Raw genomic sequence first — 72,089 nt, forward strand, 5'->3', positions numbered from 1 at the left:
TAAGTATACAATGACGATGGAATATTTTTGGTGCATGCATGCAGGGGTTACTACAGATGCAGCAGCTCCAAGGGGTGCCTAGCCCGGAAGCAGGTGGAGCGCAGCCGCAGCGACCCCAACATGCTGGTTATCACCTACACGGCGGAGCACAACCACCCATGGCCAATGCAGCGCAACGTTCTTGCTGGATACGCTCGTGCTCACACGCACGCCGCTGCCAAGAAGCAGCAGAAGATCAGCAGCAGTAGCTCCGCTGATAATGCCGCGAGCTCGTCCTCCATCAACAGTTTCCACGTCGAGCAGATCAATCCGATCTGCGGCGACCAGCTGCCCGTCAGTTGCAAGATGCCGGATAGCACGGCCACTGCCGGAGATGGTGGTGGCCTGTTGTTTGAAGGCATCCAGCCTGACGAGGTCTTTGCAGAGCTGGAGGAGTTGGAGACTCATAATAATCCCGTGATGACAAGTGCAAACGTCTACGGATCCAGGGGGGTAAGTAGTAACTACGAGTGGCACAAATTCTAATCACGATGCTTCTAGCTAATCAATCGATCAGGGCGGCTGTGATACATATATGCATGCTCGACTAAGAAGATCATACATATCTTAAAACGCATGTTTTTTTCCTTTATTTGTACAACAGGATAACTAATATATTTGTTTCCGCCAATATATGATGATAAAACTAAGAGTGTACATATCCGTATATTTACGAGGTAATTAATCATGAGAAATATCTGCATGTGTCATGTGCCTACTCCTATCGCTAACAAAGTTTCCATATTATTAATTGATAGTATTACAAATGCATAGTAACTACTTTCTCCATTCCTAAATATAAGCTTTTTTTTTTAGATTTCAATACAGATTACATATGAAGCAAAATGAGTGAATCTACACTCTAAAATGTGTTTGTATAAATCCGTATGTAGTCTGTATCGAATACTCTAAAAGGTCTTATATTTAGAAACAAAAGGAGTACTATTTAAGTATTAGATCTAGTAATACACATTTGATGTTGTGGATGCTACTCCCTCCGTCCCAACTAAACCAAGTCACTTATTTTAGGACTGAGGGAGCAGTAATTATTTCTTTATGGAGGATCTAGCTTACAACAAGATGAAAAAAGGCTTAGTTTCTGGACCTGTGTGCATATATTCATGATCCGAAGTGAAATGGTTGAGTGGCCTAAATTTTGGGAGGATGTACGTTGGCCTGACTGCCTTTTTAATATGTGCGTGGATCAATTCCGTTCAGTTCTTCTAGTTATTTTACTCTAATAATATAATCAATCTCATCATATTATTTTAAATGTAGAAAATACTGATCTTCATAATTTTCAAGTTTTACTGAATGCATAAAATTGTTCATGTAGTTAAAATTCTTGTACTGTTATGGTTTATTTCTATAATTGTATAGTGTGCATGTACTTTAATAATAATAACACTTAACTTTAGAGTGTGCACTAATATAGTCATAATCTCTTTTTTCCTATTTGATACATCTTAGCACAATGTTGCAGAAAATTCCGTAGGAATATAATTAATTAATTAACTCTATCAAGTGACGATCTCACTTATTATATGCCTGTATGAGTCAAATATTGTCTTATTCCTTCGAAAACATCATATGGTGAAGTACTATGTAAGCTAGCCATCATTGGAGCAAGATATCGCCGTTGCTAGCAAAATATAATTTTGCACTCAAACGAGACTAAAATAAGGTAAACAACATTGGTTAACCACTTAAACTCAGTCTATTATCAAATGCTGGCAAATCTACCTATATTAGTATTAAATAGAATTTCCTTATATATTTATTGGTCAACTATTAAACCACAATGATGCTTGTTGAGCTTAATGTTCAAAATCTCACCCATAAATAAATAGTCTAAGGGTCAGTTTTGAAGAGAGAAATAGTAATGACATCTTTGTACCGAGTGTCGGCGGGGGCATATAGGGTGCACTAGCACATCAAGGTGTGCTATTGTACTAAGCCCTTTGTTACAAATTTACTATGGATTGAATATTTTCAAGGAAATACAAAAACACACATACATTATGTATACTAGAGATGATACACGTGCGTTGCAGCGGCAATTGGATGCAGTAATTTCTATGAGATTTGGTGGTAGCAACTCTAGTATTCTAATTACAATCTGAGAATTAAAACTCAAGCACATGTAGTTTAATATATTTGATTATTTTATAGTTGTAGAAAATTTATTTAATATAAGTAACATGCATGATGCATGTTAAGATGTATCTTTTCCCATGCATAGTGGCGTAATGAGTTTGCATAGTTGCATGTTCAGAGAATTAAATTTAGTGGGGCATGCATGCATGGTGGCATGATGATTTTGCATAGTTGCATGTCAAGATAATTGAGTTAGTGGGGATCGACTATTTAGGTATATATATGATACCATGCTAGAAAAAATATATGCAAATTCAATTCATAATTTAAAAATACAAAAATAATTTTTGATGTGAATAGTACCATTAGATACTATTCAGTTCAGTTATAAATATGATGCTATACACGCCATGTATGGTCTGATTGCGTATGAAATTGTGAATCGAAATAAGACTTGGAATCTTGTAGGATGGTAAGTGCACATATGCATCATTTATATGTTCTGATTTTTTAATCGGAAGTTTTAGCTATGAATCTTAACCTAGTGAACCGCCAATATATCTCAAATGTTCTGGTGCTCGAAGTGTTGGCCAGCTTTCAAGATGCATGATATGTGCTTTGAGTTCCCATGCATTTTGTAGAGGCAATGACAAAAGTTGGAGATAAATAATCCTTGAGCTGAAAACTGGTCTTGTATTATTCCGTGATCTCGAAGGAGCCATTTCTTTTTTGGTTTTTATTCTGGGTTTATGCATGGAAATTCGACAACACACATACAATATGTATGTAACTTGTTGCCAATACATAACTCAAGAAACAAAGAAAACAAAATTCTGTTTTGAATAGTATCATTATGATAATATTCAATATAGTTTTGAATGTGATACTATTTACAGTCTGTTTTGTCTTGTTGTGTATCAATTCGTGAATCTAATTAGGACTCGAAATATTGTAGGATGGCACATATGCATCATTTGTATGTCCCATTTAAAAAATTCAGAACTTCTAGATATTGATTTTTACCTAGTGAACCGTCAGTACATCTCAAATGGTTTAGTGCGCCGAGTGTAGACCAGCTTTAGAGATGCATTTTCACGGGGCAATAAAAAGTTAGGGATGAATAATCCTTCAGCTACAAACTAGGCTTGTAGTGTACAACAATTTGGGGAGCCATTGCTTGCTCTTTTCTTTTTGGGGTTGTTGCGTGCAAATGCATCCTGCGTGAGAGGACGACAGAGTCAAATCCATCATAGACATGTGTACAGTTATCAAATGTTGACATTTCTGAGCAAGCATCTCACAAAACGATGGCATTTTTTAGCGGTTGTAATTTTTAATGGCAAAATTAAGTAGTGGGACACAACTAGTGGCATAAATTATAAAAACCCTATTATTAAAGAGTAAATAGCATAAAACTACTAGTTTACAGGCTATGGTTCCAAAAAACTACCACTTTTTAATTTTTCTCAGAAACCTGCCAGTCGCGCGGTCCGCTGTTTGAAAAAACCCAAAATCTTCGTTGTTAAGAAATTAAACAGGTTTATGATAGGTCGGCCCGCACCTAAACAATCCGTGAGTTGACCGTTTTGTTTGACCGTTAACTGACATGTGGGTCCCACATGGCAGTGTCTATAAACTTTTCAAAAATGCCATCAGGTCCCTGCAAAACTTTTCAAAACGCAATCGGGTCCCTGCAAACTTTTAAAAAAAGCAATTGGGTCCCTCCCCGTGGCCGTGCGCCAGCAGCCGGCGTGAGGCGGCGGTGGTGCTCGCCGGTCAGTAGGTGGCCGGTGACATCCTGGTCCTGGCGCACCCGACGACGTCCTGCTGCTGCTGGCTCCACTCCCGGCTTGTCATCGACCTCCCGTGCGAGGTGGTGTTGGTGGCGGCGCACGGGGTGAAGTCGCACGGCAGCTTGGTCCGGCCGGCAGGCCCCCCACCGCCGGTGTTGGCGCGGCGGAAGCGGGCGCCCTCGATGAGCACGCGCTGGGCGGAGCTGAGGAGCGCGCCGTTGAGGTGGTCAAGGACGCTGGCGGTGGTGGGGTACAGGAAGGGCGACCCCGGCGCGTTGCAGTAGGCGTTGAGCAGCGCCGCCGTGGCCTCCCGGAGCAGCGTCCGGTAGGGGTCGCCGCGGCCGTCGTCCCTCGTCCATGTCCACAGGGAGGCGGCTCGAGGCGCTCGTCCATGGAGCAGGGAGAGAAGGAGAGAGGAGGGCTGGAGGTGTGGGTGCCCCCCGGGATGCCGCGGCAGATCCCGCCGGACTCGGGCGCGACCACAATAAATTAACGGTCAAACAAAACGGTCAACTAACGGATTGTTTAGGTGCGGGCCCGACCTGTCATAAACCTGTTTAATTTTTTAACAATGAAGATTTTGGGTTTTTTGAAACAGCGCACCGCGCGACTGGTAGGTTTCTGAGAAAAATTAAAAAGTGGTAGTTTTTTGGAACCATAGCCTGTAAACTAGTAGTTTTATGCTATTTACTCATTATTAAATATCATGTGCCTTGCATATTTATTTTCAAATGTTTGAACATAATGATATTTTTTGACCTTCTCGCTCAAAATCTCATCCATACATCAATAGTATATATAAGCTTTTCAGTTCTCAAGAGAGAAATAGCAATGACATCTTTTTGTCGAGCGTCTGCGAGGACATATAGCACCTCGAGGTGTACTAGTGTACTAAGCCCTATGTTTCAAATTTGATATGGATTGCAAAATCTCAAGGAAATTCGGTAACACTCATACAATATTTATATACCACCTTACAAAATTTTAAGGTCCAAATTCAATACATAACTCAAGAAGCAAAAAACAAATCTGATGTGAATAGTACCATTATGATACTATTCAATTCAGTTTTGAGTTACTATTCAGTTCAGTATTGAACGTGACACTATTCACGACCTGTTTTTTCTTGCTGCCTATCAATTTGTGAATCTAGTTAAGACTGGGAATCTTGTAGGATGGTACATATCCATCATCTATATGTCACATTTTAAAAAAACCAAAACTTCAAAATCTTGTTTTTCCTTTACCTAGTGAACCCCAGTACATCTCAAATGGTCTAGTACGCCGAGTGTCCGCCGGACTCAGATTACTTTTTTTTTTTTGACAAAGGCTGGATTTTATTTGCTGAAAATGGAGCATCAAAAGGATACAAAACACAATGAGCACATGCCCGGCGTCTGCGTAGCTAAGATGCACCGGACTCAGCTTCCTGATGCATGTTACTCTCTCCGGTCCTTTTTATTCTGCATATAAGTTTTGTTCGAAGTCAAGGTATCTCTACTTTGACCAAACTTATGAAAAAAGATATTAACATTCACAATGTCAAATCAACATTGTTAGATTCATTAGGAAATATATTTTCATAGTATATCTATCAAATATTGTAGATGTTGATACTTTTTAATATAAATTTGGTTAAACTTTGCAAAGTTTGACTTGACAAAAATCTAATATGCGGAGTAAAAAGGACCGGAGGGAGTATGTGCTTTGAGTAAAAAAAAACAGAACTTTTAAATATTTTATTTTACCTAGTGAACCGCCCGTACATCTCAAATGCTTTGAGTGCCGGCCGGCTTTTTGAGATGTGCTCTGAGTTCCTATGCATCCTTTATAGCAACTCCAGCCGCGCCCCCACAGGTCCCCCAATGCGATTTTGTAGCGCCAACGCCCGAAAATCGGCCCAGTCGCGTCCCCAGGATCTCGTTTAGCGCCGGTTTGGGCCGAAATAAGAGCCGGCGAACCCGAGCCGAACCCAAGTCCCCGGGGGTCCCCTGGGGGCGTTGGCCGAAGCGAAAAGGGGCGTGGTCCGCTCTGTCGGCGAGATAAGGCCCTTTTCCCGCCGTTTCCCCCCGCTTTTCCCACCTCCATTTCCCCTTCCTCCCGCCATTCTCCTCCCCCTCCCCTCCATCCGGCCGCCATGCCGCCGAAGAAGTATGTGGCCCCCCGCGCCGCTACGGATGCCAACGCCACCACCACCACCCAGCCGAAGCAGAGGAAGCAGAGGGCGCCGCCGTCCAAGCCCCCGGGCATGTCTAACGCCGACTGGAAGGCGAAAGTTCAACGCCGGGAGGCTGTCACCACCGACCGGCCGAACAGGGCCAACGCCAAGAAGGCCCGGGACAGGGTGGCGCTGGCGGCGGCGGCGGCTGCGGCTGTGGCGGAGCAGGCAGATCGCACGGCCGAACAAGCCGACGCGTCTCGCGCGGGGATAATGTATCCACCCGGCGGCCACGGCCCGTACGTGTCCTGGAGCCAGCAGAGCGTCGGGTCTCCGGCCGGCTTCTCGTCGTCGCCACACACCTGGGGCTGCATGCCCTCACCGGGCTACGCCGACGGCGACGCGCACGGCGGGTTCAACCCCAACATCACCTTTCCACATGGTCACCGGGCCCAGCGCACGCCCTCGCCCGCTTTCGCCGGCGTCCTGTACCCCCCCCCCCCCCCGCACACCTACTTGTCGCCGGCCTACGCATCCTCCCCGGCGCCACCTCTGCGCCGTGGCGCGCTGCTCTTCTCACAAGCCTCCTCGTCACATCTCGGTGACACCGACACGATGGAGGCCGACATGTTCGACATCATCACGACCGGCTCGGCCGCCATCGCCGCCTCCCCCGGGTTCACTGCCCAAGATGATACAATGGACCTCAACGGCGACATGGACGGCGAGCTCGACTATGGCGAGGAGGAGCCAGAGGAGGATGATGAGGAGCCGGCGCCTGCTCCGGCGAGGAAATGGAAAAAGAAGAAGCGGGCGGCCAGGACCGGCGAGCCGCGCGTCAAGTGGGCGTCCAAAGAGGACGAGTGCCTCGCCAAAGCGTGGAAAATCATCTGCCGCAACCCAATCACTGGCACGAACCAGAACGTCGACACCTATTTGGAGCGCATAAAGTCCGAGTTCGACGAGCGCAAGCTCGTCGACCCCTACTTCAAGGGCGTCCACATGCAGCGCGCCTCGAAGGCCATGGCGAATCATTGGGTGCTCATCCAAACGGCGTGCAACAAATGACATGGGATCGTGAGACCGCGGCTCGTCCGGAGAGTGGCGCCAACATCGAGGGTCAGGTATGACACGCCGTTCTCTCGCTCATTATTTTGGCGTGGTGCGCCGCCGACTGTTGTTCCTTGGCACAGATGATGCGGATGTTCACCATGTATCGCCAGGACAGCATCACCGACCAAGATTTCAAGCACCTCCACGTGTTCTCATGGATCGAGAAGTGCGAGAAGTGGGCGGAAGTCCAGCGCACCCTCTCCAAGGCCAAGGAGACATACAAGCCGGACGCGCCGATGTCGGGTGCGTACGATGGGCCCGGACGGGAACAAGCGAGCCAAGTCGGCGAAGGACGCCGCGCCTGCAAGAGTCCATCGAACACTGCATCACCGACACCCAGACCGCCGCCCAGAGGGAAGAGAAAACAGAGGCGTGATGGTCGGCGGTGATGACGAACAGCGCCGTCAAGCTCGACCTGCTCCGGACCAACGTCGCCGCGAAGAAGAGGAACACCGACCTGTCTTTCCTGATTGGGGGGGGGCATGGTCCGGACCGACGACGAGCAGGTGAAGGGGTGGTACCTGGTGGAGTGTGGCCTCATACTGAACCAGATGCCGTCGACGACGGCGCCAACTCCCACGCCGACCCCAACGCCGCCGCCAAGCCCGAGCGACGATGCCTCCACGACGCCCTGTTGAGAAGCCGCGCCAACGCCGACCAGCCCGCGCACGCCGACTCCTCCGACGCCGGAAGCCGCCGCCACCGTTTGATGCATTGCCCTGCGCGTCTTTTCTTTTGCACGCCGAACTTTTTATTGATCGCCGAACTGTGGAAAGGTGATCACCGATCGCGGGGACTTTGTGGCGCTGATCGCCGGACTTGTGGCGTTTTTTGGGTAGCGGGAATGGACAAGTTTGAATTTACGACGCCTTGGGGGCGGCACCTGGGGGCGTGGCTGGGACCTAGATCGCCCCTGGAGCCTAAAAATCGCTGGGCGAGTGTCCGAAATAACGCAGGCCTATACGCTGGGGGGGGGGGGGGGGGGCGAACAAGTGGAGTTGCTCTTAGAGCCAATGAAAAGTTAGAGATAAATAACCCTTGAGTTGAGAGTTGAAAACTTGACTTGTAGTACTACTACCGAGCAATGTCGAGGAGCCATTCTTGCTCTTTTCTTTTGGGTTGTTGGGCGCAAATGCATCCCGCATGATGAGGATTGAGGAGACGACAGAGTCAATCCATCATAGACATGTGTACATGCATGTACAGTGACGTTCTGGTGCCTAGCGGCCGGCATGCAGATCTGTGGTAGACCCCAGGTTGCAAGATCAATCTAAAGTGGACAGAAACGAGTAAAGTGCACGTCAACGGTTGGCGATGTGACAATACAAGTCCTTTTTTTACAGTTTACATTGTTCATTTTCCTAGCGTGCGCACTAACTTTAACTCCCTCTTTGATTCAATTTGAAATAAATTTTGTAGCTAGTTTTCAATATGTATGAAAGTTTTCTACAGAGGTGCTGTTTGATGAACATAATTTTCGGACCAGTATCATATGATAAGATACATGAACATGGTGAAGATCATATCTATAAATTACAAAAAAAGTTATGGAAAAAAAACCAAATGTGTACAATATATAAACACATAGTAAAGCAAATGCCAAAAATGATTTGCGTGTTCTACCAAAACTGTCATGCAGGTGTGCTCTACATGCATGGATTCTTTGAACATTTTTTCAAAACTAAAAATATGTTTTTTAAGTTACTAATATTATGATTATATGTACTAGTACTCCCTCCGTCCCATGGAAACGCTCTTATATTATGGGACGGAGGGAGTACATGATATTATGAATTATTCGCTATTCTGTGATGTTTCATGTTTGATTGCATGATAATAACCTTTTGCACTCAACTCCAAAGTAGTATTGGCATGAGTCTAATCTGCATTTAACTACAACATTGCACGTAATGAACTCTAAGGATAACTCAAGCACTTTCCTGGTGCAACTAACCATTTTCTACATGTATTCACATCTCTTTCTCCCCCCCCCCCCCCCCCCCCCCCCTCTCTCTCTTCCTTTCTCTCTCACTCCCCTCTCTCTCTCCTGCCGTCTCTGAATCAGATCGGTACTGTGTACACATATGTGTTGCTTTGCTTTTGGCATGCATGCAACCATGTCTTTGGGTCAGAGGAAGTGGCAGTGAACTGGCAAGGCCATGCATGTGAGGAAGAACTGCACTGTGTAGCGGCCATGCATGCACACGTACGGTATACTGGTACAGGTGCAGGAATCGCGCATGCATGCAATTGACCAAACAAGACAAAGCTGTAGAACAGCCATGCCTGACTCGACCTAGCTTTACCACGTCTGTCCTCTCTGTAATTCGTGTCGTGTGTGCTCATTTGAGCATCGTTTCAGTTTCTCGCCTTGTCACGATTGACCTCGACCCCACGAGAGAGCCAACTCGATTCCCTGTCAGGAAAACAGAAAAAATAGGGGGGGAAAACAGCGGAGCCGTAACACGATGATCACTTGAACTCGACGAACCAGGTTAATTAATTTAGTATATACCAAAGTTTTCACTTTTTCGCAAACGCTTTCGGAGCCATAGAAAATTCCTACAAAATGTATTCTGATGAGTAGAAAACTATTAAGGCAATTTAATCCTACAAATTAAACAACTCCTATCTAAAACATCCTAAATGTCCTAATCCTCCAAATTTCTATAAAAATCTTTAGGACAAAGAGGTTTATAAATCACTCATACGTGAACTTTTGCCCTAGCTTTAAACGCACCTTAAATTAGTTTATCTTCCTCTTGTTTACCTATGACATATTGTATTTGAGGACACTGCCGGCATTTTTTATTGGGGGAATTCTAAGAACACGGGAATAGGATATATATTTTAGGACTGCAGTGTCATGTCATTGGAATTTTAAAGGATTTTGTTTGTTTGATTGGATGACCGGAATACAAAAGGAATTTTTCCAAGAGATTAATTTGTGTGGATGCTAAATTTCACATGATATGTAGTACAAATTAATTTAGGGGGAAAAGTAATACTCCGTCCATCCACTTTTATAAGTCGTTTCAGACAAGTGAAACTGAACTGTTTTGCACAATGTCTGAAACATCTACAAAGCCTTATAAAAATGAACAGAGGGAGTATATGTTTTTATCCTGCAAATCAAAGAGGCTCTGGATAGTGTGGGTTATGAGATCAATAATTCGTTTCCACCTTTATACAAATTGAGCGTTCTTCTTTATATGATATCATCGTGTGGCTGCAAGCGAAATCACATGCCATGTGCGAGTCCACACATACTATTGGAGACACTTCAAAGTTTGAGCAATGTCATTGCAAAAAAAAAAGTTTTTTTTAGAACGAAGACGCCAGATGCGTCCGGCTTTAACTTAATAAAGCCCCCAACAAGCAGCGTAGCACGTCACAAGTCTTCGTACATCACCAACCGAAAGTCTAACCAGCCCTTGCAAGGATGAGATCGAAACAGAATAGGGCGAAAGATAAGCAAGCCACTAGCATATTACAAGGCAGAAGCCCGTACAAAGCACGCAGGCTCGTCAAGCCGCAAAAGGTACCACGTCCTTGGTTGTGGTCGAAGACTCCCTAGCCAGCAAATATACTTGCATCATACGGTCTTGGGCAAACTTGAGAGTCTCAGCATCCTTGCGCCTCCCCAACGGACTCCACTGCTGTAAGAAGAGGTTGCATTTGTAGATAATATTAGCCGGATGAGTTGGAAAACAGCCCTCGATAGTAAGCTTGTTCCTAGTTAGCCACAGAGCCCAGAGAACTGCCCCTACACAACTCCACAGCCCGTTTACCAGGCCCTTGAATCGCATCCAGAATCTGAATAAGTTCAGCCGCCGATCTAGGGTCCCATTGGACACCTGCCGCCGTTCGAACGGCGCTCCACACGAATCTCGCCAGTGGGCACGTAAAGAAGACGTGGTTGGCATCTTCTGGTGCACCACACAACGCGCACGGACCGGTGGCCGGGCCATTGCGTTTGGCTACATTCAGGGAGGTGGGTAGTTTATCGCGGAACATTTGCCAGAGGAAGAGTTTAATCTTCAGCGGCAGCCACGCTTTCCACAATCCCCTGATCACAAGCTGTGTCGGCCCTTGGCACATCTTGTGATACATCGATTTGACCGTGAACTTGCCAGAACTGGTGAGTGCCCAACTAACCGTGTCCGGCTGGTCCGATAGGACTATTGAGCTAATCAACTGAAGCAAGGCCGCTAGGCTAGCTTGCTCCTGCCCATTTAGTTCACGTTTGAAATGAATTTCCGGTGGTGTTGCCACGAACACCTTCGCCACTGACTTTGCTGGGTCAACAGCAATGTCGTACGGATCCCGAAATTCGGCCCATAGAGGCTGGGCGCCAATCCATAAATCTGTCCAAAAGCGGGCGGACCGGCCATTCCCAATCGTAAATTTTGCCCCCATGGCAAATGCCGGCTTGATCACCTGCAGATCATTCCAGAAGGGGGATCCCCTTACCCGGCCCTCGAAGAAGTTCCCGTTAGGGAAGTATTTAGCCCTCAAAAGCTCAACCCAAAGCCCCGATGCACCCTGGACAATTTTCCAAATCCATTTACACATCAACGCGATGTTTATGATCCTCGTGTTGGTAATCCCAAGACCTCCCAAGTCTTTGGGTCGACACACCCACGCCCATTTAACCATATGATATATGCGGTTAGCGCCCGTTCCTTCCCAAAAGAACTTGGCTCGGGGTGTGTCCATCTTGGCATGAACCCCTTCTGCAAGCAGAAAAAGGCCCATGGCAAACATGGGCAAGGAGGACAGGCTCGAGTTCGTGAGGACGAGCCTTGCAGCTTTCGAAAGAAATTTACCCCTCCAAGGGCAAACCCTTCCCCTCACTTTCCCACACAGAGGTTCCCAATCCTCAATCGTCGGTCGTTTGGTATCCATGGGGAGGCCAAGGTACGTAAACGGAAATTTACCCACTTTGCAGTTGAGCAAATCAGCTATACGTCGTTCTTCCTCCGGCTCTACTCCCATGGAGAGCACCTCGCACTTGTGGAAATTAATTTTGAGGCCCGACATGAGCTCAAAACTAAGGAGAATCGCCTTGACCGTAGCTATGCTATGATGGTCCGGACGAAACATCAGCAGCGTGTCATCCGCGTACTACAAGTGCGTCACTCCCCCTGGAATGAGGTGGCCTACCAACCCTTTGATATGACCCGCCGCGGCCGCCTTCCGAAGCATAGCGGACAGCGCGTCAACTACAAAGTTGAACAAGAGCGGAGACATCGGGTCGCCCTGCCTGAGTCCCCGTTTGTTCCGGAAGAAGTGCCCTACTTCTCCGTTCATCGAGATTGCAGTCTGTCCTCCCGAGACCAGCTGCATAACTCTGTGAACCCACACCGCCGAAAAGCCACGGCTAAGAAGGACCTGGCGCAAGAAGTCAAGTTTGAGCAATGTGTGAAGCCTGTTATCTGACTGTCTACGAGTAATAACCCTACTAGGAGGTGGGTGTGCGTCAGATTTACTACCCACACGCACACATATATGGGTTAAAAGAAATACCCAATTGGTATCATGGCAACGGGACTTTCCACTACAACGCGTTCCCATTACACCACTGAGACCCGTACTGACATATATGTTGCTCAAATGATGTTTTTGTGAAGAATGGTTGTGGAATTGTTTTGCGCTAGGACTTTGAGTTTGTTCTTGTTGTACATTATTTTTATGCATAAACTAATGTTGTTAATATGTTTTTGTGACATTATTTGCTGCTAAAATTTATGGCGTGTTACTGCTTGCTCACAGGTTTGGGGCCTCCATGGGTACCCGAAACCCAACAGGATGGATGTCGTACCCATGGTCGGGTTTGGGTATTGGGCATGGGCAGAATCTAGAGTCGATCATGGGCACGTGTTTAGGTAAGGTATCCACTATCCGCTCGGTAGTGTGCATGTGGAAAAAAAATCCTGTACTGACCCAAGCTGGAGACCATCTTCTTCATGTGACACTTGGCAAACCCAAATTATAGTAGAAAAAATAACTGCCGTTCTTCAGATTCACAAGGAAACTTGCCGTCGTCCAGTCCAGACAAGGCGAGATGCAAAAGAATCACACACCGGCAGGGCCGAGCCGGCCAAATCGGAGGCCCTGTGCAAAACTCTAAAGTGGACCCTATTTCACTAAAAAAATACTATATAAACATTGCCGTGATAATATAAAGATCACAATATCTTACATAATGATTGGAAATATCAAGAATCGTACCTATTCTTGGTTGTATAGTCTTCACTTAAACAATATCATTCTTTTAGTGTCCTTTGTAACAAAACCTTCAATCATATCCTCATAAGAAATCTTCTCCACTACATCACTCTCCAGTGCTATTGTGGCCAAATCAGTAAGTCTTTGTTGTGTCATGGTAGTGTGCATATAGGACTAAAAATAGCGGCCCGAAAACGATCAAAACTAATTATTGACACGAAGACGCTTAAAAATTTGGCGATTGAAAGATAACCTGAACTTTACTTGCCTTCAGAGTTCAGATGAATCAGGTCCTCCCTGCGGGCTGCTGTTCGGCCGGTCCTGCCCTCCTGTGTCCTGTCTCCTAACTCAAGAAAAGGAACTACACGTTGGATTGGAACTGAAGTACTGAACTGCTCGATCCTGGATTCAACACCAAGGAAAGGGGAAAGGAGAGGAGTCAGAAGCCCTAACCTACCGCGTCGAGCGATGGCCGCCAGCACGAGACGAAGGAACGCCTCGTCGCTTCGCTCGTCTCGATCGAATCCAGCGATGATGGGTGAGAGGCATGAACCTTTAAATTTTGGACAGATGATGGGTGAGAGCGATGATGGGGAATTGGGCCTAGCGTCGAGGTGCACGCCGGGAGCGATCCGGTGAGCAGCCAGGGCGGATCACACCGGCGGGCGGTGGCTGAGGCGTTGGACAGATTGAACATTGGTTGCAGAAATTAGTATATGATGAAGAGGAACGATGGGATGCTTTAAGATCAGGTTTGCCAGGTGTCATGCACGGAAGAGGGTCTCCAGCTTAGATCCATACGACCCGGTCGTATAAGATTTTTTTTTCCTGCGCATGTTGTCATCTTGAGCGTGAACCTTTAAATTTTCGTTCAACAATATATATTACCAGTTGCGTCCTATATATATACTCACTCTTTTCCCAAATAAATGTCTCGGCTTTAGTACAAAGTGGAGACACTTATTTTGGGACGGAGGAGTAGAAAAGAATAAAAGGTAATCCTAACAATAACTGGCGAATGAAGGCTGGTCTGATTTATAGAGTGGGTAGGCCTTCAACCACATGCAATTGGCAACAGGCCACACACATGTGCTTGCGACACGAATGATGCATGTTGACGTGGGAGACGTCTATTGGGTCGCACAGAGCTTTGGCTGCGCCGTAGTGGAGTCCCTATATAAAACAAATAATATCATTGTCTATAATCTTAAACTTTTGAATTTCCTATTTTTAGGATGTGATTAGTAATTTATCTAGACAATATATGTTCATACTACTTTTAGTTGAAATTTCTCAATTATTTTTCATAATTGCTCGAGATACCTATAATAATTGTTTAATAAATATATCACCCTTTTTAAGAAACTATTTTTTTAGGGGGCGTAAGAAACATTTTTTAGATACATCAACTAGCACTCTTTTTTGAATGACAATGCAGGAAAGAGATCACACGCATGAGTACAACGCACTCGCACCACTGTAGCAGCCAGCAGGAGGTTACGATTGCTGGTTATTCACACAGACATGCCGTGGCACGCAGGCGGGGGTTCAGATCAGGCGACCGACGGGGAAATCCAGAAGGGCTCGACGTCGACAAAGTGCCCGCCGGCGATGCCCACCACCGTTGTCTCCCGGTCGCCCAGCGAGTACACGCCGATGGCGTGCCGCGACGTCGTCCCCTCGTTCCGCTGCGCAAAGTACACGCAGTTCTTCCGAACACCGAGCGCCGCCGCCGGCGACACCGCCACCGACGCCGCCGTCCCCACGAACACAGCCTTCCCTCCGGGCAGCTCCGTCGCCGCCTCCCACTCCCGCCGCGCCGGCAGGAACCGCCGCACCTCCACCTCAACCGAATACCTCGGCCGGCACGAACACCGCCTTATGCCCTGCACTACTTTCCTCGCCACCAGGAGGAGCTCCCCATCGGACTCCACCAGGTTCACGCGCCGCCAATCCCAGTTGTACAGCTGGTGCCCGACCTCCTCCCCGCGCAGCTCGCATACCGCCGCCACGCGCGCGCGGAGGTTCGCGCGGTACGCGAGGACCGCGCCGTCGTCGGCCAGGGCGCACAGCCGGCCGCGCCAGAACGCCACGTCCTGGAAACCTCCGTGCCCCGAGCCGCCGGCGTCGATCGTGGTCCTGCCGGAGACGGACATGACGCTGTCCGGCCGGACGAGCTCGACCGTGCGGCCCGAGCGGCTGAGCAGGGCGGCCACCCAGCCGAGGGAGGTGGGCGGCGCGGAGAGCACGACCTTGGCGACCGGGAAAGCGAGGGCCTGGGCCAGGGCGACGGACTCGCCGGAGAAGACGTTGCAGAGCGCGACGGCGCGGTCCCCGTCCGAGGCCATCGCTAGCCAGCCGCCGATCTGCCCGCAGCACCGGCCGGCCGGGAGGGCGAAGGGAAGGATCTCGCGGCGCCTGAGGCTGAAGACGGCAAGTTCGCTGCCGGATCCTTGGCGGCGGAGGAGGAGAAGTGGGGCCTCGAATGGCGCCGGGAATGGAGCCGGAGCGGCCCGCGCACAGGAGCGCCACGAGGAGCAGACGAGCCGGACGGCTACGCGGCCGAGCGGGTCGAGCGAGCGGAAGACCTTCTCCAGGAGCTCCGGAGGGAGGTCGGGCCAGGCGGAGGACTCCGGCTGCCGCAGGCGGGGACTGTACGGGAAGGAAGCCATCACAAATTCACAATTCACACCCACCACTGAGCTTAGCTTTGGCCACTCTACTCTCCCTGCATTTCCTTTCTTGCTACAGCATACAGGGAGTAACGAACAGTGGGGGTGGGGCCGCCCAAACATCACTGTTTGGTCGTACCCGTCAAAAGCATGCGCAGCTTGTAAAGCAAGACCAAGAAAAGGTCCAACAAGTGGTTTTGTACCATGCACTAAGTAACTGACTACCCAAAGATGAAGATAAAAAAGCAGATTTTTTTTAGAGCCAGACTGGTTTGGCAGAAAGATGAAGATAAAAAGAAGTACCATCTAGTAAACTGGAAAACTTGCTGTTTACCCAAAGAGTTGGGGGGCCTAGGAATCTTAAACCTAGAAATCACGAATAAAGCTCTATTGGCCAAATGGCTGTGGAAATTAGAAACAGAAGAAGGGATGTGGGTTAAAATTCTTCTCAATAAATATGTGAAAGGCAGATGTCTTTCTGGGATAAAAAAGAAAGCTGGAGATTCTCAATTCTGGGGGAGTCTTATGCAAATTAAAGATATATATTATAAAAATGTGAAAAAGAAATTGGGGGATGGTAAAAACACCCAATTTTGGGAAGATTGGTGGGTGGGATCCAAACCTCTAAAGGAAGCTTATCCTAGTTTATATTTTATCAACCTTAACCATGACATATCAGTGGCCGAAGCCATTGAAATGTGGTGGTCTGGGTTCAAATTCAGAAGAAATTTCGCTGGGGATAAACAAATCCTGTGGGGCAGTCTAAAAGACAGATGTGAGAGGGTTAGGATGCATGAAGGCCAAGATCGACCTCAATGGATGCTAACTGCTGACAGACAATTCTCTGTCAGATCACTTTACCAATCTTTGGTCAAAATTGATGTGGGATTCCCACATAAATATCTGTGGAAAGTAAAGATTCCAGCAAAAATCAAAATGTTTTTGTGGTTAATTGCCAGGAAAAGTATACCGACTAAAGATAATCTAGTCAGAAGGGGATGGAAAGGAAAACAAGGGTGTGTCTTATATGGTCAGGATGAGACAATTGATCACTTGTTTTTTAATTGCTCAGCTGCTAAACTTTTGTGGAGCTTGATTAAGTGCTCCTTCCATTTGAAAACCTCTGCTAAAGGAGTTGATGACTGCCTGGGAGCTTGGGTTAAAAGCTTTATTGATAGAGAGAAAAAACTAGTATTAGTTGGGATATCTGCTATCATGTGGGCGCTTTGGAAATGCAGGAATGATATTACATTTCGAGATAGAAAGATAAATGATCCTATGACCCTGATCAAGCTAACTTGCAACTGGCTTGTGGATTGGGCTGTTTTGCAGGAAAAAAACACAGATCAAAACCTGCTGATGCTGGGGGCAAGACTAATGGAGCGAGTAGCAAACGAGGTCTACAAGGCGTCGCAGGGATGGAGAGCGGGGGTGCTGCGGCTGACCTAGGCCGTATTCGTTTACCTTTAGTTTCTTTCTATTTCTGCTGAGGCTGCGACCTCTTGAGCTGCTGGCCGCTTGTGGCCTTGGTTGTTTAGAACTGAAATTTATCTTCTAGTCGTTTTTGCGAACTATCTTGCTGTAGGATAGTCTGCAATATAATCTCCCTTTTTCTTTTGGTTTCTAGGGTTGGTGGGCTGCCTGAACTTGTTACTTTGCGCTTGGTTTCGTTAATGAAATCGGAGGGGGTCCCCCCCTCATTTGCTTAAAAAAAAACTGACTACGCATTGCTGGTTTTCAATTTCGATTTCAGAAATATTTGGACGGCAACCAAAATCGCTAAATTTCACTAAACTACATAGATTTCGGTTTTCATTTCGGCCGAAAGATAGAATTTTTCACTTGTATCTATCTACGTGACTGAAATTCCGATGAAAGTGAAATTGCTACCAGATAAATTTTATGGAATAGGAGAAAGTAGCCCAATTCATTGCCGGGTATCTATGTTTAAGTCGAGTGTCAAAACACAGGTACTCAGCTTATAATCACGTAAGGCGAGTAGCACTGCGAGTACCAGTGAAATCACACTCAGCTTACACGGCATAAACCGGTCCAAATGAAGCTGAGAGCCGTAAGCCGACCGCAGCACTCGGCTTACTCTAAGCCAAGTTTATTTGAAGCTTCACCGAGTATGTTTCATACTCAGCTTTATTTATTTTTTCGATAGTTTATCATCTGGTTAAAGAAAACAGTGACATATCGACGTCGTGAATCCCGAACATCATGGAGATGAAATTCAGCCGTAGCATCTCGGGACACCCATTCCACCATGCTCCATTTATCGCGCACCCTCACCTTGTATATCTTTTAACTTCAATTCCTTGTGCGGCGAGGTGCGAGACTTCTCCTCGTGTCATGTTTTTCTGTACGTCTTTTAACGTCAGTTCAAAAATTTATGTAACACCATACTCACGGAAGGATGTTTTTGTGTTCGCTGATGATAGTCCAATCATGCCATGGCACTTTCGCTTAAAATATATCGCTGAGGCATAGACATAAGGATAGCATATTCTTATGTTTTCTAGGATATTTTATAATTTTGTTCATATCTCTAAGCCTATGGATCATCGTTCAACTATTATCTTCCTCGCCATAGACCATTATTAAATACATCAACATTTTGCAGCAAGTTTGAAATCCTAATTAAGTTTTTTAATTGCCTAATAAGCTTTATGTTCTAACTCAAGAGGTAAATGACATGCTTTTCCATAAGTCATATCATAAGGAGACATCCCAATGTGATTTTTATAAGCAGATCTATAAGCCCAGAGTACATCATCAAGTTTTTTAGACCAATTATTTCTAGATTATTAACTGTATTTTGCAATTTTATGACCAAGGACTATTCATTCGTTTACCATGAAGTGACACTTCTCCTAGTTCAAGAAAATATTTTTTTGATCATATCTCTGCAAAACTTTGTTAGGATTGTGCAACGAATCATGAAAAGAAGTCCCATAGGAGAAAAAATCGTCCATGAAAACTTCAACATTTTTTCACAAAAATTAGAAAATATAGTAGTCATGCATCTTTGGAAGGTAGCGGGTGCATTACATAAAGGCATATGTCTGTAAGTATAAGTTCCAAAAGGACAAGTAAAAGTGTTTGTCTGTTGATCATCGGGTTGAACGGGTAATTGAGAGAAACTAGAAATAGACATCTAGAAAGCAAAAGTGTGTATGTTTAGACAATCTTTCTAGCATTTGATCAATAAATGGCAAAGAATAATTATCTTTCCGAGTAGATTTATTTAATTATCTGAAATCAATAACCATTGTATATCTAGTAACTATTCTTTGTGGAATAAGTTCATTTGTATAATTACATCACAAAATTTGCTCTATTTTATGACGTTTCACTTGTGTCACGTATAACATTTTTCGTCAGGGAACATACACCATTGACGTTTTCCGTCCGCCACCACCAGAGTCACCGAAGCGTCGTAAAAAAAATTGATGGTACCACTTTTTCGCCACACAAGATCACATTTTAGGTGACAAACCAAGAAATGTCACTGATGGCCGTTTTCAATGACAGCCCAGAACGTCACTGGTACTTGTGAGCTACGTTGGGATTCTCCCCGAAGGGGAAGGGTTAAGCAATATTGTAACGAATAGTATTTCCCTCAGTGAGAACCAAGGTTATCGAACCAATAGGAGAACCCCGCAAATTCCTAGTAAGCAGTGCCTGCACACACAAGAGCAAATATTGCGCCCAACGTGAGCAAGAGGGTTGTCAATCCCTGCAAGGATTAAATCTGATAGTGATAGAAAGATAAATTGAAAAGTAAAATAAAAAGTAAAATTGCAGCAAGGTATTTTTCACTAGAGGGCAATAGTTTTCACTAGAGGCTTCTCTCTCAAAAAATAGCATACGGTGGGTAGAGAAATTACAGTTGGGAAATTGATAGAAAAGCGCATAGTTATGACGAAATTCATGGCAATGATCATGTATAGAGGCATCATGTCGCTGCCCGTACTGTCACTGGGTGAGGAGACTGCAAGATTGAACCCACTACAAAACACCTCTCCCACTAAAGATAACAATCTATTTGGCCAAACCAAACGGATTGATCGGAGAGAAATACAAAGATATAACAATCATGCATAATAAAGTTCAGCGAAGACTCCATTATTTCCAATGAATATTCCAAATCATAAATCCAGAATTCATCGAATCGCAACAAACACACCGCAAAAGAAGATTACATCGAATTGATCTCTAAAGAGAACATTGTTTTGAAGATCAAAGAGAGAGAAGAAGACATCTACCTAATCACTATGGACCCGTAGGTCTGTGTTAGACCACTCACATGTCATTGGAAGGGCGGCAAGGTTGATGTAGAAGCCCTTCATGATCGATTCACCCTCCGTCAGAGTATCGGAAAAGGCCTCCAGATGGGATCGCGGAAGAACAAAAGCTTGTGGTGGCAGAAAAATTGTTTCGGGTGGCTCTCTGTTGGTTTCGGGATTTATGGGAATTTATAGGCTAGGAATTAGGTCAAGGGAGGTGCGTGGGTCCCACAAGCTCAGGTGGGGTGCCTCGTGTGTGCTTGTGGCTCTCTCGTATCTCTTCTGGTCTCCTCCCGAAGCTTCTGGGGTCCCTTTTGGTCCAGAAAAAATCACCGTAAAGTTTTATCGTGTTTGGACTTTGTTTAGTATTGATTTCCTCGAAAACAGAAAACATGCAGAAAACAGGAACTAGCACTGGGCACTGAGTTAATAGGTTAGTCCCCAAAAATGATATAAAATCGCACATAAAGCATATAAAGCATCCCAGATTGATAATATAATAGCATGAAACAATCAAAAATTATACATACGTTGGAGACGTATCAGTCACCAACGATAGCCCAACCTGTCGCCTAAGATCTTTTTGGCAACGATAATCCGTCACCGGTGATCGGTTCGCGGGTTTGACCGGTCAAAGATTTCGACAGCTGAGGCCAGGAAATGCTGACATGGCTGCTTCCATGTGGGTCCACCATGGGTTTTTATCATCGATGGTCCCGTCAGTAATAAGTAGCGCGTCAGTTTTGACCCGTCAATGTTGCTGACATATGGGCCCAAAAGAGGTTGACGTGGCTACCTACATGTGGGTCCAGATAGTGTTGACGTGGCTTCTTACAAGTGGGTCCGAACAGTGCTGACATGGCTGCTTACAAGTGGGGACACAACTGTGGTGGTGGCTTCAATTTCTGCCACCAGTGCTGTCACAGGTTCTAGATAGCGTCAACTTGACATTTGTCACAACACTGATCCACATATTAAAATGAGCATCCAAAGGACATATTATCAAGCATGAGAAATAATACACGGGAGAAGGGAACATGACGAACAGTAGTACACCATCAGTGATTGATGGGCTGTGGCACAGTCTCATGCAGAGACTGAGATGACTTCCTTAAGAGATGACTAATAATTCCCTCCATTTCTTGTTGCTTTTTCCAAAGCCTCCGGTTTTTCTCTCCTAGTCTATCTTGATACTTCTATTTCTAGTTGTTGTTTCTTCTTGAGCTCTTCGATTTCCTGCATGTGTGTAGTAAGTAGGACATTCAGATTTTCTGCAAATGTGTCATTCGCCAGTTTTGTGTCTGTCATTGTGCTGTAATCTTCGCTTCTAGCTCACGGATGCATTGTTCAGAGGACGAATTATGTGACAAACACCAAAGCTTGAAAGTTGCATGGCGGAGGAGCTCTTTGTTGGTGATCGTAGCAGAATTTTAAAATTTCCTACGCATCACCAAGATCCATCTATGGAGTATACTAGCAACGAGGGGAAAGGAGTGCATCTACATACCCTTGTAGATCGCGAGCGGAAGCGTTCCAATGAACGAGGTTGATGGAGTCGTACTCGCCATGATCCAAATCACCGATGACCGAGTGCCGAACGGACGGCACCTCCGCGTTCAACACACGTACGGTGCAGCGACGTCTCCTCCTTCTTGATCCAGCAAGGGGGAAGGAGAGGTTGATGGAGATCCAGCAGCACGACGGCGTGGTGGTGGATGTAGCGGGATCTCGGCAGGGCTTCGCCGAGCTTCTGCGAGAGGGAGAGGTGTAGCAGGGGAGGAGGGAGGCGCCCAAGGCTGTAATGTTGCTGCCCTCCCTCCCCCCTTTATCTAGGCCCGCTGGGAGGGGGGGCGCCGGCCAAGACCCATCTACATGGGGGGGCGGCGGCCAAGGGGAAGGGGGTGGCTTCCCCCCCAAGTCAAGTGGGGCGCCCCCCCCCCACCCTAGGGTTTCCAACCCTAGGCGCAGGGGGAAGGCCCATGGGGGGGCGCCCCAGCCCACTAAGGGCTGGTTCCCTTCCCACTTCAGCCCATGGGGCCCTCCGGGATAGGTGGCCCCACCCGGTGGACCCCCGGGACCCTTCCGGTTGTCCCGGTACAATACCGATAACCCCCGAAACTTTCCCGGTGGCCAAAACTAGACTTCCTATATATAATTCTTCACCTCCGGACCATTCCGGAACTCCTCGTGACGTCCGGGATCTCATCCGGGACTCCGAACAACTTTCGGGTTTCCGCATATTCATATCTCTACAACCCTAGCGTCACCGAACCTTAAGTGTGTAGACCCTACGGGTTCGGGAGACATGCAGACATGACCGAGACGCCTCTCCGGTCAATAACCAACAGCGGGATCTGGATACCCATGTTGGCTCCCACATGTTCCACGATGATCTCATCGGATGAACCACGATGTCGAGGATTCAATCAATCCCGTATACAATTCCCTTTGTCAATCGGTATGTTACTTGCCCGAGATTCGATCGTCGGTATCCCAATACCTTGTTCAATCTCGTTACCGGCAAGTCTCTTTACTCGTACCGTAATGCATGATCCCGTGACTAACTCCTTAGTCACATTGAGCTCATTATGATGATGCATTACCGAGTGGGCCCAGAGATACCTCTCCGTCATACGGAGTGACAAATCCCAGTCTCGATCCGTGCCAACCCAACAGACACTTTCGGAGATACCCGTAGTGTACCTTTATAGTCACCCAGTTACGTTGTGACGTTTGGCATACCCAAAGTACTCCTACGGTATCCGGGAGTTGCACGATCTCATGGTCTAAGGAGAAGATACTTGACATTGGAAAAGCTCTAGCAAACGAACTACACGATCTTTGAGCTATGCTTAGGATTGGGTCTTGTCCATCACATCATTCTCCTAATGATGTGATCCCGTTATCAACGACATCCAATGTCCATAGTCAGGAAACCATGACTATCTATTGATCAACGAGCTAGTCAACTAGAGGCTTACTAGGGACACGTTGTGGTCTATGTATTCACACATGCATTACGATTTCCGGATAACACAATTATAGCATGAACAATAGACAATTACCATGAACAAAGAAATATAATAATAAACATTTGTTATTGCCTCTAGGGCATATTTCCAACAGTCTCCCACTTGCACTAGAGTCAATAATCTAGTTACATTGTGATGAATCGAACACCCATTGCGTCCTGGTGTTGATCATGTTTTGCTCTAGGGAGAGGTTTAGTCAACGGATCTGCTACATTCAGGTCCGTATGTACTTTACAAATATCTATGTCTCCATTTTGAACACTTTCACGAATGGAGTTGAAGCGACGCTTGATATGCCTGGTCTTCCTGTGAAACCTGGGCTCCTTCGCAAGGGCAATAGCTCCAGTGTTGTCACAGAAGAGAGTCATCGGGCCCGACGCATTGGGAATCACCCCTAGGTCGGTAATGAACTCCTTCATCCAGACTGCTTCCTGTGCTGCCTCCGAGGCTGCCATGTACTCCGCTTCACATGTAGATCCCGCCACGACGCTTTGCTTGCAACTGCACCAGCTTACTGCTCCTCCATTCAAAATATACACGTATCCGGTTTGTGACTTCGAGTCATCCAGATCTGTGTCGAAGCTAGCGTCGATGTAACCCTTTACGACGAGCTCTTCGTCACCTCCATAAACGAGATACATATCCTTAGTCCTCTTCAGGTACTTCAGGATATTCTTGACCGCTGTCCAGTGTTCCATGCCGGGATTACTTTGGTACCTTCCTACCAAACTCACGGCAAGGTTTACATCAGGTCTGGTACACAGCATGGCATACATAATAGACCCTATGGCCGAGGCATAGGGGATGACACTCATCTTTTCTCTATCTTCTGTCGTGGTCGGGCATTGAGCTGTGCTCAATTGCACACCTTGCAATACAGGCAAGAACCCCTTCTTGGACTGATCCATATTGAACTTCTTCAATATCTTGTCAAGGTATGTACTCTGTGAAAGACCAATGAGGCGTCTTGATCTATCTCTATAGATCTTGATGCCTAATATATAAGCAGCTTCTCCAAGGTCCTTCATTGAAAAACACTTATTCAAATAGGCCTTTATACTTTCCAAGAATTCTATATCATTTCCCATCAATAATATGTCATCCACATATAATAAGAGAAATGCTACAGAGCTCCCACTCACTTTCTTGTAAACACATGCTTCTCCATAAGTCTGTGTAAACCCAAACGCTTTGATCATCTCATCAAAGCGAATGTTCCAACTCCGAGATGCTTGCACCAGCCCATAGATTGAGCGCTGGAGCTTGCATACTTTGTTAGCATTCTTAGGATCGACAAAACCTTCCGGCTGCATCATATACAATTCTTCCTTAAGGAAGCCATTAAGGAATGCCGTTTTGAAATCCATCTGCCATATCTCATAATCATAGTATGCGGCAATTGCTAACATGATTCGGACGGACTTCAGCTTCGCTACGGGTGAGAAAGTCTCATCGTAGTCAACCCCTTGAACTTGTCGATAACCCTTAGCGACAAGTCGAGCCTTATAGATGGTCACATTACCATCCGCGTCTGTCTTCTTCTTAAAGATCCATTTGTTTTCTATGGCTCGTCGATCATCGGGCAAGTCAGTCAAAGTCCATACTTCGTTTTCATACATGGATCCTATCTCGGATTTCATGGCTTCTAGCCATTTGTTGGAATCCGGGCCCGCCATCGCTTCTTCATAGCTCGAAGGTTCACCGTTGTCACTCCGACTCTCGGCACATCATAAGAAGCCTTGGAAGCAAAGTGACTAATGAGTTAGTTGCAGGATGATGTATTACGGAACGAGTAAAGAGACTTGCCGGTAACGAGATTGAACTAGGTATGTGGATACCGACGACCGAATCTCGGGCAAGTAACATACCGATGGACAAAGGGAATAACGTATGTTGTCATAACGGTTCGACCGATAAAGATATTCGTAGAATATTTAGGAACCCATATGAGCATCCAGGTTCCGCTATTGGTTATTGACCGGAGAAGTGTCTCGGTCATGTCTACATAGTTCTCGAACCCATAGGGTCCGCACGCTTAACGTTCGATTGTTAGCCGTGTGCGGCGCCCCCTCCACAGTTTGCACCCTCGGTCATAGTTTCGCGGTGCTTAGGCGAAGCCCTACAAAGATCACTACACCATCACCATCACCACACCGTCGTGCTGACGGAACTCATCTACAACCTCGACACCTTGCTGGATCAAGAAGGCGAGGGACGTCACCGAGCTGAACGTGTGCAGAACTCGGGGGTGTCGTACGTTCGATACTCAATCGGTGGAGCTCGAAGAAAGTTCGACTACATCAACCGCGCTGTCAAACGCTTCCGCTTTCGGTCTACAAGTGTATGTAGACACACTCTCCCCCTCGTTGCTATGCATCTCCTAGATAGATCTTGCGTGAGCGTAGGATTTTTTTTAAAATTGCATGCTACGTTTCCCAACAGTAAAGACCCTTGGGACAACAGCGTGTGATGGAGACCTGAGGGAACGTCATATGTAGACAACGCAAAAAATGAAGATGTGACTTTTGCTCTTATGTGAGCGTGTATCAATCATAGTTTGATTCATGCAAATGTTGTTTTTCTGCACTTCTAATTTCATACTCTAGCTATTGAATTCGTTTTGAGACAACATTTAGCTGTTGGGTGAATATGTAGGTTGTTTGGTTTCATTAATGCAATGGAACCGAGAAGGAGATCCCTTGTTTTTAGTTGTATGCATCGAAATGTTGACAACACGCACAGAGCACTCGTCTGTCAACACACCAATTGAGCACTCCCTGCCCCTTTACCGATGCTAGCTTATAGTGATATTCCTCTTTTTCCCTCTTGTCTGTTTTGCTCCAACTTTCCATTCTTTTCTTTCTTTTTTTGGTTTTCCATTTTACGTGTATATTAAGTTTGTGTTTCTTAATTGAACATTTTATAAATTTGATAACATTTTATAAGAGGCATGACCATTTTTAAAACAAGGTGGATATTTTTTTTTCAAAATTTCATGAACATTTTTCAAAATTCCTGAAAACATTCAATCTTGAACATTTTGCAAACTACATATAATATTTTATTTTCCATTTATCACATTAATTACGTTTGTGTGTTTTTATTAAATTTGAGATCTTTTTTATAAAAGGCATGAACATTTGTAAAACAGGTTGAGTATTTTTCAAATTTCATGAACATTTTTAGTCTTGAACATTTTTCAAACTACATATAATATTTGTACAAAAATTAAAAGAAAATTTTAAGAAAACAAAAGGCAAAAAATCCAAAACAAATCAGAAGATAAACAAGAAACCGTACATCAGAAAACGGGAAGAACGACTCTTCTCAAGGATACAAAAGAATAGGTACCATAAACTAGTAAAAGGGGAAAAATCGCTAGCCCTACCTTCTACCGGGCCTGGACAACTGTTTGGTGCCTGTTAGCGTTAAATAGTCTAGGCCACACATGAATCGAAGCGAATGGACGACCAAGCTGCAATGGTAGTTACCCTCAGGGTCTCATATAGTACATGATTAACATTTTTTCAGTATATGTTTTGATATCTAATTTCTTAATACATGTTTAACAATTTTTAAGTAAATGAAGATTATTTTTAAAACTTTAATTTTTAGTTTATATTTTTTCCATACACATTGTGCATGTGTATAAATCAGGAAATAATTTATATACATTTTTCACATTTTCCACATACATGATTAGCATTTTGGAAAATTTTATTTTTTGCTGTCTGTTTTTTCCATTCACATTTCTTTTGTATACATCATGAACATTTTTCATACACACATTGAACATTTTTTTCAATACATGATTAACATCTTTTATGTCGACTTTTCTTACAAACATTGTATAATTTTTGTATACATCAGGAACTTTTATTTGTAAACGTTTATTATTTTTCAATTACATGTTAAACATTGTTTTCATATATATGTTACGGTGTCTGCTTTTTTATACACATTTTACTATTTTCATATCCATTAGTAACGTTTTCCTATAAATGATTAACATTTTTGAATGCACAATTAACATTTTCAGTTTTGTATATAAGGTGATTTTTATAATAGATATATTCAGAATATTTTGAAACACAAGAAAAAGTAAACATATTTCATGCAAAAAACGAATGCAAAAATATGAAAAGAAACCTGCATACACCAGAGGTAACGCTACTAAATATCGGAAGAGGTGGGCCGCGTGTCCCATAAACGAGGGCCATGGGCGAGGGTGGCTTCCAACTAGCTATAGGTGAGGCATACTTTACAGTTAGGGGTGGACCGCCATGCTTGGTTAGGGCACCCCGGTGATCTTATGTTCGTCAATGTTTAACATTGGTGACGATATAAATAAAGCCCCGCGAAATTGTCTTAAAAAACTAGCTATAAGCGAGGTATAGGCACAGGGCACGCCTCTAGCTCGCTGGCCGCGAGGTGTATGGCACGCTGGCCTACAGTGCCACCTCAAATGGGCCGGGACCAGATTTCCCCTATAATATAACTACACACGGTCCAACACAACGTGTCAGTGTTTTTTTACTTTTTTTATATTTCAACAAATATTCATGCTATATCCAGAAGTTCATTTAGTTAAAAAAACTAAAGAACATGAATTTGGAAAAAATGTTAACACGATATAAATTTTTATTGGCGCAAATAATAAAAATCTTGATTACATTCAAAATATTGTGACATTTAATAAATGTTTACGAGTTTAAAATCTTTAACAAGGCTTTAAAAAATGTTTTCACAACGTAAACAAATGATTGTGTAATTAAAAGCTGTTTGTACCATTCAAAAATGTACGTCACATAATAAAAAAAAGTGTTAACACGTTTCAAAAATATGTTCGTGTAATTTAGAAAAATGTTTATGAAATTTTAGAAGAAATGTTTTCATATAGCTAAAACATGTTTTTACCAGTAAAAAAAATGTACGTTACATTTGGAAAAATGTTCACGTGTTTGTAAAAATTGATTACTGATATTTTTTTCTAAATTTTTATATACAATGCAAAAAGTATTACTCGTATGTTTATTTTTTCTCGTTCAAAAAATGTTTCAATGTGTATATTAATTTGAATTTTGGCATCAGCTTCTTGAAAGATGTTCAAGGTGTATCAAAATATCTTTCACATGTATAAGCAAAATTTAAAACGTGTATTGAAAAAAGTAGACACGTAGTAAAAAAAGGAAAAGAGAAACCTAAATAAAACTGATGAAAACTGGAAAAAAACATGAGCTTTTAAAACCGGTCCGAACCGGACATAGAAGCTTCCCGAAAGCGCACTACTGGGCCGACTAACCATGGCGAGGTACAATGGAGCGCTAGAGGCGAGCCTATTGTGTCTCCCAGTCCGGTCGAGAAATAGCTTCCGATAATTATATCTGCAGTCAACCCAATAAGATGCCCCATGGACTCCTTCCTCGCCGCCTCTTGGGCAATGTACGAGCACATATGTAGCCCATTTCAAAAGAAAAAAGAGGGTATGTATTTGGAAAGCTCCTTGTTAGCGCATGTTATTTTCATCTTTCTCCCATTTTAAGTTTTGTTTCGATTTTTGAAGTATTCTAAATATATATATTCCAGATTTAATCAAGTGTCTTGAAAAAAGATGTAATTTTTTTAAGAAACATCTGTACAATATCAATAAATGCCCATTAGGTTCTAAGATAATGTTACATACCATTCACATGACATCTGCAAATATGTTTACATGTTCCCAAAATATGTTCGTAAAAATTGAAATAAATTGATATAATGAAAAGGAAATGTTCCTGTAAGATAAAGAGAAAATACATACCATTCAATAAAATGTTATATGTGTATTTGATTTCTTTTGAAATTTATCTAAAAAAATATTCAAACAGTAATTTGGAAAAAATGTTCGTCATGTATTTGAAAATTTTCGATGATTATAAAAAATATACAGATGTATATGAATAATATATAACATGTATTAAAAATAGACATTTATTTCATTAACAAAAGAAACAAAGAAGAAAGAAAAGAACCAGTAAAAAAACCGAGAAGAAAACACATAGAAAGAAAATATAAACAGAAGGTTCTTAAACTGGTCCAATTCGATCCGTAAGTCGTTCCAGAAACCTTTCACTGCGCTGGCCCACTAAGGCAGAGCGCACCCAAGCAGCCAATAGAGGCTTCATGTGGGTTAATTTGGATTTCTGTATGTTTCTTCATATTTTCCAAAAATAGTCATATATAAATATATTCCAGTTACTCAAAAAAATATACATATATTCCAAAACTCAAATTTGTGTAACAAAACCGTGAATTTAAAAAATGTAACGCAATGTGGAAACTTTGTTAGCATGAATTAAGAAAATATTTATGGTATTCAAAATAATGTTTATGACAGTAAAAAAAATACTCACTCATAAAAAAATGTACATGAAACTTTAGAAAAATGATTATTCAGGGTTAAGAAAAGTTTCATGTAATTCTAAAAAATGTCACGCATTTCAAAAATATATTTGTGATATTTATTAAAAAATTAATCAATGTAAAAAATGTTTGTGTAGTTTCAAAAACTTGTTTCTTAGCATTCAAAAAAAACAATGCGTATTTGAAAAATGTCAGCCATGGCAGAGTAGATCACATCTCTGGCGATGTGGTGCATCATCGGGCGATGGGATGGGATTACAGTTGAGGAGGCAGAGGAGGTAGAGGGAACAGGTAGCGGTATTGCAATCATGGTTTTCCCTTAACATGGCACCCGTAAGGTTCTGGTGCGGGCAATGCCACCCAAACCCGTGTCCGTCTTAAATTATTTTGCACAAATCCGTACATGTACCGTACCTCAGGTTTCGTATTGTTCCCATACTCGTACCTGGCCAGATGCAGGTAATACCCGTGGGTAAAAATACCCATCTCAGTCAAATTTCAATTCACATTTTACCATGTATAATTTCAGCATTTTAAAATGTGAAAACAAAAATTCAGCATGTATATTTAGCATTTTTGCACATGTATACCACATTTCAGCATTAAACATATATATTCCAGCATTTCTTCTAGATCCTCCCCATCCACCGGTGTTGAGAGGAGGGGGTTATCCGCATCGAAGTGGTGCGCCTAGTTGGCGTCCTCTTGGCCGCTCTTCAATTGCTTGCCCTCACGAGGCATAGAGCATCGCTGGGAGGAGCTCTATTTGTCTTTGCAGTGGAGACGGGGTGACGGCAGTGAGTGCGTCGCGTGGAGCCGTGGAGGTGCGGGGTCGTCGGAGGAGATGGCCTGCCTGCGTTGTTCCACTGCTCCAGGAAGCGGTGGCAACCACTACCTAGGGTTGCAGCTCAGGTGAGATGGCGAGATGGGGTTTGTGAGTGTGATAGCGCGATGGGAGGGTGAGGGAGGGGATTTTGTGTGCGGGCTGTGCAGCTCGGTTAGGCTAGGGTTTTCCCTTTATTAGTGAATGACATAGGAGACCTACCTATAAGATGTACTAATATGCGGGTAGGCAGGTACACGTGTATGGTATTTTGTTCCCATACCCATACATGTATACCTAGATTTTTTTTATTTACAAACCATGGGTATTTAACTTTCCCAAACCCTTACCCTAATAGCGTTTTTACCCGTCGGGTTCGCGGGTAGCAGGTACCATTTTCATGTTTTAGTTTTTCCAAGGTGTTGCGGCGGCCGGTGGTCGTTGTCTCCGGTGACCTCACCGCATAGGCAAGGTGGAGTGCGCGTGATTCTCGGCCCTAGGCGAGATGCGGTCTGTATGCGGGGGTTTTGATTCGTTGCAACTCGACGTCTCCATGTGCTACACGCACAACTTAATTGGATGGCCGCGGTTCCTTCCATATAACGGTGCGTGTGGCGGTTTAAAACTACTCCCTCCGTTTCTAAATATATGTCTTTTAGGCATCAGCCGACTTACGCCTAGCAGGCATCTTAATTCTCAGTCAATCGAAAATTAGCTAATCCGAAAGAAGTACTCCCTTCATTTTTCTTTAGTCTACGTATAAGATTTGTCTGAAGTCAAATTTTGCAAAGTTTGATCGACTTTATAAGAAAAATATCAACATTCACGATACGAAACTAATATCATAGATGCATCAAGAAAATAATTTTTATATTATATAATTTGTACTCCCTCCGTCTCATAATGTAAGACGTTTTTAACACTGCACAAGTGTGAAAAAAGGTCTTACAGTATGGGATGGAGGGAGTAGATCTTAACATTTTTGCATATAAATTTGGTCAGACTTAAGAAAAATTGACTTCAGAGGAATCTCTACTCCTAATGTCTCAGTTGGTAGTCCGCGTTCCGGGTTTTATTTTCGTCCCACCTAATACGGTCTTTTTTGGTACTTCTTTGGTACTTGCTCCCACCTCCCGCTCAGCCGCAAAAAACCAATGAAAACCCCGCGATCGAGTCCCGCAGACGCCCAACCTCCACTGGTTTATTTTCGTCCTCCCTCGACCTGCGAAAAGAAACCAACGAAAAAAGATCGAGGCCCCCTCGCACGAACCGGGAGCGAGGCCTCCTCGCGAAAAAAAATATCTGACGATCCAGGCTGCCCTCGATCGTCTCGCTACGAGGACGAGAACCATGCCCCAGCCGCCATAGTGGAGCCCTACGCCGCCGCCGAGATCGGAGAGGAGCCGCCGCCGCCGAGGTTCGAGAGGAGCTGGCCACCACGACCTCCCTCCCCAGGCGGCCGCCACCACCCCCTCCCCAAGCAGCCATGTACAGCAGGGCGGCGCCCACGCGCCTGGCCTATGTAGGTCTCGGCCTCCCTCCTCCCTTCGTCCAAGGCCAGGAGCTCCCCCTCCCCGACCCGATCTGGTAGAGAGAGGGCCAGGCCTTGCCACTCCGGTGGTCGCTGTGGCCAGATCTGTCCGGGGTAGTCGCCGTAGAGCCTCTATGGCGGCGGAGTAGTAGCAGCCCGACAGAAGGTGGGTGCCAGATCGTCGTCCAGCAGCTCGCCGTCGGAGCTTCTCACTACAGGCGATGGAGGCCGGTGCTACTCGGTCTATCTATGATGTTTGTTTCCTGTGTTTACATGGCAGAGTGATTGCTGCACTGGCTTTTGGCTATGGATGCAAGTTGGGAACTCATTCAGTGATTTGAGGGTGCAGGTAGGGATGATGCTGCGGATGGGATGGGAAGATGTGTGTGTGTGTGCTAGCTGCTTCACATACGACTCAGAGAAAGAATTGCTTTGCAGGTACACACTTGCTGCAAACTGATGTATTGAACTTTCAGGGATTTTGATTGGTCGCCCAAATAACCCATTCTCCTTTTGTTGATATTTATGAAGGAGATCATTATTTCTCTTTTAGTTTCAGGTTGCCAACATCACGAATTTCATACTTATGGAGTGGAGCCACCAAACAATTTATGAGGTAAAATCACTATATACATATTGTTTTCCCACCGCTGCTTCAAGCGACACGCATTCGTTGCAAAGAAATCGGCATCACCTGCGTGCTTGCTTGTGTTTGTTTCTAGCCGGCAAGAATCCATCGAGTCTTCCTCTATGTGTGCAACCTTGCCAGTGTGTGAATCAATCAAGGCAAGGGCAAGCAACCAACATTAAGCATGTGCGAGTCTTGCCGGGATCTGATCTATCAACTCGTTCAGCCAGCTTTGCACCATGTGCACGTCGTCCATGCTAGAAAAGCACTTGGCAAGTGGACGGCTCCATTGGCCATGCGTGAACAATTCAAATCATTATCTATACTCGATAGACACATACTTTCTTATGCAATTCTGAATTTATGGAAGCAGAAGAACTGATTATGTGAATTAAATATCTAATCCCATGTGTAGGTGCTATCTAACTGATGTGATTATTTATGCGCATATAACTTGCAGGTAGATAACTCTATAGTATGAAGACTTAAAAATACGAGTGCATGTCATTGGTGTTTTGAATCCATCTTCCATCACTTCTAATACTTTTGTATTACATAATACTATTTTTTCAGCATTTGATTGACATATCGATGGTATTTGTAATAAATTTCTTTCTTTAAATTCTTTACCAGGAAATATGTTGAAGCACCGAATGTATTCCATTTGCAGTTAGTATTGTCCCCAGTTCTGCTTGATTTGATTTTTATTTCCCATCAGTTTTGTGTTTTGTCAGAGAATGGTTTCTCTTTACCTGTGGTAGTCCCTGTACTCAGGTAAATCCTTTTGCATCATTTCACTATTGGTTTTGTTGTAATTGTATTAGATTTCCGCCATGGACGCCGCCTCGCTCATGGGCTCCTCCTCCGCCGACGCGCGCACCGACGGGGAGCACCGGATGGGCATCACCATCATGGGCGTCTGCTACGACGGCGGCGTCCTCGCCGCTGACACTCAGGACCAGCACCGGTACCCCCCCCCCCCTCGCGGATCCAACAGCAGCGGCTAGGTCAGGGTCGGAGATGGCGCATCGGCCATCCGATTCCGCCGGTCGTAGATCAAACAGAGGGCGTGATAAAGTCCAGCAGAAGTGGTGGCCGGGATTTTTATTGTTAATTCGATCTACAAAACAGTGATCAATATAGTATATGTGCAGTAAAATAGACATGTTGCTGATAGTGTTGTAGTAGTGTGTGATTTGGTTGCATAGTTTTCTAATGGAAACAAGTGAAAAACTCTTTGATTTTCTGATTTCTTTATGCTTGCAGAGAGGTTCCACGACTTCGGTTTGGCTATCATCAAAATTGGAGGAGAGCCCGATGCATTGGAGAGCATCATCCGCGAGTTCCACAGGATCGAATTGAGGAGGCATTATAACCTGGCATCATTTGGATGACTTTGTCAGTAGGTAGAAATTAGAATTTGAGCAATCTGAGACCCTGAGTTCTGCATAAAGAATTCCGAAAGTGAAACACCTTGTTTGTCCTGCAGGAAGAATGGCTAACATGCCTGTTAAAGCTAGATAAACGCGTATTGAAGGAACTGGGGTATGTCCGCCATGTTGAACACCCTCACAATGACGGGTAATTTCTTGTTACATTCACCATGGAATGGTTTTGTGATTCTGTTCCTTGTACATAATTCAGTTAAATTCTATCAAGTATCCAGTTACTTGCCATTCTTTGGTGAGATTTGTTGATGATTTTTCTGAAGTATTTTTGTGCTATTCTCATGTTTGTCAAACATCAATTTAGACATCTTGACGATACTTCCAACACTTTTTTAGCAATTGATACTGCCCACACTTTTCCTGGTCTTTTCGTCCCACAGTAGAATAATCCTATGTTGCCATGAAAAACAATTTCATGTGCTGAAGGCAGCGGATCAAATCAGCACTACTCCATACTGCATTGTTCTTGTCCCATTTCGAGTATCTTCGTTAAATCATTTTCATCGGTACTAAGTAGCACTGACCTTTATGTGTTAATTTTTTTTACCAACTTGCGAAGAATGCATTTTTTTCCTTTTCTTTATGTACACAAATGAGGCAATGCAGTTGGCATCGACATCTGCTACTCGCCGGCCTCTCTTGGAGCGCAGGTCGCCATCGCCGTCCGCCGCTTCGGCGCTCGGCTCCTGCCCCATGGACGCGTTCGCCACACCACTACTAGGGAAAAGCCTAACAGTAACGCGGGTAATAGGGCTATCAGTACAGCTAACGTGTACCAGTAGCGTGTACCCACAAGCGCTACTGGCATACATACTTAGCAGTAGCGCTGGTTGGGGAAGGTGCTACTGGTGGGACTAATGGTATGGTGCTAGCTTTATGAAATAAACGCTCAGCGTTCGCAATTCTTCATACTTAACTTGTTCATTGCATTTCAAACTTCTAGATTAGATGCCTGATATTTTTTTCTTAAAGAATGTAAAATGGGAGTCCGTGTAAAAGGACTTCCCATTTTATTGCATTCAAGAAATGACCAAGTTACTGAATTTGATTTGTAGGTACCATACAATGTTAGCGAGGACAGTGATTGGGGGATTGATATTTTCGAAGTAAAGAGGTGCTTGGAGGAGGCACGCGTCGCAGGTTTGACTGTTTGGGCTATGGTGATCATAAACCCCGGATAACCGACGGAACAGGTATGCAAACAGATATTTGCAATAACATCAAAAAATCTAAAAGGTTCGCTAAAATTGTGCTGAAACTCAATATCCGCAAGCTTTGCTGTAGGTACTTTCTGTGACCAACCAGGAGGAGATAGTAGAATTTTGTCGAAAAGAAGGTTTGGTTATGCTTGCCGATGAAGTTTGCACTTGGTGAACTGCGGTAGTTTTGTGACGCGGACGCGTGTGTAGACATCCTACATTTGTATAAATGCGTTTACAGGTATACCAAGACAAGCTCTATATGGAGGACATGAAGTTCAATTCTTTCAGGAAAGTTGCCAGATCACTTGGGTATGACGAGAATGGTATATCCATAGTGTCATTTCATTGGGGGGTAAATCTTTGTTCATTAGAAACACAGTTCATAGCCTCTGGAAAATAAGCCTTAGATTAGAGATCCATGGTAATTTTTTCATCATCTGAAGTTGGCAGGGTACTCTGGAGTATGTGGCAGAAGGGGAAGCTACATGTTGATATGTAAAATTCCCTTCACGACTCGTTTAGGAATAACAGAGTTTTAGAGATGATGTGATGGGTGAGATTCGCAAGGTGGCTTCTGTGACTCTTTGCCCCAACATAAATGGTGACTTGCGATGGATCCACCGAAGGTTCGTTCATCATGCCTTTCTTGTGTCTACTACTATAATTTATTGTAATTAGTACATATTATCCTGATAATCATTGTGCAAGAAAACTGAGAGCTCAGTTTACAACACTGATGGAGTCAGTCCATCGAATATTTGAGGATTCAAATTCAGAGAGAATATTCCATCGAATGTTCAAAGAATTCAGAAAGTAGAGTAAGCAGAGCTCAGATAGTAGTGATACAGATTAACTTATATCAACGGGTGCTTACACTAAATCTGGCCAAATACTGTAGTAAGTAGCCTCCTTGTGTTGTCGGTTATTACATGCTATAAAAGACTTCAGCTCCTGCACTGAACCAAATTAATGGGGTGATAATACAGATTAACACTACAAAAGCCTCCCCCCTCTCAGTCAGGCCTCTATACCCTACCACCTACTCATCTCCCTGAAACCTCTTGGGGTAGAGAGGCAAAAAAAGAAAAAACAAGAAAACAAGACAATTAAACATTCCTGGATACAGGAAACACTGTATTCGCAAGCCCGTTGGCTACTTTCTGGGGTCGTGGAGGCTTCTTGTAATTTGCTATACTAAAATGGGGGCAAATATACTCCAACCCATGTGTATTCGCGTAATCCTGCAACGAAAAGACCGATCGGTAGATTTGTTATCATGGAGAGGGGGTTAGGGTCGTAGAATACAAGACTTTGGTGGTTACTGACAGTTCTAACATGAATTTGATTGACCTGGGAGTTGTGACATGCAAATGTTTTATGGTTGATGGTTCTGTACCATCAGTAATATTATATAAACATAGTCTCTGCTTTCATCTTCTTTGATGATATATTTTCTGGTCAAAATTTAAATGCATTATGCACCTGTTCTTTTTATTGTAGTTCCATTTTTTGTCAAATTTATAAATTCTCTATGAATAGGAATATAGAGGCATGTTCTTAATCTATTTTGGTTTTTTTGTTCACCCCGAAATGCAGTATAGATCTGCGATTGACATTTTTATTGGACCACTGGGTGAGCATTTGCAACAAAGAGCCAGGGAGTAAGCTGGGAGCGGACAAACATAATGCCCTGAACATGAGTTTGTCCTTGCATAATTATCCATGTCTGATGGTACTACACCGCTTTAGTTTGTCCTTGTATTATCTCTTATTGATAAAAAATGTCCAGAACAAAGAAATGATGAATTGTAGTATAGCCATTTTTGTAGTTGAAAATTATGTCTAAAATTGATCATCACATAGTATGCTGGCAACTTGCAGGGTCGATGAGACATTGATTGCCATATTGCTTTTCCATCTTATTCACATCTTATGAATATATCTTTAACAATATAATTTATTATTTGTGTTTTCACATGTAGGAAGAGACAGGATCAGATCGCTCACCAGTGATGAAGACGTGGTAGTACCGTAGTAGGGTGTGGTAGATGAACATGTCTTTATTTTCTGAATCGCTTAATATTATATGATATTGTACTGACAAGTAGGAGGTGATTGCTGATGGGTGATTCTAGATTCTTGAGTGAATACTAGCTACCATGTTATCCTAAGTGTTGTCAACTATTCAATTACAAATAAAAACTCAAGAACGTACTTAGTCTACCACAAATTGGGATTTTTTTGCCTCAAATTTAGTCTGATACATTTTCCTTAACGTGACACTCTTTTTAGAGTTAACCCAACATTTTTCTGTTCCATCGTAATCAACTAACTTTGATATGCATGGGTTCAATGCTAAACAAAGGAGGCACACTTCTCTAGCCTCGAGGTGGTATCACTAATATGTGCCATGAACTATACGCAATTCAGGTTATGTGACCAGACACTATATTTTATCCCCATCATTATCAGTAAGCAATGCATAATTTTTCTTTGCTCATCGTCCTACTAACAATAACTTGTTCTGCCTAAGTGGTTATCCCTTATAGCATCACCTGCACCTACCAGCCTGAATGAACTTTGGCGACAATGCAAACTTGCTGTTATTGCAGATGAAAAAAATATTGTAATGTATGCAAATGCAAGTGTGATTTTTCCTTTTAGAAACCCTTTTTCTGTTTTCATTTTATTCCTGTCTGAAATATAATATATAAATAAAGAGGTTTATTATTCTTCCATCATCTTCAGCTCATGTATATTTTATGTGTTTCTTACTTTCTTTTAACATTTCTCAATATAGTTCTTCTCAACAAATTTTCATATAGCAGAGCTTGGTCCAGCACTCGGACTCTCGGACTCACTGGATGCAAATGGAGTGGAGCCTCCTCTGCCATCTCAGCATCAGCCGCAGGACGGCACTACAACCAACTAGCACCATGGATGGGTCAAGGTTGCTTGTGATGAGATCATCAATCTCGAAGAAGGACAGGTTGATGATATGGACCTCTTGGACGACTATGTCGTTGTTGTTGTAAAACATGGTGATGGTGTTTCAGTTGAAATAGGCAAGGGCAGTCAGCCCGAGGCGGCCCTTATTCAGGCTTCAAGATCGAGCTGCACCTTTATCGATGGAAGTCATATCCATTATTCCTCCTTATTCCATCTTATATCTTTAACTGTATTGACATAAAAACAGTGTCAGGATTATAGACATGTATCATTGTTATTACCAATCAGATCAGTGGTACAAGTCTTTTTTCCTTGATGTCTGAGTGTTTAGCCACAAGAGGCGTTAGAAGAGCCCGAACAGAACCTACCGAGCCTGGTCGTGGTTAATGAGGATTTGCCGGATAAATAGCCTGGTCGTGGGAGGCGAAGGGGCACTTCTCGGTCAGATCTGCATACGCGGCTGGCTTTTGCGGAAGGGAGGTCATACCTACGGCGGATCTAACATGGAAGTCGCGTGCCCCTTTGCAGTGCAGATTCTTTACATGGCTGGCAATGAAGGAGCGATGCTGGACTTCGGATCGCCTTGCGCAAAGGGGTCTACCTCATCAGGATGCATGCCGTTCTGTGATCAAGAGGACGAAACGATCAATCATATACTGCTATCGTGTGTCTTTGCTCGGACTGCTTGGGCGGCCATCTATGGCTCGCTGGATAAACCAGAATGGACCCCCTCCCCTCATGATGTGCTGGCCGAGTGGGCCATTGACAAGAAGGGAGTGAACAACTTGAGCACGAAGGATCTACGCACCATATTCACGCTTGTTTGGTGAGAGTTGTGGAAGCACAGGAATGCTATTGTATTTGATGGAGCACGGCCGTCTATAGATCAGCTGTTACAAAGAGTGAGAGATGAGGGTGTGGTCTGGTCCTCTGCGGGACTTCTAAAAAGGAATGTAACTTCCTTCTTTACTAGGGTAGAGAGGTGGGTGAGTGGTGAGGATTAGCATGTAATATAAACCCTGTAACCAATGGTGGAGGCACTCTTTGCCTTTCTTCTTTAATATATGATATGCACACTCGTGCATATTCGAGAAAAAAAAAGAACCTACCGAGCCTTATGTCCGTGTAGTCTGCAACTTGACAAGGTTAAACATGAGATTCTTTTTATACTGAATAATATCTATGCCAACATCTTACATTTAATCCAATTAGCCTTACCTTTTAATTTCCAATATTCTAGGGAAAGCAAACGGAAGCTCATGGAACTGACGCAACCATGATCACACGCTTCGACGGTACTGTTCCTTATAAGCATGCCTTTTGCTGATATGATAGTTTTGCGTTGACTTCGTAAACTTTTATTGTATGCCAGCAGTTCTCTGACTATGCTTTAAATAAGAGTAGTTTACATCGCTAGAATATGGGCATCAGAGATTAAGAAGAAAATGGGCATGAAAGAATTTTTTATAGTTGGTTCATTTGTTATATACATCTTTCATGTTCACTCTATAGAGCTCCCTTGGGTAGTTACTTCGTTTGTGCTGCACAAAATACACGCTCTCCATCCGTCAAGGAAGCAGGTCGTAAATCAGCATGGTCAAGTTGTAGTGACATGATAAAGGCAATAAACTTTCACACATTTTCTGTTCCATTCACAATTATTTGAAGGGGCTGCTTATCAGTTTTTAATCTTGAAGCTTGCACGGTCACTAATATGACCATGCTATTTTAGAGTGATAACCTTGCTTCCGAAGAAACTTCAAGGTTGCAAGATAGTGAAAGCTTTTTTTTGTGCAGTGGCAAGGTGAAATTTTATGGAAGAGACCAAGAGGAGTTGCTTCACGTGCTTAATCACCGATGTGTACAAATGCATAAACAGTGATGAATACTTTCTCATGAATTTTAATTTTCCCCTCCAGTCACAACATCATTGATTCCTTGTATTAATATACACCTAAACTGATGGTTTTATCTAATTCTAAGAAAGGTACATTGCAAGGTATATTTAGACATTAGAATATATATGTATGCCCTTGTTGCAATGCACGGACAATGTAATAATCTTTATTCCTTTGCATTGTTTGTCTGGTTTGTATACGTGTTCCGATCACGATCCATTGATTACACGTTTTATGTTTTTATTTGTAGTATTGCCATAAGATAAACATAATGCTTTGCTAGATGTCTTATGCGGGCTAGAGAGATTCAATTAACACGGAGAAATTCAAAGTGTGGTTCGGGAGGGGATGGAATGAGATTGTGATCCAGATGCACCTGTGGTACATGTGGTGAGCTTCAATTTGTACTAGAGTTAGTTTCAAGTTTTATCCTTGTTGCAGTAAAAAAATAAGGCTGGATTAACCACCATGTACATCTTTAATTACTTTTAAATAAGAAATATAATCAAAATATTCTTTTGGATTGATAAAATTTATATAATTTGTAGAAGTACATGAAGGTGGAACAGGAGGAAGGGTAGGAGAAGATTAGATATCGTTTCATTTTCTTGCAAGGAGAGGATGGTTACGAAGAAATGACAAGAAATGGAGAGAGAATCAGTTTTATTACTGTATGGATGGAAACCACATGCCAGCTTGTCCAACATATTTCTACGTTGAGTCAATTATTCGATCGCTATGTTTTTTTATTCCATGGCAATGCATGGTCATTCAACTATTCAAATTTACAGGTTGTTCATCCACTTTTTTCAAGCTATTTACATATTTGTCACTTGTCGGCAAGTTTGCATATGATGCTAGGATGTGAACATAAGGACACATAAACGTTGCATTTTGAATATGAAATAAACTCAACATCCAAATAACAAATTCGTTGTTGTGTCCATCAGTGAGCAAGAAATGTAAGCACCCTTCTAAATAAGATATTACCTATCTTGAAGCTGGAAATGCAAGAATTCTTCTAAATAAGATATTAGTTATCTTCATGATGGAAATGCAAGCATCCAAAATTTACAACAATATTTCAAAAAACTGGAAACAAGCTTGCAATCTTGATATAAGAATGAAACATAAGCAACATCACAGAGTTTGCTATTTCTTTTGAAACATAATTACCAACAAGTGATATACAGGTGAACTTACAGTTTATTCAAATTGGAATGCGGCTCACTCTACTAAAAAGGACGATGTCACTCACTCCGACTAAAAACGATCTTCTACTCGCATTTAGCATCTGGCCAATGAATATATATTGTATATGAGTTTTCTATTTTTTATTTTAATATTATTTATATGTCTACTTTTGTAGATCAAAGATCAAAACTGATGGCTTTTTATTGACAAAGCTTTATGGTGAACCAGACTGAAAAATCATCGGGTTTTAAACAATCAGAAGAGATGCATACAAATAATTGTTCTTTATATATTTGTTGTGCATGATAATACAAAAGGTATGTTTCTATACATATTTATTTTTACAGAGTATGAAAGAGATGGAGATGGATTATGTCAACGTTCAAAAAGAATCCATCAACAAGGGTGTTGAGGCGATGTCATTGGAAGGGCCCAAAAAATTCATTAAGATTTATACAACAAAAGGCCCGTGGCAACGCACGGACAAGGGTGTTGAAGTCAAATTTTGCAAAGTTTGATCGACTTTATAAGAAAAATATCAACATTCACGATACGAAACTAATATCATAGATGCATCAAGAAAATAATTTTTATATTATATAATTTGTACTCCCTCCGTCTCATAATGTAAGACGTTTTTAACACTGCACAAGTGTGAAAAAAGGTCTTACAGTATGGGATGGAGGGAGTAGATCTTAACATTTTTGCATATAAATTTGGTCAGACTTAAGAAAAATTGACTTCAGAGGAATTGATATTGTTGCCCGATATTTCTCATCATTTTAAAAAGTGAGTAAATATTCTACTAGAAGAAGATTTAAGTCACAAATACACCGCAAGCACGCAAGCTGCATGAATCAATCAGGGTCCGAATAAACATGCACCCCCCACCCTCGGTCGTCACGGGGCCGGGTCCATTCTGGTTTTCTGTCAATCCGTCTTTTTTTTATGTTTTTCCGCTTCACTTTTTTTGTTTTTCCTTGTTTTATGTTCTCGCTTTTTGTGTATGAGTTTGACCATTTTCCACAGGCCATATAATATATATCCACATGTGTGTGAACAATTTTCTTAATCTACGACTATTTTTAAATACATGAACCTTTTCAACACATGGATACAACTTTTCCCACTAAAAATGTCTTGTCCGTAACTTGTGCTTGGGAAACCTTATTATTTCTTTGTACGAACAATGTCTTCGTGAAGTGAACGTCATTGATCATGCGTTAGCTAGTCTTGCTAGAAGGGTTCCTACACATATCTTTTGGTTGATGATATAAACATGTTCTAAAGTAAAGAAGTAGGTGATTTTCTGTACAAAATATCAGTTAAACCATCATAAAAGTCAAGTCCATCTTCAGAAAATAAATAAATTCGTTTTGGTTTTTACCAACGTGACTAAGAAAGAATTGGTCCAAACATCGTTCCTTGTTGCACAAGAATCATGCAAGAATTCGTATGTGTTGCCTACCTTTTGGCCCTTTATAAGATTGTTAATTATAGAGGCGTGTCACCAATTTACTTACCTACGATGTGGAAGCTTAAGGTCCTTGCTACATCCGCATAACTTGTTTGGGTAGTCCAGCAAGCAAGTATTTTTCTTAGTTGAGAACCAATGGTTATCGAACTAGTAGGAACTATTGGCAATCTGGTCAATGATCGGTACATGCGCATGATTAAAAAACTTCACTTGTCCCCAACTTGGCCGTGAAGATTATCAGTCTTCCGGTCTTGCTAATTATAAGAATTAATTGTGTATAGTGTGGAAGTAATTGATGATTACAAGTAACTAAAGAAACGTACCAGATTGTAAACAATATTAAAAGCAAGCGAATGAGGTTGAAAGAAATGAGAATGAATGACTGGGATCCATAATTTCTCTAGAGGCATCTCTCGAAACAAGATGACATTGGTGTTGTGAACAAATTACAGTTCTGTATCAATTAAATTACAGCTTTTGTGAGTATGATCATGCATGCAATGATTGCACATAGGCATTACGTCCTTATATCTATAGACTATTATTCAACTGCCTCTATAGCTAATACTCCACCCCAAGACGGCTATCCAGCGTCCATATCCAGGTATTAAGTAAAACAGAGTATTGTTTTAAGCAAGGTGGCATAATGTTGATAGTATATTGTCTTTACCTCCAGGTCTTCACAAAGACAACTACACAACTATCTAGTTATCTTTAGTGGCAACACTACAATACAAGTATTTTCTCCTTTACGTCATTGTGGTGGTTCATTTACAAGATTGAACCCAACCAACATACACAACTCCCTTTTCAAGATCATTCATTTAAACACAACCAGTGCAAGACTAGTAAATCGTAGAGCATGAATGTATGTAAATCATAAAAGAAAGAAACCAAATAATTCTCACAAACATGAATAGATCTGGTCATAAAGTGATAATTCATCTCACCACAATAAACACACCAAGAAGTACATCATATTGATCTCCATCATGTAGTGCATCTCATGAGATCTTTGCATTCAACAACAAGGAAAATAATGTTGGGGAACGTAGTAATTTCAAAAAAATTCCTACGCACACACAAGATCATGGTGATGCATAGCGACGAGAGGGGAGATTGTTGTCCACGTACCCTCGTAGACCGAAAGCGGAAGCGTTAACACAACGCGGTTGATGTAGTCGTACGTCTTCACGATCCGACCGATCAAGTGCCGAACGCACGGCACCTCCGAGTTCAGCACACGTTCAGCACGATGACGTCCCTCGAACTCCGATCCAGCCGAGTGTTGAGGGAGAGTTTCGTCAGCACGACGGCGTGATCATGATGATGATGTTCTACCGACGTAGGGCTTCGCCTAAGCACCGCTACGATATTATCGAGGTGTAATATGGTGGAGGGGGGCACCGCACACGGCTAAGAGATCAATAGATCAATTGTTGTGTCTATGGGGTGCCGCCCTGCCCCCATATATAAAGGAGCAAAGGGGGAGAGGTGCGGCCAGCCTTGGGGCGCGCCAGGAGGAGTCCTACTCCCACCGGGAGTAGGACTCCCCCCCCCCTTTCCTAGTTGGATTAGGACTTGGGAGGGGGGAAAGAGAAGAGGGAGAAGAAGGAAGGGGGGCGCCGCCCCCTTCTCCTTGTCCTATTCGGACTAGGGGGGAGGGGCGCACGGCCCAGCCCGAGCCGCCTCTCCTCTCTTCCACCTAGGCCCACTAAGGCCCATTATGTTGCCGGGGGGTTCCGGTAACCTCCCGGTACTCCGGTAAAATCCCGATTTCACCCGGAACACTTCCGATATCCAAATATAGGCTTCCAATATATCAATCTTTATGTCTCGACCATTTTGAGACTCCTCGTCATGTCTGTGATCACATCCGGGACTCCGAACAACCTTCGGTACATCAAAACATATAAACTCATAATATAACTGTCATCGAAATGTTAAGCGTGCGGACCCTACGGGTTCGAGAACTATGTAGACATGATTGAGACACGTCTCCGGTGAATAACCAATAGCGGAACCTGGATGCTCATATTGGCTCCCACATATTCTACGAAGATCTTTATCGGTCAGACCGCATAACAACATACGTTGTTCCCTTTGTCATCGGTATGTTACTTGCCCGAGATTCGATCGTCGGTATCTTAATACCTAGTTCAATCTCGTTACCGGCAAGTCTCTTTACTCGTTCCGTAATACATCATCTTGCAACAAACTTATTAGTTGCAATGCTTGCAAGGCTTAAGTGATGTGCATTACCGAGAGGGCCCAGAGATACCTCTCCGACAATCGGAGTGACAAATCCTAATCTCGAAATACGCCAACCCAACAAGTACCTTCGGAGACACCTGTAGAGCACCTTTATAATCACCCAGTTACGTTGTGACGTTTGGTAGCACACAAAGTGTTCCTCCGGTAAACGGGAGTTGCATAATCTCATAGTCATAGGAACATGTATAAGTCATGAAGAAAGCAATAGCAACATACTAAACGATCGAGTGCTAAGCTAACGGAATGGGTCAAGTCAATCACATCATTCTCCTAATGATGTGATCCCGTTAATCAAATGACAACTCATGTCAATGGCTAGGAAACATAACCATCTTTGATCAACGAGCTAGTCAAGTAGAGGCATACTAGTGACACTTTGTTTGTCTATGTATTCACACAAGTATTATGTTTCCGGTTAATACAATTCTAGCATGAATAATAAACATTTATCATGATATAAGGAAATAAATAATAACTTTATTATTGCCTCTAGGGCATATTTCCTTCAGTCTCCCACTTGCACTAGAGTCAATAATCTAGATTACACGGTAATGATTCTTACACCCATGGAGCCTTGGTGCTGATCATGTTTTGCTCGTGGAAGAGGCTTAGTCAACGGGTCTGCAAAATTCAGATCCGTATGTATCTTACAAATTTCTATGCCTCCCACCTGGACTAAATCCCGGATGGAATTGAAGCGTCTTTTGATGTGCTTGGTTCTCTTGTGAAATCTGGATTCCTTTGCTAAGGCAATTGCACCAGTATTGTCACAAAAGATTTTCATTGGACCCGATTCACTAGGTATGACACCTAGATCGGATATGAACTCCTTCATCCAGACTCCTTCATTTGCTGCTTCCGAAGCAGCTATGTACTCCGCTTCACATGTAGATCCCGCCATGACGCTTTGTTTAGAACTGCACCAACTGACAGCTCCACCGTTCAATGTAAACACGTATCCGGTTTGCGATTTAGAATCGTCCGGATCAGTGTCAAAGCTTGCATCGACGTAACCATTTACGATGAGCTCTTTGTCACCTCCATAAACGAGAAACATATCCTTAGTCCTTTTCAGGTATTTCAGGATGTTCTTGACCGCTGTCCAGTGATCCACTCCTGGATTACTTTGGTACCTTCCTGCTAGACTTATAGCAAGGCATACATTAGGTCTGGTACACAGCATTGCATACATGATAGAGCCTATGGCTGAAGCATAGGGAACATCTTTCATCTTCTCTCTATCTTCTGCAGTGGTCGGGCATTGAGTCTTACTCAACTTCACACCTTGTAACACAGGCAAGAACCCTTTCTTTGCTTGATCCATTTTGAACTTCTTTAAAACTTTGTCAAGGTATGTGCTTTGTGAAAGTCCAATTAAGCGTCTTGATCTATCTCTATAGATCTTGATGCCCAATATATACGCAGCTTCACCGAGGTCTTTCATTGAAAAACTCTTATTCAAGTATCCCTTTATGCTATCCAGAAATTCTATATCATTTCCAATCAGCAATATGTCATCTACATATAATATCAGAAATGCTACAAAGCTCCCACTCACTTTCTTGTAAATACAGGCTTCTCCAAAAGTCTGTATAAAACCAAATGCTTTGATCACACTATCAAAGCGTTTATTCCAACTCCGAGAGGTTTGCACCAGTCCATAAATGGATCGCTGGAGCTTGCACACTTTGTTAGCTCCCTTTGGATCGACAAAACCTTCCGGTTGCATCATATACAATTCTTCTTCCAGAAATCCATTCAGGAATGCAGTTTTGACATCCATTTGCCAAATTTCATAATCATAAAATGCGGCAATTGCTAACATGATTCGGACAGACTTAAGCATCGCTACGGGTGAGAAGGTCTCATCGTAGTCAATCCCTTGAACTTGTCGAAAACCTTTCGCAACAAGTCGAGCTTTATAGACAGTAACATTACCGTCAGCGTCAGTCTTCTTCTTGAAGATCCATTTATTTTCAATGGCTTGCCGAGCATCGGGCAAGTCAACCAAAGTCCATACTTTGTTCTCATACATGGATCCCATCTCGGATTTCATGGCCTCAAGCCATTTTGCGGAATCTGGGCTCACCATCGCTTCTTCATAGTTCGTAGGTTCATCATGGTCTAGTAACATAACCTCCAGAACAGGATTACCGTACCACTCTGGTGCGGATCTTACTCTGGTTGACCTACGAGGTTCAGTAATAACTTGATCTGAAGTTTCATGATCATCATCATTAACTTCCTCACTAATTGGTGTAGGTGTCGCAGAAACCGGTTTCTATGATGAACTACTTTCCAATAAGGGAGCAGGTACAGTTACCTCATCAAGTTCTACTTTCCTCCCACTCACTTCTTTCGAGAGAAACTCCTTCTCCTGAAAAATTCTGAATTTAGCAACAAAAGTTTTGCCTTCGGATCTATGATAGAAGGTGTACCCAACAGTCTCCTTTGGGTATCCTATGAAGACACATTTCTCCGATTTGGGTTCGAGCTTATCAGGTTGAAGTTTTTTCACATAAGCATCGTAGCCCCAAACTTTAAGAAAACGACAACTTTGGTTTCTTGCCAAACCACAGTTCATAAGGTGTCATCTCAACGGATTTTGATGGTACCCTATTTAACGTGAATGCAGCCGTCTCTAAAGCATAACCCCAAAACGATAGCGGTAAATCAGTAAGAGACATCATAGATCGCACCATATCTAGTAAAGTACGATACGCTGTGGTGTTCCGGGTGGCGTGAGTTGCGAAACTATTCCCTATTGTTTCAAATGAAGACCAAACTCATAACTCAAATATTCTCCTCCACGATCAGATCGTAGAAATTTTATTTTCTTGTTACGATGATTTTCAGCTTCACTCTGAAATTCTTTGAACTTTTTAAATGTTTCAGACTTATGTTTCATTAAGTAGATATACCCATATCTGCTCAAATCATCTATGAAGGTGAGAAAATAACGATATCCGCCACGAGCCTCAATATTCATCGGACCACATACATATGTATGTATAATTTCCAACAAATCTGTTGCTCTCTCCATAGTTCCGGAGAACGGTGTTTTAGTCATCTTGCCCATGAGGCACGGTTCGCAAGTACCAAGTGATTCATAATCAAGTGGTTCCAAAAGTCCATCAGTATGGAGTTTCTTCATGCGCTTTCGATATGACCTAAACGGAAGTGCCACAAATAAGTTGCACTATCATTATCAACTCTGCATCTTTTGGCTTCAATATTATGAATATGTGTATCACTACTATCGAGATTCAACAAAAATAGACCACTCTTCAAGGGTGCATGACCATAAAAGATATTACTCATATAAATAGAACAACCATTATTCTCTGATTTAAATGAATAACCGTCTCGCATCAAACAAGATCCAGATATAATGTTCATGCTTAACGCTGTCACCAAATAACAATTATTTAGGTCTAAAACTAATCCCAAAGGTAGATGTAGAGGTAGCGTGCCGACCGCGATCACATCGACTTTGGAACCATTTCCCACACGCATCGTCACCTCGTCCTTAGCCAATCTTCGCTTAATCCGTAGCTCTTGTTTCGAGTTGCAAATATTAGCAACAGAACTAGTATCAAATACCCAGGTGCTACTGCGAGCATTAGTAAGGTACACATCAATAACATGTATATCACATATACCTTTGTTCACCTTGCCATCCTTCTTATCCGCCAAATACTTGGGGCAGTTCCGCTTCCAGTGACCAGTCTGCTTGCAGTAGAAGCACTCAGTCTCAGGCTTAGGTCCAAACTTGGGTTTCTTCTCCTGAACAGCAACTTGCTTGCTGTTCTTCTTGAAGTTCCCCTTCTTCTTCCCTTTGCCCTTTTTCTTGAAACTAGTGGTCTTATTGACCATCAACACTTGATGCTCCTTTTTGATTTCTACCTCCGCAGCCTTTAGCATTGCGAAGAGCTCGGGAATCGTCTTATTCATCCCTTGCATCTTATAGTTCATCACGAAGCTCTTATAGCTTGGTGGCAGTGATTGAAGAATTCTGTCAATGACGATATCATCCGGAATATTAACTCCCAGTTGAATCAAGTGATTGTTATACCCAGACATTTTGAGTATATGCTCACTGACAGAACTATTCTCTTCCATCTTGCAGCTGTAGAACTTATTGGAGACTTCATATCTCTCAATCTGGGCATTTGCTTGAAATATTAACTTCAACTCCTGGAACATCTCATATGCTCCATGACGTTCAAAACGTCGTTGAAGACCCGGTTCTAAGTTGTAAATCATGGCACACTGAACTATCGAGTAGTCATCAGCTTTGCTCTGCCAGACGTTCATAACATCTGGTGTTGCTCTTGCAGCAGGCCTGGCACCCAGCGGTGCTTCCAGGATGTAATTCTTCTGTGCAACAACGAGGATAATCCTCAAGTTACGGACCCAGTCCATGTAATTGCTACCATCATATTTCAACTTTGCTTTCTCAAGGAACGCATTAAAATTCAACGGAACAACAACACGGGCCATCTATCTACAATTAACATAGACAAGCAAGATACTATCAGGTACTAAGTTCATGATAAATTCAAGTTCAATTAATCATATTACTTAAGAACTCCCACTTAGATAGACATCCCTCTAATCCTCTAAGTGATCACGTGATCCATATCAACTAAACTATGTCCGATCATCACGTGAGATGGAGTAGTTTCAACGGTGAACATCACTATGTTGATCATATCTACTATATGATTCACGCTCGACCTTTCGGTCTCCGTGTTCCGAGGCCATATCTGTTATATGCTAGGCTCGTCAAGTTTAACCTGAGTATTCCGCGTGTGCAACTGTTTTGCACCCGTTGTATTTGAACGTAGAGCCTATCACACCCGATCATCACGTGGTGTCTCAGCACGAAGAACTTTCGCAACGGTCAGGGAGAACACTTATACTTTGATAATTTAGAGAGGGATCATCTTATAATGCTACCGTCAATTAAAGCAAGATAAGATGCATAAAAATATGAACATCACATGCAATCAATATAAGTGATATGATATGGCCATCATCATCTTGTGCTTGTGATCTCCATCTCCGAAGCACCGTCATGATCCCCATCGTCACCGGCACGACACCTTGATCTCCATCGTAGCATCGTTGTTGTCTCGCCAACTATTGCTTCTACGACTATCGCTACCGCTTAGTGATAAAGTAAAACAATTACATGGCGATTGCATTGCATACAATAAAACGACAACCATATGGCTCCTGCCAGTTGCCGATAACTCGGTTACAAAACATGATCATCTCATACAATAAAATTTAGCATCATGTCTTGACCATATCACATCACAACATGCCCTGCAAAAACAAGTTAGACGTCCTCTACTTTGTTGTTGCAAGTTTTACGTGGCTGCTACGGGCTTAGCAAGAACCGTTCTTACCTATGCATCAAAACCACAACGATAGTTTGTCAAGTTGGTGCTGTTTTAACCTTCGCAAGGACCGGGCGTAGCCACACTCGGTTCAACTAAAGTTGGAGAAACTGACACCCGCCAGCCACCTCTGTGCAAAGCACGTCGGAAGAACCAGTCTCGCGTAAGCGTACGCGTAATGTCGGTCCGGGCCGCTTCATCCAACAATACCGCCGAACCAAAGTATGACATGCTGGTAAGCAGTATGACTTATATTGCCCACAACTCACTTGTGTTCTACTCGTGCATATGACATCTACGCATAAAACCAGGCTCGGATGCCACTGTTGGGGAACGTAGTAATTTCAAAAAATTTCCTACGCACACACAAGATCATGGTGATGCATAGCAACGAGAGGGGAGAGTGTTGTCCACGTACCCTCGTAGACCGAAAGCGGAAGCGTTAACACAACGCGGTTGATGTAGTCGTACGTCTTCACGATCCGACCGATCAAGTGCCGAACGCACGGCACCTCCGAGTTCAGCACACGTTCAGCTCGATGACGTCCCTCGAACTCCGATCCAGCCGAGTGTTGAGGGAGAGTTTCGTCAGCACGACGGTGTGGTGATGATGATGATGTTCTACCGACGCAGGGCTTCGCCTAAGCACCGCTACGATATTATCGAGGTGTAATATGGTGGAGGGGGGCACCGCACACGGCTAAGAGATCAATAGATCAATTGTTGTGTCTATGGGGTGCCCCCTGCCCCCGTATATAAAGAAGCAAAGGGGGAGAGGTGCGGCCAGCCTTGGGGCGCGCCAGGAGGAGTCCTACTCCCACCGGGAGTAGGACTCCCCCTTTTCCTAGTTGGATTAGGACTTGGGAGGGGGGAAAGAGAAGAGGGAGAAGAAGGAAGGGGGGCGCCGCCCCCTTCTCCTTGTCCTATTCGGACTAGGGGGGAGGGGCGCGCGGCCCAGCCCTAGCCGCCTCTCCTCTCTTCCACCTAGGCCCACTAAGGCCCATTATGTTTCCGGGGGGTTCCGGTAACCTCCCGGTACTCCGGTAAAATCCCGATTTCACCCGGAACACTTCTGATATCCAAATATAGGCTTCCAATATATCAATCTTTATGTCTCGACCATTTCGAGACTCCTCGTCATGTCCGTGATCACATCCGGGACTCCGAACAACCTTCGGTACATCAAAACATATAAACTCATAATATAACTGTCATCGAAACGTTAAGCGTGCGGACCCTACGGGTTCGAGAACTATGTAGACATGACTGAGACATGTCTCCGGTCAATAACCAATAGCGGAACCTGGATGCTCATATTGGCTCCCACATATTCTATGAAGATCTTTATTGGTCAGACCGCATAACAACATACGTTGTTCCCTTTGTCATCGGTATGTTACTTGCCCGAGATTCGATCGTCGGTATCTTAATACCTAGTTCAATCTCGTTACCGGCAAGTCTCTTTACTCGTTCCGTAATACATCATCTTGCAACAAACTTATTAGTTGCAATGCTTGCAAGGCTTAAGTGATGTGCATTACCGAGAGGGCCCAGAGATACCTCTCCGACAATCGGAGTGACAAATCCTAATCTCGAAATACGCCAACCCAACAAATACCTTCGGAGACACCTGTAGAGCACCTTTATAATCACCCAGTTACATTGTGACGTTTGGTAGCACACAAAGTGTTCCTCCGGTAAACGGGAGTTGCATAATCTCATAGTCATAGGAACATGTATAAGTCATGAAGAAAGGAATAGCAACATACTAAACGATCGAGTGCTAAGCTAACGGAATGGGTCAAGTCAATCACATCATTCTCCTAATGATGTGATCCCGTTAATCAAATGAAAACTCATGTCAATGGCTAGGAAACATAACCATCTTTGATCAAGGAGCTAGTCAAGTAGAGGCATACTAGTGACACTTTGTTTGTCTATGTATTCACACAAGTATTATGTTTCCGGTTAATACAATTCTAGCATGAATAATAAACATTTATCATGATATAAGGAAATAAATAATAACTTTATTATTGCCTCTAGGGCATATTTCCTTCAAATAAGATGCCATCTAACTACAATTATGGACCCATAGTCTAACAAGGAATAATCACACATGGTCATAGTGGCAGCAAGGTTGATGAAGATATTTCCTGCGATGGATCCCTCCTTCGGCAAAGTACAAGAATATGCCTTCAGACTGGATCTTCGCATAACAGAGACGTGCGGTGAGGGAAAAAATTCTCGATAAATATGAAGATGTTTTCGAGGGTATATAAAGGCAGTGACGGAAAGAGGTGGTCGATACGATACCCGTGAGCCCCACCCGACCCTTTGTTGGACGCGAGCTAGGGTCGTGTGGGCCCATTGAGGGTCCCCTATCGTGGCTTTGGTTCCCTCCTTAAGCTTCATGATCTGGAACTTCATGCCGTATTTTTCCTGATTTTTTCTATCTCGTAAAATTGATTTTCTAAAGTAGCAGAAAACAACAAGTGGCTCTGGGCACTAAATTAATAGGTTAGTCTAGAAAAATGATACCAATACTATGCAATTATGATATAAAATTAGCACGATACAAGCAAAGAAATATAGATACATTTGAGATGTATTAGTTCTTCGAAGATACACATTTTCCAGTGGTCGTTTGATCCAAATAAAATGATGACTAGAGATAACCTTTGGATTGTGTGTTCTGCAAAGATTTGGAATTTTTTCAACACCTTGTGATTGATTGTATGGTTGCAAGAAATATTTGAAAACGGTTCACAAAGTGCTTTGGTGTAGATGTTTTGCATGTGTAGCGAAGAAGTGGGTGATTCTCTGCAATCCACTTTCAATATTGGTATTTATGCAGTCTTCTGGGGGTCCATGGAATAGCATAAATGGTATGGTATTTACTAAGATTGTTGGATAAATATCAAACAGGTTTGGAGATGTATCATGTGCGATATTAGTGAGTGGTTGTTGATGTGTATAGGGGGAACTCAAAACAGGTTGGATAGCTCTGCACCATTCCTTGTCGATACCATGTGGGCTTGACTCGGTTTGACAATCGTGATCCACTACCTTCTCTGAAGTACTCATGGCACATCACACAACTTTAAAAGCAAGTAGAGACCCTTGGGATAAGAGTGTGTGATGGAGACATGAGGGAACGTCATATGTAGACAACACAAAAAATGAAGATGTGCCTTTTGGTCTTATCTGAGCGTGTATCAATCGTAGTTTGATTTGTGCAAATGTTGTTTTTCTACACTTCTAGTTTCATATTCTAGCTGTTGAATTTGTTTGGAGACAACGTTTAGCCCTTGGGTTAATATGTATGTTGTTTGGTTTCATTAATGCAATGGAACTGAGAAGGCGATCCCTTGTTTCAAGTTGTAGCCATCAAAATATTGACAACGCGCACAGAGCACTCCTCTGTCAACACACCAATTGAGCACTCCCTGTCCCATTACCGCTGCTAGCTTATAGCGATATTCCTCTTTTCCCTCTCGTCTGTTTTGCTCCAACTTTCCTTTTTTTTCTCTTTCTTTTTGGTTTTCCATTTTACGTGTTTATTATGTTTTTTTTTCTTGAACATTTTATAAAATTTGATAACATTTTATAAGAGACATGACCATTTTTAAAACAAGGTGGATATTTTTTCAAATTTCATGAACATTTTTCGAAATTCCTGAAAACATTCAGTCTTGAACATTTTGCAAACTACATATAATATTTTATTTATCATTTATCACATTAAATACGTTTTTTATTTTTTATATAAATTTGAGATCATTTTTATTAAATGAATGAACATTTGTAAAATAAGTTGAAAATTTTGGACATTTCATGAACATTTTTTGAATTCATAAATTTTTTTAGGATTTGAACATTTTTAATATTTGTAAAAAAACTAAAAGAAAATTTTAAGAAAAGAAAAGGCAAAAAATCCAAAACAAATCAGAAGACAAACAAGAAACTGTACATCAGAAAACCGGAAGAATGGCTCTTATCATTTTTTTAGGTGAAAACGACTCTTCTCCAGGGTACAAAAGAGTAGGTACCATAAACAAGCAAAAAAGAAAAAAAAATCACTAGCCCTACCTTGTAACGGGCCTGGACCACCGTTTGGCGCCGGTTAGCGTTAAATAGTCTAGGCCACACCTGAATCAAAGCGCAAATGGACGGTCCAGCTACCATGGTAGTAACCGTCAGTTCTCATATACATGATTAACATTTTTCAAGACATGTTTAACAATTTTCAAATACACAATGAACATTCTTTAAAACTTTATTTTTTGGTTTCTACTTCCTGCATACACATTGTGCATGTGTATAAATCAGGAAATAATATACATGTTTAACATTTTCGAAATACATGATTGTCACAAAAAAAAACTAGCTATAAGCGAGGTATAGGCACAGGGCACTCCTCTACGCCGCTGGCCGCGAAGTGTATGGCACACTCGCCTACAGTGCCACCTCAAACGAGCCCAGTCCAGATTTCCCCTATAATATAATTACGCACGGTCCAACATTTTTTCCTTTTGTTTATATTTGAACAAAATTTCATGCTATATCAAAACTTAATTTACTAACTCAAACTAAAAACCATGAATTTGAAAAAATGTTAACATGATGTAATTTTTTATTGGCGCCAATAATAAAAATCTAGATTACATTCAAAATATTGTGACATTTAATAAATGTTCACGAGTTTAAAACCTTTAACATGGCTTAAAACATGTTTTGGCAATGTAAAAAATGACTGTGTAATTAAACAATGTTTGTACTATTCAAAAAATGTACGATACATATAAAAAAGTGTTAACACGTTTCAAAAATATTTTCGTGTAATATAGAAAAACGTTTACGAAATTTTCAAAGAAATGTTTTCATATACCTAAAAATAGGTTTTTTCCATTTAAAAAATATACGTTACATTTTAAAAAATGTTAGCATTTTTATAAAATAGGGTGCCATATTTTTCTGATTTTTTATATAAAAATTGCCCGTGCGTTGCAACGGGAGAAAATAGCATCCCTACATTATCCTTCCTTCAACTAAAGTAACATAGCTTGCAAGGCATGAGAATCAGGTTTTGCAGATGTGGTAGACATGAAACATTTTTTTTTAATTCTCGAGTGCGGAAGTTCGTCGGCTTGTTTTTGAGCGCCCTCATATTGAGTTGGCGCCTAGGTGATGTAATCTTTAATGGGGTCCAGTTAACATGGAAACCGTTGAAGAGGAGGTAAATATGTGCCACAAAGAGATAATTATTTTTCAAAGGCCTTTGAAAAAACAGAGAAATTGACAGTATTTTCATGGCTTGATTTTCTAAGGCGCAACTCTGAAATATTCTTTTACCGAGCAGTTTCGTGTTGTTGATGGACCCTACCCAACTTAGGCAGATGAATCATCCACCTCGTCTTGACCTAGACCTATACATAGTTTGTTCCATGACCAGTAAAATAGTAAGTTACTAACCAGTCAAGCTGTGAAATTGGACAAGACAAAACCATGTGTGGAGGCAAATTAGGCCTTTAGTTTCTGCTATCTCCATGATGCTCTCTCATTGTGCACACATCCATCCTGTAACATCAACAATCAGAACTAAGTAGTTGTTTGAGATCATCAACATTGACATGCAGAACCAACAAACCAAGGTACATGAAACTATGTTGTGTTCAGTTTTGCACAACTTTACACATGTACACAGTTTTAGGACAAATCGATCCAGTGTTGCTTTCCTATAAGATCTGCATGCAGATCAAGCTGGTATATGCGGAACCTAGCTCGTGTACCTAGCTATAGGAAACTTAATGAGATTGAGCTTTGCATAGCAACACACATGTACACACTGAGGAGGAAACTGAAAAGATTACAAAAGAGTCGTTCTTCATTGTATTTGGTTAGGATCCAAGCAGGGCCGGATAGCGGCCGCCCTCCACGCCAATTACAGGAAGATCCACACAAATACACTCGGCTGCCTTAAAAAAAACTCTCCTTTAATTAGGGGGTTTCTTGTTTTTTTCTTGAACAATCACCAATTAGCAATTTCACCTAATCTCCTTTAATACTTGTTTTCTTAAACGTCCTCTTTTAAATTTATGCAGCAAGCATGGCACTATGAATCTCATTAATTTCCCACAAGTTAATTAGCCCGAATTTCGTCTAATTAGTCCACATAGGACGCGCCGCATCATTCTCTTCCTTCCTTCCGGTTTAATTAGCGCCCACGTAGTACGGATATTCCTTCCTGCCTATTTTAATAGTATGGATGTATATATCTTTCCTTCCCTGGACTCATTTTCCTTCCTTCCTTAGCCGACTTATTGAGGTGGTTGATAAGGTGTAATTCTAAGACGTATATATGTTGGTGCTTTCAGTTGTAAGGGGGCGAGGTGGTACTATTGAATAAGAAAAGTAAACGTCTTGACTACACATCCGTTGATATGGCTTAGTTTGTAGGTGTGTATGGTATGGTCTGAGAGATCGCGAGTTCAATTCCTGAGGCAAGTAAATTTATTATTTTGCCAAAATATCCGACCAGGCCCACCTTGGCCCATGCGGGGATGCACAAAATAAGCTATGTGCGGCCCATGCGGGGAATTTTGGTTACGCACGGCCCATACATATGGTGATCCAGCCGTAGGTGACCAAATAGGATAGACGGACGAACGAAGACGGACAAAAATTAGGGACTAACCAATTAGTACCACCTCGCGTATATGTTTTTTATTTAAACTGAAAGCGTAAATTCACGAGAAAAAAACGTATTGTGACGGTGAACTCGACAAAGTCAATCCGTGCTTTATTATTAAAAAAATAGGGAAAGATTAAAAAAAGTTTCAATGTGTATTTGAATTTTTTTGACAGCTATTCAGAAAATTGAAAATATGAATTCGAATTTTGCAATCAGGTATTCCAAAATGTTCAAGGTGTATCAAAACAACTTTCACATGTATAAGTAAAATATAAAACGTGTATTGAAAAAGTAGACTTGTAGTGAAAAAAGGAAAAGAGAAACCTAAATAAAACTCATGAAAACTGAAAAAAAAATACACATCAGCTTTTAAAACCGGTCCGAACCGGACATAGAAGCTTCCCGAAAGCGCACTACTGGGTCGACCAACGATGGCGAGGTACAACCGAGTGCTAGAGGTGAGGCTATCGTGTGTTCCAGTTCGGGCGATAAATAGCTTCCGATAATATTTTCTGCACTTAACCCAATAAGATGCCCTGTGGACTCCTTCCTCGCTTCCACTTGGAGGCAATGTACGAGCACATATGTGGCCTATTTCAAAAGAAAAAAAGAAAGTATGTATTTGGGAAGCTCCTAGTTAGCGCATGGGGGTTGCGCCAGTGGGAGCTCATGTATCTCATTCGGCGCACGATGGAGAGCGCGGGCTATACCTCGCGTGCTGCGAGAGGTACCACTGAGGGTCCTCAAGAAAGGCCGCTATTGGGCTGGGACAGTAGGAACTGTCGCTTTGTCCACTGGTAAGTTTTCGTGGTTTTTCAATTTTCTCCTTTTTTAAGTTTTGTTTTTATTTTCGAAGTATTCTAAATAGATATATTCCATATTTTATTAAGTTTCTTGAAAACAATTGTAAATGTTTAGAAATATTTATGCAATAAAAATAAATGCTCGTTAAGTTTAAAAAAATGTTACTTACCCTTCACGTGACATTTAAAAATATGTTCACATGTTCCCAAAATATGTTCGTGACATTTAAAATAAATTATCATAATGAAATGCAAATGTTCCTGTAACATAAAGTGGAAATTCATATCATTGAATAATGTTCTGTGTGTATTTAAATTTCTTAAATTTATCTTAAAAAATATCCAAACAGTAATTTGGAAAATATGTTCGTCATGTATTTATAATTTTGAATGAGTATAAAAAAGATACACATGCATATGAATAATATATAGCATGTATTAAAAATAGGCATTTCTTTCAATAAAAAAAGAAACAACGAAGAAAGAAAGAAAACAGTAAAAAACGAGAAGAAAACACATAGAAACAAAAAATAAATAGAAGGTTCTTAAACTGGTCCAATTCGAGCCGTAAATCCTTCCAGAAACCGGTCAATTGGCTGGCCCACTAAGGCGGATTGCACCCAAGCGGGCAAAAGACGCGTCCTGTGGGTTAATATGTTTTTTCTGTATTTTGTTCACATTTCCGAAAAATAGTCATCTATACATATATTCCAGTTACTCAAAGAAATACTTATATTCCAAAAGTCAATTTTGTTTAACAAAACCGTGAATTTGAATAATGTTAACACAATATGAAAAATTTGTTAGCGTGAATTAAGAAAATGTTTATGGCATTCAATATAATGTTTATGACATTTAAAAATGCTCACCCATTTAAAAAAATGTACATGAAATTTTAGAAAAATAATTATTCAGTGTCAAGTAAAGTTTCATGTAATTCTAAAAAATGTCATGCATTTCCAAAATATGTTTGTGATATTTATTAAAAATTAAACAATGTAAAAAATGTTTGCGTAGTTTCAAAAACTTGTTCGTTATCATTAAGAAAATCAATTTGTATTTGAAAAATGTCAGCCATGGCAGAGTAGATCACATCTCTGGCGATGTGGTGCAACATCGGGGGATGGGAGGGGGTTACATTTGAAAGGTAGAGGAAGTTGAGGGAAGGGGCAGCGGTGTTGCAATCAAGGTTTTCCCTTAACATGGCACCCGTAAGGCTCGGGTGCGGGCAATGCTCACCCAAACCCATACCCGTCCTAAATTATTTTGCCCAAATCCGTAACTGTACCCATACCTCAGGTTTCTATTGTTCCCATACTCGTACCCAGCTGGATGCAGGTAATACCCGTTGGTAAAAATACCCATCTCGGTCAAATTTCAATTCACATTTTACCATGTATAATTTCAACATTTTAAAATGTAAAATAAAAAATTCAGCATGTATATTTAGCATTTCAGCACATATATACCACATTTTAGCATTAAACACATATATTCCAACATTTCTTCTAAATCCTCCCCATCCACCGGAGTTGAGAGGAGGGGGTTATCCGCATCGAAGTGGTGCACCTCGTCGGCGTCCTCTTTGCCACTCTTCAATTGCTTGCCCTCACGAGGCATGGAGCATCACTGGGAGGAGCTCCGGCCGTCTTTGCGTTGGAGACGGGGTGACGGTAGGGAGTGCGTCGCATGGAGCCGTGGAGGTGCGGGGTCGTGGGGAGGAGATGGCCTGCCTGCGTCGCTCTAGTGCTACAGGCAGCGGTGGCAGCCACTACCTAGGGTTGCTGCTCAGGCGAGATGGGGAGATGGGGTTTGTGAGTGTGACCGCGTGATGGGAGGGTGAGGGTAGGGGATTTCGTGTGCGGGCTGTGCGGCTTGGTTAGGCTAGGGTGTTCCCTTTATTACTGAATGAAATAGGGGACCCACCTACAAGATGTACTAATACGCGGGTAGGTGGGTACACATGTATGGTATTGCCTTCCCATACCCATACACGGCTTATCTGATGGGTAGATTTTTTTACAATTTGCAAACCCATGGATATTTAACTTTTCCAAACCATCACCCTAATAGGGTGTTTACCCGTCGGGTTCGCGGGTAGCGGGTACCCATTGCCATGTTTGAGTTTTTCCAGGGTGATGCGGTGGGCAGTGGTCGTCGTCTCCGGTGACCTCACCGCAGAGGCAAGGTGGAGTGCACGTGATTCTCGGCCCTAGGCGAGATGCGGTATGTATGCGGGGGGTTTGCTTGGTTGCAACTCGACGTATGCATGTGCTACCCGCACAACTTAATTGGATGACCTCGGTTTCTTTCATTCGAGGTGAGTTTACATTAATGTCTCTAAAATGACTTGTATTTAGGAACGGAGGGAGTAGTTGGCATCAGCCGGCTTACGCCTAGCAGGCACCTTAATTCTCGGTCAATTGAAAAATAGCTAATCCGAAAGCAATACTCCCTCCATTTGTTTTTACTCTACGTGTTTGAAGTCGAACAAAGTTTGACTGACTTTATAAGAAAAAATATCAACATTCACAATACGAAACCAATATTATTAGATGCATTATAAAATAATTATATTATATAATTTGTACTCCCTCCGTTCCATAATGTAAGACGTTTTTGATACTGCACTAGTGTGAAAAAATGTCTTACTTTATGGGACGAAGGGAGTAGATCTTAACATTTTTTCATATAAATTTGGTCAAACTTAACTCCAGACAAATTTTATATGCGGAGTAAAAAGAAACAGAGGAAGTGATAGTAGACTTGTTGCCCCATATTTCTCATCATTTAAAAAGTGAGTAAATATTCTACTAGTACAAGATTTAAGGTAGAAATACACCGCAAGCACGCAAACTGCATGAATAATCTATCAGGGTCCGAATAGACCTGCAGGGAACTTTCCAATTGGGGTGTTGGTGGCCGCAGCAAGGTACTTTGCCACGTCATGGCCACACATTGGGCATGTGGCCACCTTGTCGAACCAGGGCAGGATGCAGCCGCGGTGGAAGGAGTGCGAGCACGGCAGCCTCACCATGGCGTCTTCTTTAGCCTCCACGCACACACGACACTCGGCATCTCGAGCCCGGCATGGTGGAGCCGTCGTCGTCGTTGCCGCAGCAGCCTTGTCGCAGGCGAGGAGCAGCGCCTTGGGCTCGCTGTAGACGAATTCCGCTACGATGGTGAGAGCCATGTCGACGTCGAAGCGCGGGGGGACTCCACGGTGCTCGCCGCCGTCGCCGGCCACGCGCTCGCGTCGGACAGCCTCCACGGTCAGCGTGGCCAGGTGGTCGGCCAGCGAGTCGTCCCAGCTGCCGGCGTCGAGGCCGAGCGGCGTCCGCGCCCGCAGCAGCACCTCGTGCATGGCGTCGCGGCAGGCCGAGTGGTGGTCGGCGTTGAGGCCCTTGAGGAGCGGGAACGTGTGGTCGAATCTCCGCGGAGCCGCCTCCTCGTGCTGGAGCGTGGGTCTCACGGCGCCTCCCACCGCGCGCAGCCAGTAGCTCACCACCAGGTCGCCGTGCAGACGCACGCGGCTGTAGTACCCTTTGCTCGGGCTGAGACTCATATCTCGCGGCTCGGTTCCCAGTCGTCCGCTCAGCTGGCACTCCATCGCCGCAGCCGCCAGTGGCGGCATCCTGCTCAACGGTGAAGCCATGTTGCTCACCTCGTTGCCGATCGATCGAGCACCCGACGGGAGGCACCGGCCGGCATATATATACTTTGTCCTGAATCCGAACAGGACTCTACTGTCCCTTCTTAATTGTAAACCGAGCCGGCTTTTGTTGTTCGATCCATTGCTTGCCGATCAACCTGGTGCTAATTAAAAATTGAAAATCATTCCACGTTGTGCTAATATCCTTTTGATTTTTCTAAAACGATAAGATCTATTATATAAGTCCACCACAAGTACAAAGCATCTCAAACATGATTAAAATTACATCAAAATACTGAGACCATCGAATGACCACTATTGTTGTTAGAACGAGCCACCAAAGCATTGTTGCCTCTACCGGAGCCGGCTTGACCTTGTCGATGACAGCTGGAAAGTCTCCGTGCATGTACTTCTAAGGACCAGCACCCTCGTGCCGCAGTTGTCGCAGTCGAACCCTTGCATAGATCTGAAGTACCTGGCACCAAATCTCCCCATATGATGAGAAAGTCTAACCTGACAGCCCCAAGAAGACGGCAGGAATCTCCATCAAAGCTCCGTCGACTACATCCATACGTATTTACTCAAGGAGGATTGGAGTCCGGAAGAGAAACTCGAAGAAGAAGCGCCGCCATCCACCCGAGCATCACTTCTGCGAGGACTAAAAAACTCTAACCTAAACTACTAATTGGAGTGGAGGTACCGGGATTCCCCTCCCTGCCATCAACCGCCGGAGTGGCCATCAGAGGAGAGGCGAATCCACAGACTCGCCGCTGAAGCCTGGAAGGGGGAGTTTACCCTAGCCGCTTGTTTTAGAGAAGAAAACATCCTTTTGATATTTTCTGTTACTTGCACGTGTACATGGCATGACATGCTCGGACACTTACGGTACTACATACTCCTGCGATATTAATTTGGAATCACTATAAATCTGACTGTTTTCTGGGAGCCTATATCGAAAGCCAAATCCACCGTCCGTTCTTTGCTACATGAATCTTGGGAATGTACTACATACTCCTGCGATATTAATTTGGAATCACTATAAATCTGACGTTAGTTTTCTGGGAGCCTATATCGAACGCCAAATCCACCGTCCGTTCTTTGCTACATGAATCTTGGGAAAGCTACTGCCATGTCATTTTTTTCGTTCGTTCACGTTAGAGTAGGAAATGGAGAGCGTTAGAGTAGCAAACGGAGCGAATGATGCGGGTCGCTTCCCGAGTGAGGGCTTTTGGAGGCCAAGCTCCATGGAGCTCGTTTTGAAAATACGAATTTCCATTGCGTGAGAATATTTGAATTTTTTGTGTACACTCTCAAACATATTTGCGTATGTGCAGAAATTCATAACCATATAAATTCACAGATGGCGTACAGAGAAAAAAACTAAAATGAATTGCTAAAATGGGCTGATTCTCTTGTTGTTGGGCCGGAATTTTGTCTTTTTTTGTACGGACTACAAATCACAAAAAATTCAAAACTATCTTTTACACGCGCATGCGAAAATGGTATAAGTTTCCCTGGAGTTTTTCTCAATGTTTTTTGAAACTTTGAAATATGATTTTCAATTTTTTTTTTCAAAATAGCAAGCTCCCTGGAGCTTGGCCTCCGTTGGCATTTTCCGGTCGCTTCCCACCTTGTCCACTCGCACACCACACTGTACTAGAAGGAACGGAGGGATGAAAGAGAGGACACTACTAGAGAAAACCTTATACACAACATTTTAGCAGTAGCGCTGGACAAAACAGGGCGCTACTGCTACTTAGTAGTAGCGTCTTTAAATAAACCGCGCTACTGCTACTATTTTAGCAGTAGCGCGTTCGGCGAAACAGCGTTGCTGCTATATTTGTACTGGACGCAGATGGCTAGCCCCACTTAGCAGTAGCGCGTGCCACTGACCAGCGCTACTGCTACGGCCCGTAGCAGTAGCGCGTTTCTCTAAAACGCGCTACTACTTAACTTATCCTGCTGGAGCGGTTCACCCTCTCACACTCACTCCCTCTCACTCGCTCTCGCCTGCGCCGTACCCGTACGTCGTCCGCCGCCGCCGCGCTGCTCCTCGCCGAGGTACTCCCTCCTCCTCCAGCCGCCCTCCTCCCACCGCCCCTCTCCCTCCTCCTCCTCCGGCCGCCCCTCCCTCCTCCTCCTCCGGCCGCCCCTCCCCCTCCACCCCCTCCCCCTCCCTTCTCCTCCTCCGGCCGCCCCCTCCCCCTCCTCCCCCCGCCCCTCCCTCCTCCGATCCTACCGGCCTCCTCCCCCTCCTCCTCTCTCCTTACTCCTCCCTTCCCCTCCTCCCTCCATCTTTTTTTTGTTTTTCACTGTAGTTTTTTACTATTGTATAATGCAGTTTTTTTACTGTTTTTAGTAAGTGTTTAAAATAATTAGTAAGTAAATTAATAAACTAGTTGAACTAGTTTAGTTTTAGTAAGAACTAGTTGAATTAATAGAACTAATGTATTTTTAGTAAGAAAATTAATACAACTAGTTGAACTAGTTGATTTTTATAAAGAACTAGTTTATTTCTATTTATAGTAAGTTTATATTTAGTAAGAACTAGTTGAATTAATAGAACTAGTTGAACATGTCACATTTGTTGTTATTTTTTTAGGTTAAGCAATTATTCCCGCATCGACGTCGACGATGCCTATCCCGCATCCTCGTCGTCGATACCCGTCGTTCGCTACGGTTTTAGTTGTATTAGTGATGTTATATGTATGATACTATTCGGGATGTATTAGTGATAACTTATAGGATTTTTGTTTTTGTAGAAATCAAGGAGCCCCTCCATTATCCTCGCCGTCGTCCCCGTCACCGACCCCCTCCGACCTCGAGGTGAGACCAGCCAAACATGTATATCTTGTGTTGCTCAAATAGGATATGTGATTGCCCAAGTGGCCGGTCATGTTCAGGTTACACCTTCGAGTGGCCTATGTTTTGCCGGAGTGTTGATTAATTTCTGTTTCGGCAAATTTCAGGCGCTCGATATGTCCTGTTTTAGAAAAGGTCATGCCGGAATTTTCCGTGAATTTTGGCATGACTTGTGCTAGAATATGTAGGAAATATCGAGTGGCCTGGATTTTCTAGAAAGATAATTAAACGATATTTCGGGTTGACTTTAAGTCTGTCGAGCCCGAAGAATCCTGACTGTTGTCGTGGGGTTCGTTTCTCCTTCTTCTCCGGGTGCTAGACAACTTGGTGTAATGCACTAGGGGAACGAGGAGTAACGACCATCACCGACGGTCGCAAATATCAGAGAGGAATCAGTGAGGGAGAGTCTCCACCATATACGAGAGGACGAAGAATCCCGACTGTTGTCGTGGGGGTAGCTTCTCTTTCGTTCCCGTGTGCTAGACAATTTGGTGTAATGCACTCGGGAACGAAAGGAGGAGCTACCATCACCGATGGTCGAATATATACACCACGTGAGTTGAGAGTTTTCAAGAAAAGACTCGACAGACCGATAGTCAACCCGTGATGAATAATAATGTTCTAATTTAGTTTTTGTGTACATATATTTAATTGTACAAGTTTAATCCTTGAATTATGAACATAGGAAATGTCGTACTCGGATGACAAAAGTCTCCCGGGGGAGTGCGACTGGTGCCACGACAACCGAGGTATGTGCGACAGGTTCCTTGACCTGGACGAAGATCAGCGCTTCAGCATTAAGCTCGAGGAGACCAACTTGTTTATGAGAGTTGATGATGATGAGTAGTTGTGATTACGTCTAGTGACCAACTTGTATGTGATGTCTCATTGATGAAAACGATGATCATGAGGAGGTGTTATATGACAATGATGTATTATGATGATAAGTTGTTAATGATATGATGATGATGATGATATATTATATCATTGGGTGAAAGAACCGCGGATTAGTTTCAAAAGTGGATGTCCATCCACTTGAAACTAGTCCACGGTTCTTTCTTCCAGTGATGTAATAACTCATTATGATGTAAAATCATTCTCTAAATTGCTGCGGTATGAAAACTTGTATAAAGGTGTATGAATACAAAAAGAAATAAAAAAGAAATATGGAATAATAGTAGTAGCACGTTCTAGGAGAAGCGCTACTATTAATTACCAGTAGCGCTCATAGAACAAAGCGCTGCTACTAAGTCGTCATAGGAGTAGCATGGTCCAAACCACGCTACTGCTAACCTTTAGCTGTAGCGCCTTACTAGTAGCGCCGCGCCCCGCGCTACTGATAGGCTTTAAACGCGCGCTACTGTTAGGGTTTTCCCTAATAATGGGAGGTGCGGCGGGGCGGCTCCTCGGCAGCTCGCCGACGGTGGCTGGGATAGCGCGCGTACCCATTGTTTCACCGTTTTCCAAGATATGCATGCACGTATGTGGACCACAATATTGATCATACTCAACTGCACTTTGAAATGAAACAAACATTTTTTCAAATACTTGATAATTTATTATTCTTTGTAGTGTTTCCCATTGATATTTAGTAAAAGATAAACCTGTAAAACAAATATCCAATTTTTCTGGGAGCAGAAGAAACTGTATTATTTGAAAGAAAAAACTGTATTATTCGGACGGAACAAGTGATTTTCTGCCCTCTAGCGGGGAGCTGTACATAACACTATTGGGTCGCGGTCTACTGAAGGTTATAGAGACATCTGCCTCGCCTAAGGAGATGAGTTGAGCCAGGCTCACTAAGAATATCATGCTACCAGTATTTCATTCGTCCCTGTAAATATTGTGACGGTTTAATAAACCTTCGTGAAGTTGTCTAAAGACAAAACCTGCTAAAAAGTAACATCTTTCATATATAAAGAGAAAATAGAAAGGCAAAAATATATGTCTGCATAAATATTTTTAGAATACTTTTGCGATTAAAATGTGCATCCTGTACTAAAAATCGTCACCGTGAAAAAATAATTTGTATAACATATAAACAATTGTTCATAATTATAGTGTAATTCAAAAATATGTTTTTCTAGCATTAAAATTTGTTTAGAAAGTACTTTAAAAATGCTCATATTATTAAAAAAACCTATATTCATCACATGTCCATGTAATTAAAATCAATTTTTTATATACTTTAAATAAATATCATGCATTTTAAAAAAGTAGTCACATATTTCTTTAAATGTACAATGCATTTTTTAAATAAAAAAGAGAGATTGGAAAAGGAAAAAAGAAACATAAAAATAATATCAAACATGATTATAGAAGAAGTGAAATAAGAGGGAAATAAAAGAGAAACTAAAGCCGGGAAACGTAGAAATAAAAATGGGAATATAAACATAAAAGATAATAGCAACGGAAAAACATAAAACCAGTGAATAATAAAAATGAGTGTCTTGGTCGACCAAAAAAAAATTAAAAAATTGAATTGTTTTATCTTTTTATTTAACTGTTTACCGAGAGAAGATGAGCCTGAGTTGAAAAATGAATAACGGCAATGGACTACTTTTTTTTAGGGTGGGCTCCCGGATTCACTACACTTAGACGGGGATGAAGGTAGAAAAAAGTTTGATGCATGGGGTAATTATTGTTCCTCTTCCTCGTCTCACCAACAGAAGTAGTTCCTTCTTCAAATCTGCTCCATGGACGCTGCTTAGTCTCGTCTCCAGCAGGATGAACAAGACCAATGCTCCCCACTTCAAGATATACCTGCGCCCAAACCCTTTAATTCTACCAGCTGATTAGGCCATCTTCAATGGTAACCCGTAAATTTTCTTCTGCATCCGTTTGCGGATAGGGGGACCAGTCCATGGACATAGATGCGGGAGGACGTCATCCAACCATAGTCGCATATATTTCAATTTTTTTTCAACAAACCGGATGAAATTCATGCAAACAAGGCCGGATTTCATATATAAACACGTCAGGATTTCATATAAAGATGATAGATTTCATTACATTTACATCAAAGCGGTGCTAGTCCGGCTCTAGAGGTATAGTTAATACCTAATCTAAATGGTCGCCGGCGCCCGTTCCTTGTGTCCGGCTATGAACCCCGAGAACTGAAACTTCACCATCTTCAGTTCTGCCTCAGTGCTCTTCAGGCCAAAGAAGTGAGGTTGTCCGCCTCCATATCGCTGCCAAGTGATTAATTGGGCGACGATATTGAGCCCACCAAGCTTGGCGTCGAGGGGAGGGGAGAAGCGGTGGCCTTCCTGGGACACGAGCGGCAGCGACCTAACGTGCACTACTCTTCCTCGCTGCAGGTGGTGCCACAGACGTGCCGCCTTCGTGGTCGTAGGCAGGGCGCGGACTCGATGATGTCCTCCTCCTCATCGCCGGTCTCGCAGAACACCGCATCGCCCACGGCGTCGATCTCCTTGTAGGCGGCCGCCACCTGTACCGCCAGCGGGCAAGGCGGATCTCGCATGCGGAGTGGCAGGACTCGAGCAGCGCCTCCTGCTCCGCCAGGTCCGCGTTCAGCGCGACAGCCCAGCCGGCAGTGAGCTGCTCCTCCGCCTGCACATGCTCGTGCAGGAGGTGGTTGTTGTAGGAGGCGACGACCTGCGCATCCCGGAACTGCTCCTCCCGCTCTTCCCACATCATGTCGATGTAATGGGCACGGGCCTCGCCAATGGTCATGGTGCAATGCACCAGCTAGGGTGGCGCGGAGGAGGAGGACGCCACAAATTCGTCATCGGCAGCGTCCTCCATTGGGACGTCATCATCCTCCGGCTGCCTCCCGGCCAGCCAGCCGACAGCAATGACGGCCATCTCCTTCTTCTGGTCCGACTTCAGCCCTTCCCAGAGAGCTTTGGCGGGGAAGGATTCATGGTGGGAGTAGTGCGGAAAGGGATCGGAGGTCGATGACTGCGGCTATGACCGGGGCAACAGTTTATATAGCAATAGTGGGCGACAGAGGGACAGACGGGTGGCACCGGAGGAGACGCCTCGGCAATCACGTACCATCAATGTGGGCGGCAAATGAACGGATGAGCGGCTGTCGTGTTGTTTGAATGCTCGGTAGTCGCCTGCACTGGGAAGCCGCATGGGCGACGCTCTCTCAGCCGGCGCCAGTGAGCGGTCACGTCTGCTCTGGCCAGGCATGAATGCGGGCGCCGAGGCTCTGCAGCAGCGCTGACCAAAAATGTGCAGGGAAGGCATTTGGTATTTGGTGGCCAGGGCGGTCAGAACAGGGATTGGGAGCGGTCCATACTCCCGCAAAGCACCCTCATGTTTGTCTTCGGTCTGCTGGAGAAATCGCGTCCAGACCATGCCCCAACCCGATAGAGGCCCGCGTTGGATGACTTCCGCTGTCCGGGCAGCGCAGTCCGGGCGCATGCAGGAGGTTTACGGATCGGCGTTGGAGATACCCTTACAGCCAATCCTCATCCTCCTCACTCGTGTGACACATGCCCTATGGGCCCCACCCACCTCTCTCCACCTCTCACCGGACCTTAGTCTTATCTCTTTTCGCCTTTGTCCGTCTTCATCAAATCCCCCTCATCCAGCTGCCTCCTCTCTCTCTCTCTCTCAGGAGGCCCCCTCACGCTGATGTCTTCTCCACATCATGGAAGCCATGCCCACACCCGATTGCTTGCGTCCATGGCGGAGTCGGGCCGCTTGCCGCAACCGTTGCTACAAGGCGGCCGCTTGTGCTGCGAGCCTGACTTTCTCATTTTTTATCGATCCAAATACCATGGCACAAGTTGTCGTGCTCGCGGTGGTGGAAGTCGTGCGCGTCGGAGCAGTCGCCGGTGTTACAGATCGCTACACGCCGCTGCTCCAAGCTGTCACCGGAAGTAGGCTAGCTGTCGCCGGAGGGACCGAAGCCATCGCCGGTTCTGCAGGTCGCAACTCATCGTGCCATGAGCTGCCGTCGGTGCTGCGTTGGTGCTGCGTTGAAGCTTTTGTCGCACTACCTAGGCTGCAATGGAGCGTCGCCAATGCTGCAATGAAGAATCTTCGCCGAAGGCGTCGTCGGTGCTGCATTGGAGACTTTTACCATGCTTGGTGTTGCCATGGAGAAGCACCCCGACGGCTCCTGGTGCTGCAATGCTGCAGTAGCCGCCGGCCCTCAGAGCTGTGATGGAGCGGTCACCGGCGGCTCCGGTGCCGCGAGATCGCAGGCGCAGGTGCCATGGCGGGTGCTGTGTGGCTTTGCATCATCGCTGTTTATCAGAGGAGGAGGTGATGTTGATTTGATGCGCATGGTGATGGATCAGAAGAGAAAGACACCGAGCTGTGCTACCGCGCGATCGAACGGCCACAGGAACCACATCGGACGGCTGGCTAGGTAGATGATTTTTCTAGGAAATCATCCGGTTGTTTCCTAGCAGCTGCCCCGAACCTGTCGATGTAGATGTGGATGGCAGTACAAAATTATGTCAATAACTAAGAAATTGGGCCACTAATCTTGTTCTCTCAAAGCATTAATTAATCAATGCACCGAACCTTCTTGAAATTTAATAAACACAACATAACTAGTATTGTACAATATAAAGACCGAGGATGAGGAAACTGAAGGCAATTGCTCACATGGAGTGGCTGTTGAGATGAGATTGGCCCATACGCATGTAGGAATGCAGTCGAGCTGCAGCTCTTGATAGGAATCGGTATGGGGTCGAGCTGCAACTCTTCATAGGAATCGGTATGGGGTGATATCATCTCAACAGCTACTACAAAGAGCAAAACCACAAATGTCAACGTAATCGAGCTGCCGCCGCCGCTTCATGGAGGAGGAGGAAGATCGAGGGGCCGGTGAGATGTGAATCTGCATCTGGCGGGCCATTTATGAATCGATAGAATGATTGCATGGCGGTTGGGAAATGAAGTCGGAAGGTTTTTTTTTCAGGAAACACTTTCTATCATACGTCTGAAGGAAAGAGATCGTCTGACCACTCTTACGCTGTTGATTCCTGTTCCATCTCGTGGCTGTGATGCGTAGCAATTAGCAAATACCATTGCAATTCCCATATTTTCTCGCCCCGTTGCTCTCTCGCCCGATTAATCCGCCGCTTTGAAACACCCCACCCCCAATCCTCGCATCCTCTTCCTCTCTCTCGTCTCTCCTATCTCTCTGTTCTTCCGATCCGAATCACATGCACGCCGTTCTCCACCAAGCCGTAGATGACGCCACCTCCCCGAAGTTCTCAGCAGTACATTCTTCCCCCAAATCCCTCGTAGGGATCTTGCCGAGATCCTCCTCCTTCATCCCCACCTTGTTGATGCCTCGTCGCTGATCCAGGAGTCTTCGTTTACCTTCAACAACCGAGCACAAGGAGGAGGTGAGGCTCACCAACGACATGGTGAAGGTTGCTGCGGCAAGGTATCTAGATGGCGGCTTTTCATCGCAATGAGGAATGACCCTCCACTCTGTTCGAAATCTTCCCTCACATCTCCTCATCTCCCCCCAAATAGCTTATGACTCATCTTTCATCTTGATCTGACAGTTCAAATTTATATGCTTCCATCTAACACTACTAGGGAAAAGTTTATCGGTAGACGCTTACTAGTAGTGTGGGTTTATACCCCTCGCTACTGCTACTTACTAGTAGCATGAGTTTATACCCCTCGCTACTACTAAGTTGATAGTAGTAGCGCGGGTTTATAACCCTCGCTACTACTAAGTGGTCTCTACCGTGCCCCCCAGGACATGCCATAGAAGTAGCGAGGGGTATAAACCCTCGCTACCACTAAGTACAAGGTAGGCGAAGTTCCCATATCGTCGGCCAATGATGTCTACTACGCAACCTTCTTCTTGTAGACTCGTGCCTCCAAGCGCAGAGTTTTGTAGGACAGTAGCAAATTTTCCTCAAGTGGATGAACTAACGTTTATCAATCCGTGAGAGGCGTAGGATGAAGATGGTCTTTCTCGAACAACCCTGCAACCGAATAACTGAAGGAAATATGCCCTAGAGGCAATAATAAAGTTATTATTTTATATTTCCTTATTCATGATAAAGGTTTATTATTAATGCTAGAATTGTATTGATCGGAAACCTTAATACATGTGTGAATACATAAACAAACATCGTGTCCCTAGTAAGCCTCTACTAGACTAGCTCGTTGATCAAAGATGGTTAAGGTTTCCTAACCATAGACATGAGTTGTCATTTGATAACGGAATCACATCATTAGGAGAATAATGTGATTGATAGGACCCATTTGTTAGCTTAGCATAATGATCATTCGGTTTTATTGCTATTGCTTTCTTCATGTCAAATACATATTCCTTCGACTATGAGATTATGCAACTCCCGGATACCGGAGGAATACCTTGTGTGCTATCAAACGTCACAATGTAACTGGCTGATTATAAAGATGCTCTACAGGTATCTCCGAAGGTGTTTGTTGGGTTGGC

General features: G+C 43.5%; 3 protein-coding genes across 20 annotated transcripts in view; 2 read left to right on the forward strand and 1 right to left on the reverse strand.

Annotated features, from left to right (window-relative positions):
- The window catches only part of LOC109762732 (probable WRKY transcription factor 14), a 4,235-nt gene extending 3,508 nt beyond the window's left edge, over positions 1–727 (forward strand). For both annotated transcript variants that reach the window (XM_040391331.3, XM_020321605.4), the window contains exon 3: positions 45–727. In XM_040391331.3, coding sequence (XP_040247265.1) covers positions 45–525 — 481 coding nt within the window. In that variant the 3' untranslated portion in view covers positions 526–727. The remainder of the gene's footprint in view (positions 1–44) is intronic.
- A 14,073-nt stretch (positions 728–14,800) lies between these two features.
- LOC109762736 (uncharacterized) lies at positions 14,801–16,103 on the reverse strand. Its single transcript, XM_020321608.3, has one exon. It carries the CDS (start codon positions 16,101–16,103, stop codon positions 14,985–14,987), a length of 1,119 nt encoding a protein of 372 aa, XP_020177197.1. The 3' UTR covers positions 14,801–14,984.
- A 15,826-nt stretch (positions 16,104–31,929) lies between these two features.
- Positions 31,930–38,694, forward strand: LOC109762735 (uncharacterized). 17 transcript variants are annotated; one of them, XM_073498499.1, is made up of 11 exons: positions 31,930–32,621; positions 32,737–32,799; positions 33,445–33,480; positions 33,636–33,778; positions 34,078–34,217; positions 34,301–34,392; positions 35,315–35,452; positions 35,533–35,595; positions 35,700–35,813; positions 35,912–36,087; positions 37,058–37,331. In XM_073498499.1, the coding sequence occupies exons 1-5, from the start codon at positions 32,494–32,496 to the stop codon at positions 34,203–34,205; spliced, it is 498 nt and encodes a 165-aa protein (XP_073354600.1). In that variant the 5' UTR covers positions 31,930–32,493; the 3' UTR covers positions 34,206–34,217; positions 34,301–34,392; positions 35,315–35,452; positions 35,533–35,595; positions 35,700–35,813; positions 35,912–36,087; positions 37,058–37,331. The 17 variants fall into 17 exon arrangements, with proteins under 17 accessions (XP_073354600.1, XP_073354599.1, XP_073354603.1 ...); XM_073498498.1 differs by having other exon boundaries at positions 35,544–35,595; XM_073498502.1 differs by having other exon boundaries at positions 35,544–35,770; positions 37,063–38,694.
- Positions 38,695–72,089: the final 33,395 nt, after the last annotated feature.

Source organism: Aegilops tauschii, chromosome 5 (assembly GCF_002575655.3).
Source record: "Aegilops tauschii subsp. strangulata cultivar AL8/78 chromosome 5, Aet v6.0, whole genome shotgun sequence".
Taxonomy (NCBI): Eukaryota; Viridiplantae; Streptophyta; class Magnoliopsida; order Poales; family Poaceae; genus Aegilops; species Aegilops tauschii.

What these genes read in the sequence shown, in the direction of transcription:
- LOC109762736 (XM_020321608.3), bottom strand. Translation starts at nt 16,103, where the DNA reads ATGGCTTCCTTCCCGTACAGTCCCCGCCTGCGGCAGCCGGAGTCCTCC.
- LOC109762735 (XM_073498494.1), top strand. Translation starts at nt 32,405, where the DNA reads ATGGAGGCCGGTGCTACTCGGTCTATCTATGAT. An exon ending in GAGAAAGAATTGCTTTGCAG is followed by an intron (nt 32,622 to 32,736) that starts GTACACACTTGC and finishes TTTCTCTTTTAG; the next exon opens with TTTCAGGTTGCCAACATCAC. An exon ending in CCGAATGTATTCCATTTGCA is followed by an intron (nt 33,481 to 33,635) that starts GTTAGTATTGTC and finishes TAATTGTATTAG; the next exon opens with ATTTCCGCCATGGACGCCGC.